At 46.0% G+C, this 72,089-nt stretch overlaps 1 protein-coding gene across 1 annotated transcript; it reads left to right on the top strand.

The window, feature by feature from the left end:
* Positions 1 to 40,396: 40,396 nt before the first annotated feature.
* Trim62 (tripartite motif containing 62) lies at positions 40,397 to 71,325 on the top strand. The gene is made up of 5 exons (XM_026406837.2): positions 40,397 to 41,148; positions 54,409 to 54,504; positions 58,918 to 59,174; positions 59,902 to 60,017; positions 69,010 to 71,325. The coding sequence occupies exons 1-5, from the start codon at positions 40,741 to 40,743 to the stop codon at positions 69,558 to 69,560; spliced, it is 1,428 nt and encodes a 475-aa protein (XP_026262622.2). The 5' UTR covers positions 40,397 to 40,740; the 3' UTR covers positions 69,561 to 71,325.
* Positions 71,326 to 72,089: the final 764 nt, after the last annotated feature.

The raw sequence follows: 72,089 nt of genomic DNA, 5'->3' as shown, positions 1-72,089 counted from the left end.
GTAGTGGCTTGGACCAGGATGCAGGACAAATGAAGATAAATAGATGAATTTGAGATGAATTTTGGAGGTAGAACTTACAGAACTTGTAGTAGATGTAGATTAGATGTAGGGTTGGTGGGGAAAGAAAAGGGCTTGAGCAAATGGTTGGGTGGTAGAACCATACACCAAGATTGGGAAGGATGGGGAAGACATAAATAGGTTTGAGGGATGAAAGTCAAGAGTTTCATTTTGAGCCATTTAAGTGCTACACACATGGCATTAATTTGGTGTCTTTTAGTTTCAAGTGACAAATTGGCCTAAACAAAAATGAGAAATTGTTGGCTAACATTGTTGGGAGTTAAAGGCTTTGGGGCGGCTAGATTCAGGCACTATAACAATTATCAAAACACACATACAGTATCTTGCTCTCTCTTTGTGTCTCCTTCCCCTCCTCCTTCACTTGTTTCCCTCTCCTTGCTTAATCCTGGAGTCACTGCAGCTACACCCCACCCACAGAGGAAACTGTCTACAGCAGAAGAAAAAGTAGCCATCCCACAGTCTACCATTCATGCTGAGTGCTATTCTTTGGATCTGAGATGTCTCCAAAGGCCCATGTGTTAGAGATTTGGTCCCCAGCTTGGCGTTATTGGGAGGTGGTAGAAAGATGAAGAGGTGGGGCCTAGTGGGAGGTCTTTAGATCATTGGGGTTTGCCATTGAAGAGAATTGTAGGATCCTAGCCATCTCTCCCTCCCCACCCCTTTTACTTACCAACCATGAAATGAGTGGTTTTTTCTCTGGGATACATCACACATTCCCACCATGATGTGCTGCCTCTTCTCAAGCCCAAAGCAAAGGAGTCAAGCAATCATGGAATGTAACTTCTAATATTTTTCTCTTTGTAAGTTGATTATCTCAGGTATTTGTTATAGTATTGGGAAACTGACTAACATACTAGGTGGGATATCTATCCATCTGATTATCCTTGTAGGAACAGACAGAACACACCTTAAGGTCAAGGAGTAGGTCTTACTTACTTTGAACCTCAAATTTAGTGAAATGAGACATGATTCAGCTTTGGAGTCAGCCAGTAAGTACCTGGCTCTGACATTCAGTATCTCCTTGGCTTTGGACAAGTCACTTAACCTCTCTGAGACTTACTTTTCCTCAGGTATAAACTAATGATTAAAAATATAAATTGGATGGATTTATGAGGATTAAAAAAGATCTTGACAAGAAATACCTGGTCTAATAGGCACTCTGTGCTTTGATTAATGAAGATATAGCTGAGGCCGTAGCAGCCCTGTGGGTATGATCTGGAAGCTGGGGTGAGGAAAGGCCAGCTCAGGCAGAGGAAACAGATGTCTGATGCTCCTGTACTGTTTCCTCGGCCAGCGCCACCTCAAACCTGGCCTCAGCCTAGGCCTACCTGATAGGGGCCCCTTCCCAGGATCCCCACCCATAGCCAGGACAGGCCCTGGCCCGTACCCCACTCCTCTGCCTGCAGCTGGAGTTTGCTAAAGCCACGAACATTCCTGAGGGATTGATAAGATTCAAGAAGCCACACCCACCACCCACAAGACCCGACCCTCCCCTCAGTGCTACAGGCAGGTGACTGCCAGCACCTCTTACCATAGGCACACATGCCCTGCCTCTTCGTCACAGGACAGTACAGCTTTAAGGAACTCCAAAGAACCCCTGCCACCTTCCCGTTGACTCTGCCCTCTGTCTGGTGACCCCTCCCGTGTTCTCCACTGAGTGCCAACCAGTTTCATTCCTTTCCTCCACATGAAACTTGCACATTAAAATAACTTCCAGCATTAGGGAAACCATGGCCAGGGGGCCCGATGGTGGGGAAGGTACCCAGCATCCTCTGGGCTTCTTCACTTTGATTATGGCTCTATGGATTCTGGGGGCCTGAAATCCCAGAATGGAACCACTAATCTTGCTGGACAGATGGGCAAATGGAGGGCCAGAGAGCAAAAGCAACTTGCCCAAGTTTGTCAGGCCTGAGATGCTGCAAGCCAGAACTTCCAAGACCTGGCCTGTCTCTCACCTGTCCTGGCCCAGCCCTGAGGACCACTCATGCCCACAGAGACACCTTCTGATGGGCTCAGGACACAGTCCAGCCATGACTATAGGGGCCAGGGGATAAGGGAGTTCTTAGTTTCTGGGGACAAATGGAAGACTCTGCCCTGACTCCTCACTGTGATCTAGGACAAGGGACTTGACCTCTCTGAACTTCCATGTCCTCCGTAAAATGGAGTTCGATTATAAGGTAAGTGAGGAGTCGATGAAGTAACACTGTGAAGGGTTGGCAGGAGACCTGGCATGTAGGAAGCCATCTATAAAGGGAGCCCTATTGCCATCATTCTTAATGATGGAATAAAATCTATCCTGCCTTAACCCTGGGGCCAGGTTGGAGATCAAGGGAAACAGCCCCACTTTACATTGTAGAGCCCCAGGATCTCACCCTTACCTGTCGGCCCCTCCTTCCCCAGAGCCCACATGCCTGGGGCTGGGCCCAGCCCTCTCCCTCTGCAGACTACTGACTCATCCTCCCCCGGCCATGACTGTGCCCATCAGAAAGTCACTTTTCCGGTTTCTCCTCCTGAGCCAAGGGCCCCTTGGGCACTGCCTTGCTGCCAGCATGAAGGGGGGGGCCGGGAGCCCTGAGCTGGAACAAGGGGCTTCCTCTTGTCTCCTCCCAGACCTGGGATCTGGGGGAGTTGGGGGGCCAAGGCAGAAGATGGAGAGGCAGGAAGGAGGAGGCAGTCCCTCCCTGGCCTGAATTAGTCTGGAGCAGCTTTGATCCCTGGGCAGGGATGGACCCAGGTTTTGCTGGGGTGAGAGGTATGGAGGGAGGCAGGGAGGAGGAGAGGGGTCAGGCTAGGGCCATGATTTTCCCTTGCTGGGAGGATCTTGAAAGTCCTTGTGGCACCTCACACTCAGCACAGTGCAGGCAGAACTCTTCTCCTCCATGATAAAACTATGCCTCTCTAGCTGACCGCCAGGTCCCTCGGATAGAAGCCAAGGAGCCCCCACCCTCTGGCCGCTTATCAGTCTCAGGTGTTGGCCTTCCTACCTGGACCAGCAGCTGACCTATTGACTCCTCCCACCCCAAGACTTTCCCAGGGCCTGGGTTCAGTCCTCCTAGCTCTTCTCTCCTCCCAGAGTTCCTCCCCTGTGCTCCCTCCCTCCACCCCAAGGGGGAACCTTCCTTAGACAAGGAAATGATTGAACCTGAGGGCGGGCTGGGGAAGGAACACACCCAGCTGTGACCATAGGAGCCAGAACTTCTCTCTGGTCAGCCAACAAGTGAGGTGGACAGAGGCTGGGGAGCGGGCTGAGAGGCCCAGCACCCGGCTCCAGCTCGCTGAGCACCTTCCATAGCCCAGGCCGCAGCATCCCTCAGTGCCCTTCACTTCCACCAGCAAAGTAGAGACCACAGGCCCATTTTGCAGATGAGGACAGTAAGAGGCAGGAAGGTCATGAAGGTCATACCAGCCTACAGCTGGCCAGCAGCAGAGTTGGATTTTGAACTCGAGTCTGACTGGAGGGCCTGCTTCTCTTTACTGTTCAGACCTGTCTCTAGAGACCATGGGAAAGTCATCTGTGTCTGGGGCCCTGAAGAGTCAATGGACCAGGAGAATTCCTGAGAGGCACTCTGGAATGCTCTTTGGTGTGTGTGTGTATGTGAAGCTCCTGGGCAGTCTTGCATATGATCTGGCTTGGAAGTGAATCTTGCCCACTGCTGCCCTCCACTGACCAGAGGCAGAACTGTTCCAGTCTCTTGGGAATCTGACAACAGGACTCCAGGTTGCTCAACCTCAGCAACCCTGAGAAACCCACTGGTCTCAAGTTAAATCCTTGACATGCAAAGAGCTCTCAAAAAGGAATACAAAGCAACCAAATGTACCCAAAATAAAAACAAAGGGTATAAACTGGCCATGTCACACAAAAAAATCCACCAAATAACCAATAAGCAGATGATCAACGTCACTAACAACCAAATAAATTACGATTTTAAAAAAATGAGATGGCACATTCACCTCTTAGATTACAAATGGATAATGCCTTCTGTGGAAGGGGTGTTGAGAAATGGGCATTCACATATCATTGGTGGAAGTGAGAATAAGCAATGACTTTTGGGAAGATGATGTCAAAAATTTTAATACTCATGTTTTTGACCTTGATGGGGGCAAAATTCCACATCTAGAAATTTATCCTAAAAATAGAGAAGGATATACGTTTAAAGATGTTCACTGCAGCATGTTTATGGCCCAACTACTTATGAAGTCACAGGGACCCGCCGAACACAAAGAGATGGCTGGAGTCCACTCACAAACCTGCTGATCACATTTGTACATGTTTGAAAATTGAATAGTTGTGAGTATGTGATCAGGAGAACATTTTGGAGGTAACGAGTTAGATATATGTTTTACTTGTGACATATTATTGAATGGAAAACTTAGATTGCTCCACAGTTAAAACACTCCAATCCTGGGGCTGGGGTTGGGGCTCTGCAGTAGAGCACAAGCCTGTGTGAGGCCCTGGTTTCCATCCTCAGCACATCCGACATCCTGTCGTGTTATATATAAGAGTGTTGGAAATATGCGTGTGTGTGAATATGAGGAGTTATCTGGAAGATGATTACCAAAACCTTCATGCTGGTTACCTTTATACAGTAGGATTTTGGTTGCATTTAACTGTCTCCTTTATACTTCCCTTAGGGTTGAAATTTTTAACAGTGAGTCCATCAGAATTTTATAATGAAAACAATAAATTTACTTTTATGTTGAGGAAATAAAGTGAGCAGAAGGCCTTGTTTCCAAGCTGGTGGAGCCTGTGGTAAGGCCTGCCAGTGGGCTGGGTCTTTAAGGTGGGGCACAGAGATCTGGGCCTGGATCTGCTGGCCCAGTGGGAGGTTTTTTTCTGGAGTGAATCCTGAGCCATCAGATGGAAGGATCTAGTCTCCCTTTGAGGCAGGAGTGTAGTCTGAATGGCCCAGAGAGGGCAAGGGACTCGGCCAAGGTTATCCAGAGAGTTAGTCGTGCTTTATCAGTCACCACTAGGACCCAGACTTTCAGACCCAAGGCTCTTTCTTTGTGGCTCTCACTCCAGAAGGTGGACTTGAGTCAGAATCAAGCTCACTGTTAAACAGCATGTTCCACAGACCCAGTGCAGTCCCTGGTTTGCTGTCTTCTGACGACTGGGGATGAGCGCTTGGAGGGGGTATTGGGAACCTCAGCCCTTTTCTCTTCTTCTCTTTTGGTTTCTTCCACCCATAAAGTTAGTAGCTCTGCTCCACCTGGTGCTCCCTCCCATGATAGGCTGCCTTGCCCCAAGTCCAAAAGCAACAGGCCAACTGACTAGGGACTGAAACCTCTAATACTGGGATCCAGAATAAACCTTTCCTATTTTTTCCCCTCTGGTCTTTGTTACAGTAATGGAAAACTGACCAGCACAATCATTATTACTGTCAATTGCCAATACTTATTTAGATTCACCAACAAATTGCCAGTTTCTTTCTTCACCATTACTTCCTACTTCCCTTCTGGTATTTTTTAACAGCTTTATTGAAGTATAATTGATAGATATTTACAGTGCAAATATTTACAGTGAACAATTTTGAAGAGTTTTGACATGTATACGCCCATCTAATGTTCACCACAATTAAGATAATGAACATCAACCCCAAAGTTTCCTTGTGACTCTTTCTAATTTCTTCCTCCCTTCACTCTCTGCCCCGCCTGCCGGCAGGAAACCACTGATCTGCTTTCTTTCCCTTTAGATCAGATGTCACTTTCAAGAATTTTATATAAATGGGATTATTCTACATATACTTTTTTGTTTACCTTCTTTTGCTTAGCACAATTATTTCAAAATTCAGCCATGTTGTGTATCTAAATAATTTATTCCTTTTATGTCCTGTGTAATAGATCATTGTATAGATATGCCACATTTTGTTCACCTACTCATCTGTTGACTTTGGACATTTAGTTTACTTCAAAATAAATTTTGGCTATTCTAAATAAAACAGCAATGAGCTTTTGGGTATAAATCTTTTTGTTTTAATACTTTTTAGTTGTCAATGGGTTTTTTACCTTATTTATTTATTTATACGTGGTGCTGAGGATTGAACTCAGGGCCTCACACATAGCAGACAAGCACTCTACCACTGAGCCACAACCCCAGCCCTTGTGTACAAATCTTTATATAGACATATGCTTTATCTCTTGGGTACCTAGAAGAGGAATGGCTGTGTTATATGGCACATATATATTTAGCTTTTTAAGAGCTTGCCAAAAAAAAAAAAAAAAGAAGCTGCCAAACTATTTTCAAAATGGATGTGCGTTTGACATTCCCACAAGCAACATAAGAAAAGGTAAATTGTTCCTCATTCTCACCAGAACTTGGCAATGGTCTTAGGCATGGCAACAGGTACATGGTAGTATCTTAAGGTGGTTTTAATTTGTATTTTATGAGAACTAATGATGGCAAACATCTTTTTATATGCTAATTTGACATCCACATATATTCTTTGGTGAAATGTCTGTGCAAATCTTTTGCCAATTTGGGGGGGAGCATTGTGTGTTTTCTTATTATAGAGTTTCCTGGTCTTTTAAAGTAACCCTTCTTGGGCTGGGGATGTGGCTCAAGTGGTAGAGCGCTCGCCTGGCATGCGTGCGGTCCAGGTTCGATCCTCAGCACCACATGCAAACAAAGATGTTGTGTCCGCCGAAAACTAAAAAACAAATATTAAAAAATTCTCTCTCTCATCTCATCTCTCTCTCTTTAAAAAAAAATAAAGTAGCCCTTCTCTATCTCTGATATTTTTTTCTGTGCATTCATTTATCACACATTATCCATGGTTTGAAAATGTTAAGAGGAACATCCCAGGATTAAATGGTTTATGAGTTTTAGATTATGCACTATTCTGAGTAGCAAGGTGAAATCTTGTGCAGTCCCTCTCTGTCCAACCTGGGCAGGAATCATCCTTTTGCCCAGGGTATCCATGCTATAAACACTGCTACCTGCCTATGGCTAGAGCCTACAGATTGGGAGAAAATACTTTCAAACTACTCTATCTGACAACGGGTTAATATCCCCTATATATAAAGAACTTACACAACTCAATAAGCAGAAGAAAACAAACAATCCAATTTAAAAATGGGGAAAGGACTTCCTTATACATTTCTCTAAAAAAGATATTAAAATAGCCAACAGGTATAAGAAAATGTGCTCAACATCACTAAGCATCAGAGGAATGTGAATTGAAACCATAATTTCACCTCGCATCTATTAGGATAGCTATTATCAAAAAAGAGAGCCCTGGTATACTGTGGTGGGAGTGGAGATTATTATAGACTTTATGGAAAACAGTATGGTAGTTCCCCCACAAAATTAAGAGCAGAACTACCATGTGACCCAGCAATCCCTCTTCTGGGTATTTACCCAAGAGAAATGAAATCATTGCCTCCTAAATATATCTGCACTGCCACATTCATTACAGCATTTTCCACAATAGCCCATATATGGTAACATCCAAATAAATGAATAAAAACCCTGAAATATACAGCATACAACATGAGGACATCATTCAGACTTTAAAAAGGAGATCTGCTATTGGCCACAACATGGATGAACCCGGAAGACTTTACGCTAAGTGAAATAAGATTCACACAGAAAGAAAAATACTATATGATGTCACTTACATGTGGATAAAAAGAAAAGTTGAAAACACAGAGATGGAGAATAAATCAGTGGTTGAGGAGGGTGAAGATACCAGGAGATATAGGCCAAAGGATACAAAGTTGCAGATGTGTAGGATGAACAAGTCTAGAGATCTAATGTACAATATCAGGACTATAGTTAATAATTTGGGTTGTATTCAGGATTACAATGAGCTTCAACAGATAAAATTTAAAAATTAATTAAAATAATGTGTCCTTTTAAATTAAAAATAATAAGGGTCCTTTATCTCTATTATCCCTAATGTGTTGAGAGTTATAGTCAGGAATAAATTTTGGCTTTTGTGAAATGTTTTTTTCTGCATCTATTAAGATGACCATATGACTTTTCCTTCTCAGTATGTTAATATGGTGAGTTATATTGATAGCTTTTGGAATTTTACATAATCTTCCAGTCCTGAGGTGTGTTACCCTTTGGGCTATGATATAGTATTCTTTTTATACATTGTTGAATTCGGTGTACTGGTCTCATAGAATGAATTGAGAGTTATTCTTTAATTTTATGGAAGATTTTGTGTAGAATCAGCATTATTTCTTTCTCATATGTTTGGAAGAATTTCTCATTGAAGCCATCTGGCCTTAGAATTTCAAATGCAAATTCAATTTGTATTTGTAAGGCTATTCATTTTCTCTATTTCTTCTTTGGGTAAACTTTGGTACTTTGTATCTTTCAAAAAATTTCATCTAGGTTATCAAACTTTTTGGAATAAGTTGCTCTTATTCTCCTTCTCATGTATTTAAAATTCATAGTGATGTCATCTCTCATTCCTGGTATCAATAATTTGTATCTTATTTTCTTTTGTTCCCTTGATCATTCTAGATAGAGATTTTCCATTTTATTGATCTTAAAGAACCAGCTTTTGGTGTTATCAATTTTCTGTATTGTTTCTGTTTCCATTTTTGTTTAACCTGTCCGAGGTTTTATTAGCGGGACCACAGCAGCCAGTCACAGAAGAGAAGGGGGTTGAGCAAGAGTCCATTTCTTTATTATTTCCTTTATTCTGATTACTTTTTGTTTAGTTTTCTCTTTTTTCCAGTTTCTTGAGGTGAAAGCTGAAGCTGTTGGCTGATACCTTCCTTCTTTTCTAACACGGGTATTTAATGATATAACTTTCCTTCTGTGTAGTACTTTAGCAGCATCCTATAAATTTTAATATGTTGAGTTAGTATTTTAATTCCATTCAAAATACTTTTTGTTGGGGCTGGAGTTATGTCTCAGTGGTAGAGCGCTTTCCTAGCATGTGTGAGGCACTGAATTCAATTCTCAGCACTGTATATAAATAAATAAATAAATAAATAAATAAATAAACAAACAAATAAATAATGTCCTCAACAACTAAAAAAATATTTTAAAAACTACTTTCTGGTTTTTGATTTCTTCTCCAGTCCATGGGTTGCTTGGAAGTGTGTTATTTATTATTCTCCATATATTTGGAGATTTTCCAGAGATATTTCTGTTGTTGACTTTTAATTTCATCTTATTGTTTTCAGAAAACAGACTTTATATGAGTTGAATCCAACAAATGTATTGATGTATTTTTCATGGTCCAGAATATGGTGTGTCTTGGTAAATGTTGTGTATTAACTGAAATGAATGCGTACTCTATTGATGCTGGTGAGTTGATTTGCAAACATCTGGTAGGTCCAGTTTGCTGATAGTATTCTCCAGCTCCTCTAGATCTTTGCAGATTTTTGCCTATTTTTCTTGTCAACTTTTGATAGAAAGGTATTGGAATCGCCTGCTGTGATAGTGGATTTGTCTCTTTCTCCTTGAAGTTCTATCAGTATCAGCTTCCTGCATATATTAGTTTTCTAGGACTGCCTTGACAAAGTACCACGGACTTGGTGGTTTAAATAACTGAAATTTATTTTTGTATGGTTCTGGACTCTTAAAAGTCCAAGGTCAAGGTGTCAGCAGGGTCAGTTCTGAGGCCTTTCTCCTTGGATTTTTGATGGCCATTTTATATCTGTCTTTATGTGATCTTCCCTCTATAAATTAGGTCCAAATTTTCTCTTCTTATAAAGACAGCAATCATGGAATATTAGGATCTACTCTAATTTAGGTTACTTGTGACTTTAGAGACTATCTCCAAAGGCACTCACATTCTGAAGTACTAGGAATTAGGACTTCAACGTAATGAATTTGAGAGGCACATAATTCATCCCACAATCATGTATCTCAAGACTATTTTACTTGCAGAAATGTTTAAAGTTGTCATGTCCTCATGTTTAATTAACTCCTTGACCAATAACTCATTTTATCCCTGATAATATTCTTTGCTCTGAAATTTAATTATTTTGATTGGCTGCTAGGTGGTATGCATTTTTACATCACTTTACTTTTTTTTTTTTTTTTGGTACTGGGGATTGAACCCAGGGTCACTCAACCTCTGAGCCACATCCCCAGCCCTATTTTGTATTTTAATTAGAGACTGGGTCTCACTGAGTTGCTTAGCACCTCACTGTTGCTGAGGCTGGCTTTGAACTCACGACCTCCTGCCTCAGCCTCCCAAGCCACTGGGATTACAAGCATGCACCTCTGTGCCTGGCTACATCACTTTACTTTAATCTGTTTGTGTCTAAATCTATTTAAAGTGAATTTATTTAAAAACATAGAATGTTCTATTTCAATATGAAAATCTGTTTTAAAATTGAAATATTTAGATCTTTTACATTGAATGTAATTTTTTTATATGGTTGGGCTTACATCTTGCATTTTGGCTTCTATTTGTTTCATTTGTTCTTTATTCCCTTTTTTCTCTTTTTCTGCCTTCTTTAGGTTTTCTACAATTATATTTTATCTCCTTTGTTGGCTTATTAGCTATAATTTATTGTGTTGTTCTAGTCGTTGCTTTAGTATTCACAGTATACAGCTTTAACTTATTACAGTCTATCTTCAGTCCATATTATATCACTTCACCATAGTGTATAAGAACTTTGTAACAGTATTCTTCCACTTAGCTCCTCCAGGTTTTCTTGCTATTTTGTCATATGTCTTGCTTATGCTTATGCATTGTAATTATTTTTGCTTTAAATAGTTGATTGTTTTTTAAATTTCTATATTTGCACTGGGTATAAAATTCTGGGTTGACAGATTTTTTTTTCCTTTCAGTGCCTTAAATATGGTGTCCTTCTGTCTCCTAGCTTGCTTTGTTTTATCATAAGAAATCTACTGTCATTCCTTGTTCCTCTGTGATGTCTCTTCCTCCTCTGTATGCTTTTAGGATTTTCTCATTACCACTTTTTTTTTTAAGTGAGAGAGAGAGAGGAAGAGAGAGAGAGAGAATTTTTAATATTTATTTTTTAGTTATCGACGGACACAACATCTTTGTATGTGGTGCTGAGGATCGAACCCGGGCCGCACGCATACCAGGTGAGCTCGCTACCGCTTGAGCCACATCCCCACACTTGTTTTAAGCAATCTGGTGATGTGCCTTGGTTTTTTGTTTTTGTTTTTGTTTTGTTTATGTTTCTTGTATTTGTGGTTCATTTAGTTTCTTGGATCTGTGAATTTATAGTTTTCAGCAGATTTAGAAATTTTTCAGACATTTCTTCAAATTTGTTTCTGCCTCTCCTTCTCTCCCTCCTTCAGGGGCTTTAAATACTACATATTATACTGCTTTAAGTTATCACATGGCTCATTAATGCTCTTTTTATTTGTTTTAATCTGTTTTTTTTTCTTTTTTCTTTTGGATAGTGTCTATGACAATGTCTTCAAGTTCCAACTTTTTCAAGTTCACAACATCAAAACTGCCATTAATTTCAAGACTTTTTTTTAGCTCAAACATTATGAGTTTTCATCTAAAGAAGTCTAATTTTAAAATATCTTCCATTATTCTATTTAATGTGTTTAATCTTTTTTCTAGCTTCTGAACATATGGAATTCTGTTACAATTGATATATTAATTTTTTTTAAAGAGAGAGGAGAGAGAGAGAGAGAGAGAGAGAGAGAGAGAGAGAGAGAGAGAGAGAGAATTTTTTAATATTTGTTTTTTGGCGGACACAACATCTTTGTTGGTATGTGGTGCTGAGGATCGAACCCGGGCCGCACGCATGCCAGGAGAGCGCGCTACCGCTTGAGCCACATCCCCAGCCCTATATTAATGATTTTGTCTCCTGATTCTGTTATGTGTTACTTCTGGGTCAGTTTTGATCGACTGGTTTTTCTTTCTTGTTTTTATGGTTTTGATCTTAACTGTCCCATAAAGCCTCATGTGTTGAAGGATTGGTCCTCAGAAGATGGCACTATTGGGAAGTGGTGGGACTTTTAAAATTAATAGTGATATCCTAGTGATATCCTGAGAGATAGGGCCTAGTGAAAGGAAGGAAGTTATGTCATTGGAGGTGTGTCCTTTGAAGGTCTCTCTCTTCTCCTTCCTGGCTGACAGGAAGTGAGCAGACTCTCTGTCACTCACTCTGGCTGCCTTGATATTCTACCTTGCCACTGGCCCAAAAAGCATTGGAAACCAACTGGCCATGGACTGAAAACTCCAAAAGCAAAAGCTAAAGTAAATCTTTACTACTTCAGATTTATTTTCTCAGGTATTGTGTCACAGTTATGGAAGTCTGATTTACACATAAACAGAATTTTCTTCATCTTTACTTGCCTGGTGATTTTTTTTATTGGAAACTAATCATTGTAAATTTAACCTTGTTGGACGTTGGATACTTTTTCTATTTCTATAAAAATCCTTTAGCTTAGGTTAAAATGTTGTTAAGTTACTGGGGAATAATCTCATCCTCTCAGGTCTTGCTTTTAACATGTTTGGCAGGACCAGCATTCAGTCTAGAGTTGGGTTTCCCCTTTACTGATGTAAACTGAGTACTCTACCCAGGGCCCCAAGAATTATGACATTTTTCCACTGTGGTTAGGGGAATGACACTATTCCTGGCTATAGGTGAACTCTGAGAATTGTTCCTCTTATCCTTTGGGCCATTCTTTTCCCAGGCCTGGATCATTTCCTAATATTAATTTATCAGCATTCATCACCATGAAACTCTCCCCTCTCTGGTTCTCTGATCTGCAGACCCTAGTATCTTTGCTCCTCTTGGACTCCCACTCCTATCCCTTCATCTCAGGCAGGCATCCAGGGTCAGCTTGGGCTCTTCTTCTCTATACCATAGCCTGGAAACTGTCTCTAGGCAACAGCTGGGGCAATTGTGCAGCTCACCTTGCTTGTTTCCCATCTCTCAGATATCCTGTCCTTGATGGCCAATGTCTCAGGAATTGTTTCATATATTTTGTTCCATTTCATTGCACCAGGTATGAGCATAAATCTAGTCCTTGTTATTCCATCTTCACTAAAAGATAATTTCTTTCCTTCAAATTTAATTTCTTCTGGCTGCAGTTTATCCTTTACAGAATCTCTGAGCAAAAGTAAAAAAAAAACAAATGGTCACTTAAGCAAAACTTTTGAGTAAAAAATTAGTAAATTTTTGATCTGTGTATATCTGAAAATTTCTGCTTTTTATGTTAACTTTATTTATTTATTTTTAAGAGAGAGCGAGAGAGGAGAGAGAGAGAGAGAGAGAGAGAGAGAGAGAATTTTTAATATTTATTTTTTAGTTCTCGGCGGACACAACATCTTTGTTGGTATGTGGTGCTGAGGATCGAACCCGGGCCGCACGCATGCCAGGAGAGCGCGCTACCGCTTGAGCCACATCCCCAGCCCTTATGTTAACTTTAAATGCTGGATAGCTGAGTGCAGACAATAATTGTTTTTCTGAGCTCTTTGAAGTTAGTAGAACATTGTCATCATCCACATGTTACAAAATAAAATTAAACTCCTGTCTCTCACCACCCACACAACTCAACTCAAAGTGGATCAAGGACCTAGGAATTAAACCAGAGCCCCTGTACCTAATAGAAGAAAAAGTAGGCCCAAATCGCCATCATGTCGGATAGGCCCCAACTTCCTTAATAAGACTCCTATGGTGCAAGAATTAAAACCAAGAATCAATAAATGGGATGGATTCAAACTAAAAAACTTCTTCTCAGCAAAAGAAACAATCATTGAGGTAAATAGAGAGCCTACAGAATGGGAGCAAATCTTTACCACAAGCACATCAAATAGAGCACTAATCTCTAGGGTATAGAAAGAACTCAAAATCCTTAACACCAAAAAAAAAAAAAAAAAAAAGCAAATAACCCAGTCAATAAATGGGCCAAGGAACTGAAAAGACACTTCTCAGAAGAGGATACACAATCAATCACAAACATATGAAAAAATGTTCAACATCTCTAGCAATTAGAGAAATGCAAATCAAAACTACTCTAAGATTTCATCTCACTCCAGTCAGAATGGCAGCTATCAAGATCACAAACAATGGCGAGGATGTGGGGGAAAAGGTACACTCATACATTGCTGGTGGGACTGCAATTTGGTGCAGCCAATCTGGAAAGCAGTATGGAGATTCCTTGGAAAACTTGGAATGGAACCACCATTTGACCCAGCTATTCCACTCGTTGATTTATACCCAAAGGACTTAAAAACAGCATACTACAGGGACACAGCCACATCAATGTTTATAGCAGCACAATTTACAATAGCTAAACTGTGAATGGATAGGGAAACTTCGGTTTATATACACAATGGAACATTACTCAGCATTAAAAGAGAATAAAATCATGGCATTTGCAGGTAAATGGATGGAGTTGGAGAATATAATGCTAAGTGAAGTAAGCCAATCCCAAAAAACCAAAGACCGAATATTTTTCTTTGATATGAGGATGCTGACTCACAAGGGCGATGGGAGGGAGTGTGGGAGGAATGGAGGAACTTTAGATAGGGCAAAGGGGAGAGAGGGAAGGGGAGCTGGCAAGCAGGTAGGAATGACAATGACGATGGAATGGAATGAGTTAGATATAATTACCCTAAGTACATGTATGAAAACACGAATGGTGTGAAAATACTTTGTGTACAACCAGTGACTTGGAAAATTGTGCTCTATATGTGTAATATTAGATAAATTGCATTCTGCCTTCATGTACAACAAATTAGAATAAATAAATAATGTAATCAAAGAAAAAAAAGAACATTGTCATCTATTGTTGCTGATGAGAGCGGGGCCTGGTGGTGCATGCTCGTAATCTCAGCGCTTGGGAGGCTAAGGCAGGAGAATGGAGAGTTCAAAGCGAGCCTCAGCAATGGTGAGGCACTAAACAACTCAGTAAGACACTGTCTCTAAATAAAATACAAAATAGGGCTGGGGATGTGGCTGAGTGGTTGAGTTCCCCTGAGTACAATCCCCTGTACCCACTCCCACCCATGTCAAAAAAAAAAAATCTATTGTTGCTGATGAGAAATTGGCTTCTGACAGCACATCACTTATTTTTGGCTCATGCTTCCTTCCTGATAACTTTTTAGATTTTTTTCTCCTTTGTCTTTATTATTTTTCAATTGCTCTACAACATGACCAGAATTGGAAGTTTTTATCCTACTCACAACTCAGTGTGATTGTGCTGCTATAAACATCGGTATGCATATAAAATCCCCACTTCATTTTAGGGGCCCATTTTTCTTCACTTACAGAAAAACCATTACCACTGTTTCTTCAAATGCTGCCTTTACCTTATTTTCTCCTTCTGCAGCTACTAATCTAACCCACTAATCTAAGGTAAATGTTGGAAATTCTCATTTTCTTTTTACTGAGCACTTACCGTGTGCCAAGAACCATAAACCCATTTCATCCTCATAGCAATACCATTAAGTAGTACCAGTATATATGCATTTTATAGATGAGACACAAAAGGGTTTAAAATGTGCCCAAGGCCTTACTACTAGCAAGTAGCAGAGTTAAGATTTAATTCCAGGTGCAGGGCTTTGAAGCCCATATTCTCCACCAATATTCTATGTTATTCTTATTTTATCCTTTTGTTATGCTTTCTGTATGATATTATTAGTAGTTTCTTCACATGCATTTGAGTTCACTAAATCTCTTTCCAGCTGTGTCTAATTTATTCTTCAAAACATCTATTGAGTTTTTAATGTTTTTAGTAGTGCATTATAGTTATACATAATAGTGGAGTTCATTTTGACATATTCATATATGCTTATAAATAGTTTGCTCATCTCCTTACCAATTACTTTCTCTTTTTCTTCCCTCCTCTCTCCCCTGATCCTCTTTCTCGAGTTTATTGGTTTTCCTTCTGTTTATTTTTTAATTGTTGTATTATAGTTATATGTAACATTGGAATGCACTGTGATATATTCATACATGTACATATATTCATAGCACAATATGGTCAACTTCATTCCCCAATTCTTCCCTTTTTCCTCCTCCCTCCCTCCCTCTCCCTTGAACCCTTCCCTCTACTGATCTCCCTTCTATTTTCACAAGATCCCTTGCACCTTTTTTATTCCTTTCTTTTCTCTAGCTTCTACATATGGGGAAAAAAATTAGACCCTTGATTTTCTGAATCTGGATTATTTCACTTAGCATGATGTTCTCCAGTTCCATCCATTAATCAGAAAATGGCATAATTTCATTCTTCTTTATGTGTATATATACCACATTTTCTTTATCCATTCATCTCTTGATGATCACCTATGCTGGTTCAACTGGCTATTGTGGATTGTGCTGCTATAAACATCGGTATGCATATAAAATTACAGTGTATACTGATTTTAGTTCTTTTGGATGAATACCAATGGGTTAGATAGTTGGGTCATATGATGGTTCCATTCCTGGGTTTTTGTTTTTGTTTTTTGAGCAATCTCCATACTGCTTTCCAAAGTGGTTGTACTAATATGCAATCCCATCCACTTATAAGTGTATAAGGTACACTTATACACAATGTATGAGTGTACCTTTTCTCCCACGTCCTTACCAGCAATTATCATTACTTGTATTCTTGATGATTGCCATTCAAGCTGGGGTGAAGTGAAATTTCAGTGTAGTTTTGATTTACATCTCCCTGATTGCTAAGAGTGTTGAACGTTTTTTTCATGCATTTGCTTACCATTTGCATTTGTTCTTTTGAGAAATGTCTATTTAGATCTTTTGCCCATTTATTGAGTGGGTTATTAGTGTGTGTGTGTGTGTGTGTGTGTGTGTGTGTGTGTGTGTTAAGTTTCTTGAGCTTTTTATATATTCTTTATATTTTATAGTTATTAATTGTCTGTTGGAAGAGTAGCTGGAAAAGATTGCTTCCTAATCTGTAGACTATCTCTTCACATTCTTAAACATTTATTTTGCTATACAGAGCTTTTTAATTTAATGCCATCCCCACTTCTTGATTCTTGGTTTTGTGTCTTGAGCTTTAGGAATCTTAGTAAGGATGTCAGTGCCTGTACCAATATGTTGGAGTGGATCTACTGCTATGCCAATACCATATCTACTTTATGCCAATATCATGCTGCTTCCGTTACTATAGCTCTAAGTATAAATTTGAAATCAGGTATTGTGGTGCCTTCGACCTTGCCTTTCTGCTCAAGATTGCTTTGGCTATTCTGTTATTTTTCCATGTTTTTCTTCTAGTTCAAACTATTATTAATATTTTAATGGGGATTACATTGCTTTAGGTAATATGGTCATTTTGATGATATTAATTCTACCTATCCACGAACAGGGGAGATCTTTCCATCTTCTAAGGTCTTCTTCACTTTCTTTCTTCAGTGTTTTATAATTTTCACTGTAGAGGTCTGGTTTTTATTTTTTGAGATTGTGTTGATCCTTTCTATTTTTTCTTTCTTTATTTCATTCATTTCAGTTCTGATTTTAATAATTTCCTGTCTTCTACTGGTTTGGGAATTAATTTGCTCCCGCTTTTCTAGGGCCTTAGATGTAGCATTAGACTGTTTATTTGGTATCTTTCTTTTTTTTAATGTAAATACTTGATGCTGTAAACTTTCTTCTTAAAACCACCTTCATAGTGTCCCAGAAATTCTGATATGATCTATCATTATTCTCATTTGATTTTAGGAATGTTTTATTTCTTCTTTCATTTCTTCTATGAGTCATTTCTCCTATGATTCATTTCTCCTTTAATAGTATTGTTCAATATCCATGTATTTATGTGATTTCTATAATTTTTCTTGCTATTGATTTCTAATTTCATTTTATTATGATCTGATGAGATGCATGAGATAATAGCAGTTATTTTGCATTTGCTAAGACTTGATTCATGGCCTAAAGTATAGTCCATTTTTGAAAACAATCCATGAGCTGCTGAGAAGAAATTGTATGCAGCTGTTCTTGAATGAAATATTCTATATGTGTCTATTAGGTCCACTCAATTTATAGCATTATTTAGATTAAAAAAATCTTTGTTGATTTCTTGATCACCTATCTATGGGTAAGAGGGGTGTATTGAAATCACCCAGTATTATTGTATTGGGGTCTATCTGGGACTTATTGTCAAGAAAGGCTTGTTTATATAATTAGGTACATCAATATTTAGAGCGTATTTACTATCATTATATCTTCTCATTGGATTGTTCCCTTTAACAGTATGCAGTGACCTTATTTGTCTCTTCTGTTTAATTTTTGCTTGATATCAGCTTTGTCGATATGAGAATAGCTACTCCTGCTTGTTTCTAAACTCCGTTTGCATGGAATATCTTTTTCCAGCCTTTTACGTTCAGTCTGTGGATGTCTTTGCCTATAAGTTGTTGGTTGAAAACAGCATATGATTGGGTCTTGTTTTAATCCATTCTGCCAGTCTATGTATTTTAATTGGAGAATTGAGACCATTTATATTCAGAGTTATTATGGAGAGATGTTAGTTACAAACATCTTCAGTTTGTTTCATAGATTTAATTTTCAAATTGCTTAATTGCTGTTCTGCTAAGCCTCATTGGCTTGAGAGCTCTGGGATTTGTGTTTAAGTTCTTTGTGTAGTATTTCTTTAAGTATTTTCTGTAGTGATGGTTTAATAGTCATAAATGGTTTCTTTTTAAAATTTATTTTTTAGTTGTAGTTGAACACATACCTTTATTTACTTATTTTTTCTGCCATGCTGAGGATGGAACCCAGGGCCTTGCACATACTAGACGAGTGCTGTACCGCTGAGCCACAACCCTAGCCTTCATGAATAGTTTTGATTGGTTTCTCTTCAGAATTTCTCTTTATTGAAATGGTCTTTCACCTCTTGTATTTGTTTTCTTAATTCATCCCTAAGCTTCTGTTTGCTCATTAACCATTTTAATTATTAATTTAATTTGTTTTCCTCTGGAATTTCATCCCCTTCCAAGTTTGTGTGTTACATTGTTGGGTAATTGAAAATTTGGGATGGAGAGATTTGTTTGCCTATTCCCTCATGTTTCCAGAGGTCTTGGATTTGCACCTTTGAGGTGGACGCTCCTTCCTCCTTTGTGAGGATGTCCTTTGATGTGTAGTTATCCCTTTCATAATAAATCCTGTGCTTTGGTATCTCTTAGGTTTAACACATAGGCTCAGTGTAATCTAAACATTAGTTTCTATCACCAATGCCTCTCAGTGAGCTACTGCAGATTTGCTGATTCAATTCACTCTTGGAGAGCTGCTTGGAGAGCTGCTTGGAGAGCTGTGTGTTTTCCTAAGCCATTGTTTTGGAATCTTTCTCTGATTTTGCATTGGAGTAGACATATAAGAGTGAGATGTGACATCCCTTTCTAGTTGTTCTTACTTGGGGCCTAGTCATTGGTTTAGGGCTTTTGTCCTCCCTATTCTATGTGTTAAAGTATTGGTGAAGTTTGAGTAGAGTTAAGTTGTGTGTGAAAGAAGGTGCACTGTTATTTTGCTGAGTTATGAATACAATTCAGCCCACAGAGTCTCAACCCTGTGAATTTGTTAATCACTTCTCAGCCCCTCTCAGAAAAAGGGGAAACCAGCATCAGCAACAACAATAGTGATCAATACACAGCATCACAATAAAAGGCTGATGCCTCCTATCATGCATACAACACTAATTATCACAAAATGAGGAATGACAGGGTTAGTGTATAACAATAGTAACACCAACAAACAACCATAAACTAAATCTGCCTTTACAGTATACTTTAGTGCAATGTGAGTGGTGGGGGCAGGAATGACATAAACTAAATAGTTCTATAAGAGAGTCAAATTACATATAACAACGAGGACCAATGTGATTCTGCATCCTGTCTACTCAGAAAAATGAGAAATTATATCCCATCTGATTCAAATGTATGATATGTCGATATCATTGTACTGTCATGTGTAACTAAATTAAACAAATTTTTAAAAGAGTCAAATTATAGTTCATTAAGAGAAAAGAAATGGGGTAGGGAGGGGAAAATGGCTTAAAATATTCAAAAAGTAAACAGAGTAAAAGGAGAGAAGCAGAAAGTGATGACTATAAAGAAAGAATAAAAATAACCTTAAAATTTTTAAAAAAGAGTGGGGTGTGGTGGCACATGCCCACAATCCCAGTGTCTTGGGAGGCTGAGACAGGAAGAGTGGGAATTTAAAGCCAGCCTCAGCAACTTAGTGAAGCCCTAGTTAACTCAGTGAGATCCTGTCTCTAAATAAAATATTTTAAAAATGGCTGAAGATGTGGCTCAGTGGTTAAGATCCCCTAGGTCCAATTCCCAGTATCAAAAAAAGAGTGAGAGAGAGAGAGAATAGGTGAATTTGGCTATTGGAGGAGAAAGAAAGGATAAAAAGAGTAATAAGAGAAGCAAAAACAAACAAAAGTCAAACCAAAACCAATGAACTAGGAAAAAATGTATATATATATCCATGAGCAAATTAGCAAAGCAAGAATGTGTGCACATGCGCGTGAGCACACACACGCACAGGGGGGATAAGGGCAGAAAAGGGGAAAATATCTTATTAGAAAATGAAGGGATTGGGCTGGGGTTGTGGCTCAGTGATAGAGCGCTTGCCTAGCATGTGTGAGGCCCTGGGTTCGATCCTCAGCACCACATAAAAATAAATAAGATAAAGATATTGTGCCCAGCAAAAAAATAAATATTAAAAAAAGAAAGAAAATGAAGGGATTATCTCTGGTGACGTGGTCAAAACTCTGCCATACTGTCCTTTCCATTTCTTTGGCTGTGTACTCTTTAGGGCTTGGAATTGTTAAACCTTGAGTTAATCCTTGAGTTGCTCACTAAATTGCCACTAGAGTGGCCTGAAACCAAAGCTGGTTGTAATGGAGCTCAACTTTTCCTCTCACCAGTATAAGGCAGAACAGAATAGGAAGTAGTGATCATTGGATCTCCAGGGCCTCTCAAGAACTCCATTGGTAGGGCAAAGAGTCCAAACCTCTGCATGCAGGTCTCAAGTGAACATGAGCCTCCTAGGATCAGAGCCTGAGTGCAAATGTGCCCACCTGTCCAGTTGAACACAGAGAGTGTTCTCTCTGGCCAGTGACACAAACCATCAGATCCAAAGTGAGAGCATGTTGCACTCCCCTCAGTGTCCCCAGCCTGAGTCCCCCAGGTATAATCTTCCATGCCTGTTTCAGTTGTTCCCCACCAAGTGCACTTTAGATCTCACAGCAGGTGCATGCAAGAGCAGCCTAATTATGCATGTTATTATGTCCTAGGCTCCAGCAGCAGAAAGCTGCCTCTGCAGGGTGCAATGGTGCACTCCTATAATCCCAGTGACTGCTACTGAGTAGGGGCCATGCTTTTCCTTGGAGGTCCCCAAGCAATACCTGGACATGGCAGAGGCCTTGGAGTCTTGCCATTTCTGCTCAACACACTCCTCTAATGGGAGTATTTGTTCTGCAATTCCTCTTTGGACTAACCAAGATTCTCATTTCTGCGTCACATCTGAGGCTCTCTTTGCCCAAACTGGCTTCTTCTCCACTTTATCTTTTTGCAGTCCTTACCCCTCAATAACCCCCTGCACTCCTAACTCCAACTAATACATGTGAACCGTCCAACTTGTTTCATCTTCTGAATTTCTCTCCCAGCAATCCATTCATACATATGTGTTTTTTAAACTCTGAGATTATCTTCAGTAGGAGCTGCTTTCTGTGGAAGCCCCATGTGCTCTGCATTGTGGGAGGGTACCATGGGTAGTTTCATGATAAGCTCCATTAGTTTAACTAGTTCCAAGATGAATTTTATGTCAATTTCTTGGCTAGAGTTCCCCTACCACTGACATCATGATATAGTTACTGCAAATGCAATCTCACGTTCACACTAATGCAGACCATGATTACAATTGCTCCTGGGTGGCTCTGCTCTACCTAAAACTTTTGAGTTCAGTTTTATATTTTAAAATGTGTTTCTGTGTATTTAGAGTAAGGGATGAAAGTGGCTTTTGTCCTCCTTATAGTAACCCTTGTTCACTGAAAACAAATCCAGGAACCTATATTAAATAGATTTAGAGAAAATAATAGATATATCTGATTTAAACATTAAGCAATGTATACATAAAAATGTATACATCAAAACATCACTGGAATCCCATTGATTTGTACTCTTTTTTTGGTCCCAAGGATTGAACCCAGGGGCTCTTAACTACTGAACCACACTCCCAGTTCTTTTATATTTTATTTAGAGACAGGATCTCACAGAGTTGCTTAGGATCTTGCTAAGTTGCTGAGGCTGGCTTTGAACTTATGATCCTTCTGCCTCAGCCTCCCGAGTTGCTGGGATTACAGGAGTGCACCACAGTGCCCAGCTACATTTTTTATGTTTTTATGTATAAGATATATATATATATATATATACACACACACACACACACACATACATACATACATACTGTTTTAGTCAGATTTTCGTTGCTGTGACCAAAAGAATTGACAAGAACAATTAGAGAAGGAAAACTTTATTTGTGGGCTTACGGTTTCAGAGATCTCAGTCTATAGACAGCCGACTCCATTCCCAGGGCTCGAGGTGAGGCTGAATGTCATGGAGGAAGAGTATGGTTGTGGGAAGCAGCTCAAAACATCATATCAGGAAGAGAGAGAGAGAGAGAGAGAGAGAGAGAGAGAGAGAGAGAGAGCGCTCTCCGCACTCTGACAAAATATAAACCTCAAAGGCACATCCCCAATGACCCACCTCCTTTAGCCTCATCCTACCTGCCTACAATTACCACAGTTAATGCCTATCAGGGAGTTAATTCACTGACTGGGTTAAGGTTTTCATAACCCAATCATTTCACCTCTAACCTTCCTGCATTGTCTCATACATGAGCTTTTGGGAGGATACCCATGTATCTCAACCATATCACATGAAATTACACACATACACACACACACATATGATTAAATACATTTATATATGTATGTATAATTAAATGTGTTTCCATATAATTTGTTTCCTTGGGCTTCCTATTCATTATTTTTATTTTTAAAATTATAGATTCATAGGAAACTTCTGAGAAGGCCCATGTACCCTTCACAGAGTTTCCTCTACTCAGGATCCTACACTTCAAGATGGTGATCAGATGGCTCAGACATAGAGGTGAGTTGTTGCAGATACTGTCCATTTCCTGCTTTTATCTGTTAAATCCACCCTTCACCAAGGTCTCTCAGTGATGGTATTTAAATATCCCAGCTTCCTCATCCCTCAGGTAGGTTGTTTCTGAGTCATGTTTTATGCCTTTTTCCAGAGTTTTCCTACTGGAGTGAGCTTTAATAACCCCTCATAGCTTGTTCAGTAGTGCACTCTTACTGGCTGCCCTTTAATCACTGCAGACTTCTCTACTCGTGTAACTGATACTTACCAAATAAGGTAATTTAATTCAAGATTTTTGTCTTGTGACATGATTCTATACTTAGAGGATTCAAAAAATTCCACCAGGAAACTTCTAGAATTAATAAGTGAATTCAGCAAAGTAGCAGGATATAAAATCAATACCCATAAATCAAATGCATTTCTATATATCAGTGATGAATCCTCTGAAAGAGAAATTAGGAAAACTATCCCATTCACAATAGCCTCAAAAGAAAGAAAGAAAGAAAGAAAGAAGGAAGGAAGGAAGGAAGGAAGGAAGGAAAGAAAGAAAGAAAGAAAGAAAGAAAGAAAGAAAGAAAGAAAGAAAGAAAGAAAGAAAGAAAGAAAACTTGGGAATCAATCTAACAAGAGAGGTGAAAACAATCAACCTAATTAAAGAAGTGAAAGACCTCTACAATGAAAACTACAGAATATTAAAAAAAGACCTTAGAAGATGGAAAGATCTCCCTTGTTCTTGGATAGGCAGGATTAATATTGTCAAAATGACCATACTGCTGGTTAAAAAAAAAAAAAAAAAAAAAAAAGATGGTGGGGCTGTAGCTCAGTGGCAGAGCGCTTGCCTAGCATGTGTGAGGCACTAGGTTTGATCCTTAGCACCACATAAAAATAAATAAAATAAAGGCATTTTGTCCATCTACAACTGCAAATTTTTTTAAATGACCACACTATCAAAAGCACTATGCAGATTTAATGCAATTCCAATCAAAATCCCAGTGACATTCCTTATAGAAAAAGCAGTCAGGAAATTCATGTGGAAAAATAAGAGACCCAGAATAGCTACAGCAATCCTTAGCAAGAAGAGTGAAGCAGGTGGCATCACAATACCAGAATTTAAACTATTATATAAAGCAATAGTAACAAAAATGGCATGGTATTGGCACCAAAATAGACTGGTAGAACAATGTTATAGAATAGAGGACACAGAGACTAAACCACATAATTACGGTTATCTTATATCAGATAAAGGTGCCAAAAACATACATTGGAGAGAAGATAGCTTTGTCAACAAATGGTGCTAGGAAAACTGGAAATCTATATGCAACAAAATGAAATTAAAACCCTATCTCTCACCATGCACACAACTCAATTCAAAGTAGATCAAGGTCCTAGGAATTAAACCAGAGACAATGTGCCTATTAGAAGAAAAAGTAGACCCAAATCTCCATCATGTTGGATTAGGCCCCACCTTCCTTAATAAGACTCTATAGGATTAAAATCAAGAATTAAAATCAAGAATCAATAAATGGGCAAAGGAACTGAACAGATACCTCTCAAAAGACGATATATATAATCAATCAACAAATATATGAAAAAATGTTCAATATCTCTAATAATTAGAGAAATGCAAATCAAAACTACTCTAAGATTTCATCTCACTCCAGTCAGAATGGCAGCTATTAAGAACACAAACAATAATAAGTGTTGGTGAGGTTGTGGGGGAAAAGACACTCATACATTGCTGGTGGGACTGCAAATTGGTGCAGCCAATCTAGAAAGCATATGGAGATTCCTTGGAAAGCTGGAAATGGAACCATCATTTGACCCAGCTATCCCAATCCTAAGTTTATACCCAAAGGATTTAAAAACAGCATACTACATCAATGTTTATAGCAGCACAATTCACAATAGCTAAACTCTGGAACCAGGCTAGATGCCCTTCAGTAGATGAATGGATAAAGAAAATGCAGTATATATACACAATGGAATATTATTCAGCAATAAAAGAGAATTAAATCATGGCATTTGCTGGTAAATGTATGGAGTTGGAGAATATAATGCTAAGTGAAGTAAGCCAATCCCAAAAAAACAAACATCAAATGTTTTCTCCGATATAAGGAGGCTGATTCATAATTCGATTGTGAGGGGGAACATGGGAGGATTAGATGAACTCTAGATAGGGCAAAGGGGTGGAAGGGGAAGGGGGGACATGGGGGTAAAAAAGATGGTGAAATGAGATGGATATTATTATCTTAAGTACATGTATGAAGACACGAATGGTGTGAATATACTTTGTATACAGCCAGAGATATGAAAAAATGTGTTTTATATGTCTAATATGAATTGCAATGCATTCTTCTGTCATGTATAACAAATTAGAATAAAAAAGAGAAAGGTGACAACTACAGGACACTAAGGAAAAGAAATTGAAGAAGACCTTAGAAGATGGAAAGATCTCCCATGCTCTTGGATAGGCAGAATGAATATTGTCAAAATGGCTATCCTACCCAAAGTGCTATACAGATTCAATGTGATTCCAATTAAAATCCCAATGTCATTCCTTATAGAAATAGAAAAAGCAATCATGAAATTCATTTGGAAAAATAAGAGACCCAGAAGAGCCAAAGCAATCCTTAGCAAGAAGAGTGAAGCAGGTGGCATCACTATACCAGAATTTAAACTATACTACAGAGCAATGTAACAAAAACAGCATGATATTGGCACCAAAATAGACATGTAGACCAATGGTACAGAATAGAAGACACAGAGACAAACCCACATAAATACAGTTATCTCATACTAGACAAAGGTGCCAAAAACACATTAGAAAAAAGATAGCCTCTTCAACAAATGGTTCTGGGAAAACTGGAAATCCATATACAGCAAAATGAAACTAAACCCCTATCTCTCACTATACACAAAACTCAACTCAAAGTGGATCCAGGACCTAGGAATTAGACCAGAGACTCAATGCCTAATGAAGAAAAAATAGGCCCAAATCTTCATCATGTTGGATTAGGACCCAAATTCCTTAACAAGACTCCTAAAGCACAAGAAATAAAATCAAGAATCAATAAATGGGGGCTGGAGTTGTGGCTTAGCAGTAGAGCGCTCGCCTAACATGTGCGAGACCCTGGGTTCGATCCTTAGCACCACATAAAAATAAATAAACAAAATAAAGGTGTTGTGTACAACTAAAAAATAAATATTTTTAAAAAAAGAATCAATGGGATCCATTCAAACTGAAAAAGCTTCTTCTCAGCAAAAGAAACAATCAGTGATGTAAAGAGAGAGCCTATATTTTGGGAGCAAATTTTTGCCACACGAATGTCAGATAGAGCGCTAATCTTCAGGATATATAAGAAACTCAAAAAACTTAATGCCAAAAAAATAAACAACCCCAATCAATAAATGGGCAAGGAGCTTAACAGACACTTCTCAAATGTAGAAGTACAATGGATCAACAAGTATATGAAAAAATGTTCTACATCTCTAGTAATTAGAGAAATACAAATCAAACTACTCTAAAGATTTCACCTCACTCCAGTCAGAATGGCAGTTATCAAGAATTCAAGCAACAATAAGAGTTGGAGACGATGTAGGGGGAAAGGCACACTCATACATTGCTGTTGAAACTGCAAATTGATGCAACCAATCTGGAAAGCAGTATGGACATTCCTTAGAAAAATTGGAATAGAACCACCATTTGACTCCAGGATTCCATTCCTTGGTCTACACCCTAAAAACTTAAAAACGGCATACTATAGTGATGCAGCCACTTCATTGTTTATAACAGTACAAATCACAATTGCTAAACTATGGAAGCAACCTAGATGCCCTTCAGTAGATGAATAGATAAAGAAACTGTGGTACATATACACAATGGAATATTACTCAGCATCAAAAGAGAATAAAATCATGGCAATTGCAGATAAATGGGTGGAGTTGAAGAATATGCTAAGCTAAATAAGCCAATCTCAAAAAACAAGGGCCAAATGTTTTCTCTGACAAGTGGATGCTAATCCATTTGGGGAGGCATGGAATAAGTGAAGGAACTTTAGATAGGGCAAAAGGGATGGGGGAGGGAGCAAAGGGGTAGGAAAGATGGTGGAATGAGACAGACATCATTACTCTAGCTTGGTACATATATGATTGCACGAATGGTGTGAGTCTACTTCATGCACAACCAGAGAAGTGAAAAATTCTGCTCCATTTGTGTACAATGAATCAAAGAGCTTTCTACTGTCATGTATAACTGATTGAACTAATAAATAAATAAATAAATAAATAAACGATTTTTTGTTTTGGATCTGCTTTGGTATCCTACACTAAGAGCTTGTACCAGAAGTGATCTTATAATGATCTTAGGATGGATTGTAGAATTGGATAATTTTACAGCCAATAACAGTGAGATCCCATTTCTGATAGTCCATAACCTTATAAGGACTATTATAAGAACTCTCTTCTAGTGAATTGGGGCTAGGACACATATAAAAGGGAAATGAATGGCCCATGTAGTCCCTCCAGCATGTGTGAGGTGTGGAAGCAATGATAATTAAAGAACTGGTGAAACCCATTGGTTATTGTTATGCACTGATGTGCCAAAGGAAGAAAATTACAGGGTCAGACTAGCCAACTACCAACACAGGGCATGGCATGAAAGACAGAAAACACCAATGATGACATTTTTAAAATTCCTTAATGTTTTGCAGCTGTAGGGCAGATACAGCTGAAAACCACATCCAGGACCTAGTGACAAGAGCAGCAGAAGTGTCCCATTCCCCTTTACAAGGGGACAGTAGGCTTCCTCCCCTTGCCTGGAGGACATGAAGAGGCCTCACATGGAAGATGCCTTGAAAGATGGTACTCGCCTGCCTCAAGACTTGATTCTACCTCCTCTGTTTCACTAGGATCAAGTCTCAGCATGGTACCACTGAGGAAGTACTATCCCTGCTTGGAGAAATAGAATTGTTTTTAGAACTTCAGGGCCTGGATATTGGAACCAAGAGAAAGCTGGAGGACATGCCTGGGAATGGATATTAAGGGTGCTAAGTGGGGAAGGGGAAGGGGACACAGGGATGAAGAAGAGTTTCTTGATAAGGAGGTACTCTCCTGGGCAAGGACACTTGGATCTGGGATGGTTACTTGAAAGTTGGAGGGGAAAGATGATCAGAGTCCATCAGAAGACATAAACTGCAGCAGTAATTTACATACTTTTCTAATGTAAATGATTGTTATGTAGGTATTAGCTTATTATCTAGGAAACTGAAAAGGCAAAAAAAAAAAAAAAAGAGTATTAAATTGTCACACAGAAGCAGCAACAGGAACAGATACCATACCCAGGGCTGGTGAAACAAGGTAAGAGAGTAACATTATCAAATTTAGAAGCCTAGAAGAGGATTTCCAAGAAACCAAAGCTCAGACTCTGAGGAGGGATGCCAAAGTGTTGGAAACTGGTGCCACAAAGTGTTGGGAAAACTGCAAACTGGGTTCAGCTGCTGCCAAGAGAAGGCAGAGCAGATGCCAGGGTGAAGAAGCGTTGCTAGGGCGACGCTCACAGGAACAGGAAGCCAAGAGGAAGAAGCAAGTCCCTTCTTCCTGCTTCAGCCTTATCAGCTACCTCCTGAAATCATTGGCAAGGCAGAGCAGGGAGCGATTGGCAGGGCTGAAATGGGATTCTCTGAGTCGTAGCTCCCACATCACACAACATGGTGTGGGAGGGTAGGCGTGGTGCTAAGAGGCAATAGCTTAATGAGAGAAGGAACAGTTACACACATGCTTGCAAGGATATGGAGAAAAAGGAGCCCTTATCCACTGTGGGTGTACTAATGTAAATTAGCACAGTCACTATGGAAAACAGTATGGAGGTTCCACAAAAAAAAACTAAAACTACTATATGATACAGCTATACCACTCCTGGGTGTTTATACCAAGGAAAAGAAGTTATCTTACAAAAGAGATACCTGCATATCCATTTATTGCAGCACTATTCAAAGCCAAAATATGGAATCAGCCTAGGTGCCTGTCAGCAAATGAATGGATAAAGAAAATATAATATGTAAACCCAAGCAAGTATTATTCAGCCATAAAGAAGAATAAAATCATGTACTTTGCAGGAAAATGGATGGAACTTGAAGATACCATGTAAAGTGAAATAAACCAGACCCAGAAAGACAAGCATCACGTTTCCTCTCATAAGTAGAAAGTAAAAGAAGGAAAGAACTGACCTGAAAGTAGAAGAAGGATATTAGGAAAGAGGAATAGGACCCAGGGAAGGGGAGAGGGGAAGCCAAGAGAAAGTAGAAGGGAGGTGGACATGACCAAATCACCATATATGTAAATATGGAAATGTCACAGTGAAACCCATTAATTTGAACAATTAGTGCACACTAATAATTATAATAACAATTTCTAAAGAACAGTTACAATAAACGATGAAGACATGTACGAACTTCCAGATAAGAGAAAGTAGTCAAAAGGTTCAGAGGTGGGCTTGTTAGAAGAAATCCATTACTTAAAACCAGAGGACCCACGTGTTTCCAAGTATGCTCCTTCATTGGAGAAGAAAGGAATGTGCTCACAAAGTGGGCATGGGCACCACGGAGCAGCTCAGCAGTGGCTGTCTTTTCTAAGGTAGGGGAACAGTAGGAGAGGTTGCTATGGAACTGGAATCAATGTTTGTTTTTGGTGACAATGGGACTCCAGAACAGCAGATACCAGTTGGCAGCACTTAACCACGAGGAACGCAGTGGGTAGAATTACTATATGGACAGCAAAGCCAGAAAGCCAACCAGGAGTCCTTACCTACACAGGAGTCTGGACTTCCTAAGGGTAAGGTCAATGGGCGATACTCCAGGGTATTTTTGACCACTGTCACAACAAAGGTCAAGACACAATGGAAAATCACCATCCCATTTTTTGTGCTAGTCCTTAGTCCCAGAGCTTATTGTTTGAAGGGAAGATTGGATTCCTTAAAAAAGGGGACCATGATGCAACTCAGAAAGTATCTACATATTTGATTCCCTCAAGTCTTTCACCAAAGGAACCTATGACCATTTAACCTGTGTAACTGCACAGCAGGTAAAGAATAATACCCGGATATCTTCATGCTTTTTGGATATAGGGTCTGGACTGACAGTGAGATAGAGGAACCCAAAATGCCATTGTGGCCCTCCTGTTAGTAGGAGGTATGGAGACAAGATGACAAAAAGGAGTCTTTGACAAAGCCCACTTCATAGTGGGTCCAATAGATCAGCAGGCTCTCCTGTGTCCGTTTCTTAGTTTCTGAATACTTAATTGGGATGATCAAACTCAGTAGGCAGTAGAAATTTTACAGTGGTGTCTCATTCTGTGAAGTAAGATCCATAATGGAAGGAAGGCCAAATGGAGGCATCTGGAATTGCGCACACACACACACACACACACAGAGACAGAGAGAGAGAGAAGATAGAAGTAATTCTGTACTCTCTGATGAATAGCAGAGATTAGCAATATATTCAAGAGATTTAACAAATGCAGGAGTGGCCCATTTGATTTACTACATTGGCCAGTGCAAAAATTAAAAACTTTTTAAAAATCATGGTGGTGATGGGTGTGCTACCATACACTTAACCAAGTAGTAGCCTCAATTGTAACTTATGCCAGATGCAATAAGTTAACTAAAATAAGTCAAGACAAGTTCTGACATGTGGTATGCAATTCCAATGTGGTATGCAAACCCCAGTCATTTTCAGGAAGGAAGAACAGAAGCAATTTGCATTCACTTGGAACAGATAATTGTGAACACAAACGGTTTTTTCTCAGGGCAATGCTAACTTTCCTACTGTGACATTATAGTACCTGCCATTCCTAGAAGGTCATTCTAGTTCTCTTTGTTGATGATACCATGATAATCAGGCCTGAGATAAGACTTTGGATGCCCTCCAAGACACATGAACAAGAGGGTGGGAGATAAACAAATTCAAGGGTCTGACCCAACAGTAAAGATCCTAGGTGTTCTATGACCTATGTCATGCAGAGATATCTCCTCCAAAGTCATGCACAAGTGATTGGGCCTTGCACTTTTTACTACCAAGAGCCACTCAGTAGACCTCTTGGGATTTTGGACCCAGCATACATCTCATGTGGGAACTGCTCCAATCCATTTGTTGTGGTTTTGGGGGGAAAGATGGCCAGGGTCTCATTGCAGGGTTCTTCTTCCCAGAGGAATCCAAGCCACCCTAAATCTTAATATCTCAATAATTAACAAACAATAAAATACAAACACTCAGAAATACATTTAGAAAAGCGAAGCCCCTGATAGATCTAATCCACATGGGTTCTTGAACTAGACAAGAATTTACCACATTGGTAAATTCTAGTTCTTGAACTAGACAAGTGTCCAGTCTGTACTGCTCCAATGTACTTAAGGGTGTACAACAAAGGCAGGCATAAGGTTTCAAGGGCGGAGTCTTGCTCTGTGATTTCTTGCAGTCAGCAGGTTGATTGACATCTTGGCAGGTCACACCCTTAGGCAGAGCTTGAGAGGGAAGTTCACCTGCATCAGGCAGTCAATCCCTGTGGGGAGTATTTGGCCAGAGCTTCCCATCATAAGTTGGGTCCTATCAGGTCTACTGAGCCATAAATTTGGACAGGCACAACAGCAATCCATTGCAGGTTGGAAATAAAACATTCAGGATTAGGACCAGAGGTCCCAAATAAAATATATAAGCAGGTCTAGATCCCCATGTGGTCACCTCTGTTTATACTGGAGCCTCTCCCTCCGTTCATGCCTATGAATTCCTTGTGACCAGCTGACAGAAAAGGAAAAAGCTTGGGTTTGGCTTTTGAACAGATTGGGACAATAGGTTGTATAAGACAAAAATACTCTTGCTATGCTAAAGCCCCACCTAGAAGCTTCTAAAGCATGGGGGCAAGGGGATTTTTCTTAGGAGGCAGGACTTCAAGCAGTGCCAGATGCAGTACGTTCAAGCAGTGGGTTGTCATCAACATGGTACAAAAAGAGAAGTTCCCTAGGGTCAGGCCTCCTGGGTAGTGGTGCATGGTTTGGCCGACTGCTTAGGGACTCACAAAGAGTCAGATGGAAATTTTTCAGTTAAGGAAGTTTGGGGAAGAGGCATATGGACCAAGCTATGAGAGAAGATACAAAATGTGTGGATCTCCATCTCATTTTATGATCTACCAGACGATGTCCCTTACAGAGCAGACACTGAACAACCAGGTAGATGGAATGACTCATCCAGCAGAAATAAGCCTACCTCTTTCCTCTGCCACTCTGGAGCACAACTGGCCCATGACCTAGTTGTCAAGGTGACAGGGATGGAGGGCGCATGTGGCCCAACAGCATGGGCTCCCTGTGGCCAAGGCTGACCAGGTATTACTCTTGTGAAGTGTTCAATCTGTCAGAGTCTGAGGATGAGCTTTTTTACCTGGTACCATGCCAGGACCATATGGTGCTGGGCTGATTATATTGGACCCAAACCTCCTAGAGGGGATGTGGCTCTTCTAAGACTTCACGGAACTGACAGATTGGTCCTTTCTGTCCACATTGTCTTGCCCAGCACCAATAAGTTCTCCCAGAATATGTAATTTATCATCATGGTATCCCCCAGAGGAAGGAGGCATGTGACCATGTTATTCATCTGTCCTACTATATACTATATCAACCAGAAGCTGCATTCTGAGAAAAAAAATTGAAATAACCACTTGAAAGCATTACTAAAGCATCAACTTGAAGCTAGGATTGAGGTGCTGTCCTAATGTATTTACATAACACATATATAGTGCAAGTACAGAACTGCAACAGATACTGCCCTGTCCTTGTCTTGAGCCAATAGCACAATATATGTGCTATGTCCCTAATAGCCAGAATACATAGGTCTAGGAACATTTATTCCTGTTGACCTGCTTAATAAAACTCTGTTTCCAGAGGGGTTTTTTTTCACTGTGGGACTAAAGATCCTGTTTCCCAGAGCAAGGGGGGAGAGTGTGTCTACCAGAGGACCTAGTCATGGTTTTACTATACCTTCAATTCTATCTTCCCCTGGCAATTGTGGGCTCCTTGTGCCAATAGAACAGCAGACAAAGGGAGGAGTTCCTGCTGGCCCAGGTGAGAGGTGTCTAGCTTGGATGGCAGAGAAGGAAAATGGTAGCATGGTGAGTTTCAGTCTAAGGACCAACCACAGCAGTGGGAGCTGGAGCTTGTTCCACTCCTCCTGCTCCTTTTCCTCTTCCAAGGAGGACATATTGAGTTGAGTACAATTTTATCTGAGCAAGTGCAAGTACATAACTGGAACAGATACTGCCCTGTCCTTCTCCTTAAAACCTGACAGTTTTCTCCCAAGACTTCCAGCTGCCAGCATCTGCATCATGGTTAAGGTTTCTTTTCCCCAGAACTCCAGAGAAATGTCTGCACCCATCACTGTTCACAAGTGCCAAGGAACTAAGGAACGAAACACCACTGGGGAGCAGCCTCAGCACTCCAAGATGGCATATCACTATCACAGCATCCTTGTCCTCTGGGTGGATTCTTCTGAGGCAGGTGTTTTGTACCATTTCCCAGAGTTCCTTCCAGGATAAATCTTCAGGTGATAAGAATTCCTCCTTCCTCGTATCCTTCCCCTATTACTGTTGTTTTCACTTCCCAAATAAACTATCTCCACTCCAGTCTTTTTCTCAAGATCAGTTCTTGGAAGAACCCACATTAGGATACATGTGGTTCAGGGACTATGCCTTGAGAAGCACTGGTTGGAGAGTGAACTCATTTCTTTTTAAAAAGAAACTCTCTCTCCCCACTTCCCCACCCCTCCTCCTTCTATCCCATGTGTGTGTGTGTGTGTGTGTGTGTGTGTGTGTGTGTGTGTGCTTTAGTCAGTTTTTTGCTGCTGTGACTAAAAGACATGCCAAGAACAATTTTAAAGGAGGTAAAGTTTATTAGAGGGCTCGCGGTTTCAGAGTTCTCAGTCCATAGACAGCCAGCTCCATTCCTTGGGGCTCAAGGTGAGGCTGAACTTTATGGTGGAAGAGTGTAGTGGAGAGAAGCAGCTCACATGATGATTAGTAAGGAGAGACAGAGAGAGAGAGAGAGAGAGAGAGAGAGAGAGAGAGAGAGAAACTCCCCTAACCAGATACAAAATATATATCCCAAAGGCACGCCCTGATGAGCCATCTCCTCCAACCACACCCTACCCGCCTTCAGTTTTCACTGGGTTAATCCCATCAGGGGATTAATTCACTGATTGGGTTGAGGCTCTCATAAACCAATCATTTCTCCTCTGAACCTTCCTTGCATTGTCTCACACTTGAGCTTTTGGGGGATGCCTAATATCTAAACCATAACATTGTACATACATCATATATGACAAAGGTCCATAAGGATATCATCCAGATATTCATCCAGGTAATTCTGGATGGTGAAATCATGAATATTCCACGTTTCCTCTTAGTTTTTTCTTCTATTTTGTTTAACAATTGTATCAAAAGCTCGTTTCAATTGGCAAAAAGGAGATTATTAGTGGGTTCAGTGGAGTGCCGTGTTGATACCCTGGCAGGGAGAATGTACAGATGGTTCTTTCAAGAAGCCAGGCTAGGGAAGGACAAGGGATGGGGGATAGCTGAAGTGGGGGAAAATAGAGTGTTGTATTAGGAGATCCTTGAGCATGTTTATGTACCAAGGAAGAGCAAGCCAATGATGAGGAAGGAGACAAAAACAGAGAATCAGGAGGGGATAATTGAAGGAGTCAAGTCCCAGAGGGGGCCAGAAGGGATTAGACCAGGGCCCTGGTGGAGGAATTAGTTTTGAAGGGAAGGCAAGCTTCATCCTCTGAGATCAGAGGAAAGGAGGTAAGGATGGATAGTTAGAATTGCATTTACTTCATCTGTCGGTTTGTTTTACACTGTCTGATTTCACATTGTGGCGTTTCTATAGATACGCCAATAGAGAAGGGGTTGGCAGTAGAGAGGTCCCCATGGAGGGGCTCTGCTTCCTTTGTGAAGTTAGAGGCAAGGTCTGTCTCACTGAGAACCAGCAGGGATGTCTCCATAAGTTAGAAGAGAGGTTTGGGAGGTGGCTGAGAGAGGGACCCCGGCTGGCTGGACCTTTTTTTTTTTTTTTTTTTTTTTTTTTTGTAATGGCCCAGAATTGGCCCAAGTCCAGGTTGCACAACTGTGGAAATTCCTCCAACAGCTTGGGGTGAAGAAGCCTTGGCTGCTTATTTCTCTGGCTTTAGACAAGTCATTACTTTGCTCTGAGCAGCCGTTTCCTCATCTGTAAATGGAGAGGAAATTGTCAAGTCTGGAGCGGTATTGTGAGGTTTAAATAAAATACTGACATGAAGCCCCTACCACAGGCCTGGAGACCAAAGCTGCTAAGACTCTGTTCACCCTCCTGCACCTCCCCCGTCCAGCGGCCCCAGGCAGTGTTATCTGATGGAAAGGGAAGGGACATGGGTGTGGGTCCCTTGTACTGGTGGGTATTGTTACACACAACTATTTTAAATACAGCTGAGTCTTATTATTCATGGTAGTTACATTCTATAGTCACTGCAAAACTCAACCAGCTAACTGAGTCATTGCCCCAAGAGGAAAGACAGGGTCAGGTTCCTGCAAGCCTATGGCCACATTTTCAGCAGCCAATTAATACATAACTTTGTTTTAAAGGTGTTCCTGTTTAAAGACGCTTCATTTAACAAATACAGTCATCTCTCAGTATCCTCAGAGATACCAAAATCCGCATATGCTCAAATTGCTTACGTAAAATGGCACAGTACTTGCATATAATCTGCACGATCCTCCCATAGATTTTTAAATCATCTCTAGGTTACTTATAATATCTAATTCAATGTAAATGTTATGTACATAGTTATTATACTATATTATTTAGGGAATAATGACAAGAAAAATGTTTGTTTTATGTTCAGTAGGAAGACAATTTTTTCCAAATATTTTGATCTGAAGTTGGTTGAATTCATATGAGAAGAACCTGTGGATATAGAGCTGATTGTATATTGCTGATTTATTAATATTAAACCCACAGCTAACAGTACTATAGCATGTCTGAAAAAAAAGCTTATGAATTACACATATTTCCTCCCTAAGGCATATCACATCCTTCTTATGCTCAGGAACACTAGACAGCGTTTTAGCATGAGACTGGGAGCCATTTTAAATAGCTAAATCACCAAGAAAAAAAAGCACAAAAATAAGAAAAAAAAATGTGGTACTCACTAAATAGGTCACAAAAAGGATACTTGTTTACACTTTGAGAGCTGAAACAAGAAAGCAGAATGTCTCTTTGTTCTGTCTCCTGGAAAGGGACCTATAGGCAACTCCAAATTTTTACATCTCTGTCCATGCATACGTCCACAAACAACCACACAAGTGCCTCTAGTGTTGATTTGAGGGTCACGGTGAATTTGCAAATATGAAATCCACGAATCATGAGAATCAACTTATAATCTTTTTCTGATTATAAAATTAGTATAATAAGCAGAGCTACATAAAGTCCCCTTAAAAATCTAACCCATAGATGAACATGATTAGAATTGCTATAGGGTTTTGTGAGTTTTGTTATGCAAATAATGCCTATGTGCTTGTGTAAATTTGTGTGTGTCTGTGAATGTGAATTTGGGTCTTCTTTTTTTTTTTTTATTTCACTGAACAGTTATCTCTTGAAGAGCTTTCCAGAAAAAGAAAAAAAAAGAATTCCAATCTATGAGTAGAAGCAGGTGACCTACCCTACAGTCAGGATCTCTGTCTTAGTTCAGATCCTTCAACCACATCAGTTTGGGGAAGCAGAGCAATGACTTACCAAACTTAAACATGATGCACTAAATTTATTAGTGCTCTTCATCTTTGACTGAGATGGGATGAGATTAGGAGAAGAACATTTCAAAAGGCAAAAGGACTAAAAACTCTAAAGTATTTTGAAAGATAAGAGAGGCTGACTTTTAGCGAGAGAAAACTATGTCCTGTACTCTTTGGAGAAATTTGGACTAGATGTTAAGAGAAATTTATTGATGGAAAAATTAAAACAATAGCATAACATAGACCAGAGCCTCTTTGAAAAAAAAATCAAATAGCATGGAAAAGGCCAAGCTCCTGCTACCAAGCCACCCAAAATACAATGGCTTATAGCAAATACAAGTTTATTTCTCACTTTCTGACCATGTGCATGAGTGTATTCCATGCAGTCATTTAGGAACCCAGGTTCCTCCCTTACCTTTGCTCTGTCAGCCCCTTACAAGTATTATTGAAGCTGGGTCCCTGACACATCTGTGTTCCAACTCAAGGGAAGAAGAAATGAAGCATGAAGAGCAAAAGCCCCCTGCCTTAAGGCTTTTTTTTTCCAGTACTAGGTATTGAAACCAGGATGCTTAACCTCTGAGCCACATCCCCAGCCCTTTTCATTTTTTATTTTGAGACAGAGTCTCGCTAAGTTACTGAGGCTGACCTTGAATTTGCAATCTCCTGCTTCAGTCTCCCAAGTAGGGATTACAGGTGTGTGCCACTGTACCCACCAAGGCCTATTTCTATTTAGAATCTATTGGAAAGAGCTTAGTCACAAAGCCATACTCAATTGTAAGAGAAGCCAAGAAGTGTGGTCTCTAGGGGAGCAGGAAGTATGGTCTCCAGGGGACAAGTCATTCCTCGGACTGCTACTCTATTGCTATAGAATAGCAGGAGGAGGACTTTTGGTACATAACTAGCAATCTCCACCACATTTCCATTTTCTGACCCTCAATAGCTTCCCTTATAAGATGGGGATCATGTCATATACTAATTAAGATTTCTTTGAGACTCAGATGCAACAATATATGTGGGAACACTCAGTGCCCTACTGTGCCTGATAAAATTTTCTCATTGTTTTTTCTTCTAAGCTGCAAGCTCCTTGGAGTAAGAAGCATAGTTTATTCCATCTCCTTGCACAAGGCCTGCTCAGAGTCAACCCTGGTAACACATATTGAATAATAAAGCCACTGTTTATCCACCATCAAACCCCTTTTCATTTCTCTTTGAAAACTTCAATAGTTTTCTGCTTGTAGAAAAAAAAAATGGAGATGCCTGGCAGTGTACCAACTGGGATTCTTTGGATAGCCCAAGTGACAGTCCATCACTATTAAACTTGCTTGAGCAAGTTGGACTTGAGGAAAATGGACTCCCTCACATATCTAGAAGTCCAAGCTTCGAGTCAATGCAACATCTCTTCCCTAAGATCCCTTTGGTTCGCTCATGTATTGGTCACATTCTCATACAGGGAACAACATGGCTGGTGGGACTTCACACATGAAGAGACTGTTTCCAGAAGTCTCCTCTCTGCCATAGTCTTCACCTTGGGTTTCAGGCCAGACCTAGCTGAACCATCACTGGCAAGAGAGATGCAACCACCAGGATGAACTTGGACCAAACAGAAATCACTCCTGGAGCTGGGTGGGGGCCAGCCTTCCCTTGGACATATGGGAATTGAAGATACCTGAATAAAATCAGCGCTCTGAGTGCTCTGAGGAATGGCTGGTATATGAGCCACCAAACTGTTTCTAGCGATGATGGAGGCACAGCACCAGATGAGGGTGTGGTGGAGGGCATGCAAACAGCAGGGAATTGAACCTTTTTGTTAAATTGTACCTCAATAAAGTTTAATTTCAGTGAAGACATTTTTGGAAGCGGCACAAGAGGAGGAGCCACTCTCAATGCCTCCTTTGTCTCATTCCCATATGCAATCATCACTAAGTTTCCTAGGGTCCAAACTTAATCCTCTGACCTTCTCTCCTGACCCACTATCAGGCCCCCACTCAGGTCTCATCTCCTGCAGGCACTGTGACAAAAGATCAGGCCCAGTCTTTCCTTCCTCCTGCAGTTCACAGCTTTGCTGCTATTACTCAGCTGCCCATCTGTATTGTGTGCCTAGGTGCCACATAGGCAGGCAGAGCAGAAAGGGTACCTGCCTGCCTTCGCTTTGCTGCAGGCAGAATGAGCATCTCTAACACTTCATGAAACCCAAATTGAGCAAGGTCATTCCCCTGCTAGAAAGCCCCAGTGCCTGCAAGCAATTCTTTATGATGACCTTCTATGCGTTCCACTTCCCTAGCCCCTTCCTCACCCAACTCCCAACAGTAAAAGAACACTGGCACTTCCTCCAAGTGCCCTCCCCTTTCACACCTTGAGACTTTTGCACACACCTCCCTCTGCCTAGAAATTCCTCATCTCCTCTCCATCTGGCACAGAAGATAGGGTCTCCATTACAATTTCTCCCTCTCATTCTCCACACCACCCCCTTACACATGTGCACCCATAATGTGTGTACATTGTACACACACACACACACACACACACACAAATGCAGCACTGCAGATACATTAGCTGAGTGGAGGAAACTCCTTGTGTCAGAAGTTAGCCAGATTTCTCCAAACCTCTCCCCCAAATGAAAGGAACCCGGCACAGTGTGCATGCCTTCCCAGCAACTCAGAAGACTGAGGCAGGAGGATGGCAAGTTGAGGCCAGTCTGAACAATTTAGGGAGACCCTGACTCAAAATAAAATAAAAAGGGCTGAGGATGTATCTCAGTGGTACAATGTCCCCGGGTAGTGGGTAGGGGACAGTGAAGAGAAATTGGGATCATGAGGACCTTGCACTTGCTCTAAGCAAATGGCATTTCTCCAGTTTCGTCGTTATAGACTGTGTAAAAGCTGTATTCTATGCAGAATACACAACATATTCATGTTTGTTTTAATACAAATATTATTTTTACCAAACTTCAAATTGATGATCCAGAGAGATGCTCGTTGTTTATTCGTCGTCCTCTCAAACCAGCTGTCCTCTTCTTCCCCAGCCGCTGGGACTCTGAGCAAGACCTGATTGCTTTGCCAATCTTAAAAGAACAGCTGGGTTTTGCTTCCCCTGAGCAATAGGATGGTGGGGGCGGGGCGGGGGTCGGGAGTCTGGAGTTCCTGCCCCTCCCCCGCCCGCTGCGGAGGCGGAGTCGCCTGGGTCCCGCCCGCGGGGGCGGGGAGGGAGCCGCGGCCGCCGGCAGCTCGGCTCTGCTGGTTCCGGGTTGAGAGGCTGCGCTGGACCGAAGAGGTGGCCGCTGAGCTGGCTGGCGGGGGTAAGGGGCTGCGCCTGGCTGGGGCTTGTGCAGGGATCCGGCAGCTGTGCGAACCCGCACCCCTCCTCTCCTCTGCAGCTCACAGCTGTGGTGCGACTCGGCCTGGCTTCTCCCTACTCCAGAATTTCCCATCCCCAGCTTCTCCCCCTCCCCCAGTTGCCCCAGTCCCGGGATTTCAGCCCCCACCCCCCCTAGGCCTCCGCCCCCTTCCTGGATCTCCTTTTCCCAGCACCCATTCTTTGGACTGTCCGGTCCCTCAAGAACCTCCTCGCCAGGAGCCCCTTCCCTTAGACATCCTCGGCCTCTTCCCTTCAGCACCCATCGCTCTGAGCTACCCACTACCTCGAAATCGCCCTGCCAGACGCTCATCCCGGGCAGCCTCGAATCCCTTCCTCGTGGAACCCACCCGGACAGCACCCCTTCCTTCTCCGGTGTCTGCTCCCCTGTCTCCGCGGGCCTCGAGCCCGCGTCGCCCCCTTGGGTGCTGCCCCAGCAGCGTCGCGCTCTCCGCTGCCCCTGCCTCTGAGCCCCCTCCCCGCCCCTGGCGCCATGGCTTGCAGCCTCAAGGACGAGCTGCTCTGCTCCATCTGTCTGAGCATCTACCAGGACCCGGTGAGCCTGGGCTGTGAGCACTACTTCTGCCGCCGCTGCATCACCGAGCACTGGGTGCGGCAGGAGGCGCAGGGCGCCCGCGACTGCCCAGAGTGCCGGCGCACGTTCGCCGAGCCCGCGCTCGCGCCCAGCCTCAAGCTGGCCAACATCGTGGAGCGCTATAGCGCCTTCCCGCTGGACGCCATCCTCAACGCGCGCCGCGCCGCGCGACCCTGTCAGGCGCACGACAAGGTCAAGCTCTTCTGCCTCACGGACCGCGCGCTGCTCTGCTTCTTCTGCGATGAGCCCGCGCTCCACGAGCAGCACCAAGTCACCGGCATCGACGATGCCTTCGAGGAGTTGCAGGTGAGCGACCAGCCGGCCGGCGGCGGGGGCGGGCCCGAGCCGGGGGGTGGGGTCCGGGCTGGACTGCCGGCAGGGCCCAGTCAGGGTGGTCAAGGGGCGGGCCTCAGGTAGGTTCGGGCCCTATCAGACTTAATATCGAGAGGGGCGGGGCCGTGGAGAGGGGCGGGGCCTTGGGTTGCCTTTACCCTGTGACATCTGAAACATTTCTTGGAGTGGAAGCCTGACACTGGTTGGGGAAAGGTCGAGGGTGGAGTGGGACAGTGGGATGGATGAGGTAAGAGCTGGACCAGGTACTGGGCTTGTTGGGGACGCAGGCAAATCAGAGTTGGGCAAGGGCAGCCCTCCATTAAAGCTAGACCGTGGGCAGGGCTACAAGGAAGGGTTCTGCACCACTTGAGCAGCTGAGCTCTGGCAGGCTGGGGTACGGTGAGGCGGGGCCTTGATCTGTTGTACATCGGGGCTGAGGGGCGTAAGGTGCTAGACCTTGTTGCACAGACGAAGGTTAAGTCTAAGAGAGGGATGGAAGTTAGGGTCAGCAAACAGCTGAAAGATCTGGATAATGCTCCACTGATTGGGCTGAGGTGTATGAGGGGGTCGAGTACAGATATTGTGAGAACACGTTTGGATTTGAATGGGGGCTGACTGAGAATGGGGCCAGGAATTGAAGATTTAAGAAGAAAATAAGTCCCAGAGGTGATTTGAGAAGGTTGGGGAGAGAAGTGGATGGACCTCTAGTAGTCTTCAAGGACTTTTGATGACCTCCATGGCTCTGTCACCCACATCAGGATCTTTGAGGACTCATTGAAACAAGAGCAGTCAGTCTAGGACAATAATTGATCTACCTTAAGCCTTTCCATTTTTATGATGAACTCCTACTCAACACTCATGGCCCTGCTCACATGTCCTCCCTGCAAAGCCTTCTCTAAGTTTCACTGACCAGGAAATTTGCATGAGAAACATATTTTCCCAAATACCCTCTGTTAATAATATGACTTTTTGAAAAAAGTATTCCAAAATCAGCTCTATTTGGAAAATAATGTATATTTCAATACCCGCCTTCTCCCAACTTCTGTTGGATGATTCCCAGTATGAATTTGCATACTAAAGGCTTGGAAAAAGCCTTAAATCTTGTAGCAAAGAAATCCGTTTTACTATGTTTAATAAAATAATCCCCAGGGCTGGGGATGTGGCTCAAGCCGTAGCGCACTCGCCTGGCATGTGTGCGGCCCGGGTTCGATCCTCAGCACCACATACAAACAAAGATGTTGTGTCCGCTGAAAACTAAAAAATAAATATTAAAATTCTCTCTCTTTCTCCCTCTCTTCTCTCACTCTCTCTTTAGAAAAAAAAAATAATAATCCCCATACTTATTTAAACCTGGAATCCTTTCTCAAGCTAAACCTTTTTTAATCCAGCAGTCCCATGTCCCTGGCCTTGGGATACCAGTCTAGCACACAGTTTCCCAAGGACAGAAACTGTCTTTAATTCCTCATATCGATGGTATAGGCTTAGCCTGCAGTACATTCCAGTAAGTGTTGAATGAATGAATGAGTGACCAGTCCTGTCCTAAGCCCACCAGACAGTAGAACATTCAGAAGTGGAAGATTGGGGTTCAAACAATTTCTGGAAATGGAGTGGGCAGAAAGTAGAATTGGGAGGTACTGAGCTCCATGGCCTTCACTACTTAATCAAGAGCTAAATAACTACTTTTCCCTGTATCATAAGGGACCTCCACTCCCCACCCAACTCCATCTCATTCCCCCACCCATATGTGAATCTGCAAATTAGCTGACACCTAGCAGATACCAAGGGATGAGGGTTGGCCCAGGAGAAATGGCCCCTGTTCCCCATCGCCACCTTTCATACCCCTCCCTGTCTGGCTGCCTGAGGATGAAGGCCCCATCAGAGGGTGAGCAAAGAACATGGGCTCTGGGAACTTGCACAAGGCCAGTTTTGTCCCTCTACCCCTAAAGACCCTGTGCTAGGTGTTGGTGTCCCCATCTCTCCATCTGTGAAGTCACATAAACCAGGAGGAGGGAAAACCTCTACAGGAATGAGAATGAGTATGAGCTTGAAGGGACACCATCTGAAACCATCTGTTCAACCTCTTCATTTGACAGATGTGAACACAGATCTGGGGAGGTGCTGTGACTTATCCAAGGCCATACTGCCAGATAGGGAGAGAGCAAGGCTAGAGAGCAAGCCTGCCCGAGCCAGATGCTTCCTCTGCTGCACAGCCCTCCCCTCTCTATCTGACTCCCAGTCTCTGCTTCAGGGCCTGGGTTCTCCTGTTTGCAGAACAGGAAATGCAGATTACTGTGTTTAGGACTTTTGCAGTCTGTACTGTGACCTGGGGATTGCAGGTGAAATTCAATATATATTTCCTCCACATACTAATGAAACTCATTCGTGGATAGAAAGAATACAAGACTGCCACTCACTCTCCAGGGCCCTGCCCTGGGGTCAGACACACTGGAGTCCTGGACCTGCCTTAGGCACTGTCTGTGTGGCTTGGGGAGTCAGGTCATGTGAACCCAGATGCCCTGTCTGTGACATGGGGTCAGGATGATGCCCTCCTACCTGGACTTCCAAGAAGCTGACCTAGGACAAACCTACTATTTGAGGCGCCTAGCACATGTCAGGGTCTGGGACAGCACACATTCCCATCCTTTCTCCTTGGAGTCCTGAGAGCTCATGAGGATGCCCAGCCCCACCTCTCCTGCTGAGGAGGAAGCCTACTTTGGTGTCCCCTTTGGGCCTAGCCAGGTGTCAGCAGAGGTCCCCACCTTGGGATATGCTCAAGGCGGGGGCTCAAGCTGATTCTCCACCCACACCAGGCTCTCCCTTCTCATGAGAAAGCAGGCTTATTAGCTGGGAAGGAGATCAGTCCACCCCACCCCCCCGCCCCCCCCATACACACACACACACACACACCTCCCCCAGCAGCTAGTGGCTGCTAGAGCCTGAGCTGGAGCCCCTCTCCTGGAGAATGACAGACTCAGAGCTGGCAGGGCCTTGGAAATCCGTCTGGTGCAATATTCACTTGACAGATGGGGAACTGGTAGAGGGGGAGGGTGGGGACATGCCCAAGGCCTTGAAGCCACAGGAGTCTGGGCTTGCACTTAGCTGGTCTCTGGATACCCTCCCTAGCAGTTGTCCTGGAACTTTTACATTTACACTAAGTCCTAGAGACAGCAGAGTGGAAAGATGAAGAGTTCTGGCTCTGGACTCAGGCAGCTCCATCCTGGTTTTACTATTTACTGGCTGTGTGATCTTAGGAAAGTTATTTGCCTTCTCTGAGTCTCAGGTTCTGCATTGACAACTTGAAGTGATAGGGTTAAGATTAAACTAGGGGGGATGCTGGGGTTGTGGCTCAGCAATAGAGTGCCTAGCACATGTGAGGCTTTGGGTTCCATCCTCAGCACCACATAAAAATAAATAAATAAAAGGTTTTGTGTCCAACTACAATTGAAAAATAATATTAAAAACAGAATAAGATTAAATTAGTTGGGCACAGTGGGGCACACCTGTAATCCTGGGGCTGAGATAGGAGAACTGAAAGTTCAAAGTCATCCTCAGCAACTCAGTGAGACCCTGTCTCTAAATAACATACAAAATAGGGCTGGGAATATGGCTCAGTGGCCAAATGCTCCTGAGTTCAATCCCTTGTACACTCCCCCCACCAAATAAAAGATTAAATAAGATGATGTTTATAAGAATTCAGTACTGAATTGGCACATGGGAGACTCAATAAGTGACAGCTATAAGTACATTACATTGTACCTAAGCCTTTTTGTTATGCAGGGTTACTTGTGTCCACCCAATAGGTACCAGTACAACACTCTCCCTCCAAGTTATGACAACCAAAAATGTTTCCAGGGCTGGGGTTATGGCTCAGCGGTAGAGCACTCGCCTCACATGTGCAAGGCCCTGGGTTCAATCCTCAGCATCACATAAAAATAAATAAAAATTATTTGGGTACAACTACAAAAAATAAATATTAAAAAAAATGCTTCCAGACATTGACCAGAGTCTCCTGGGGTCAGAATCACCCCAGATTGAGAACCCTAGACATCCCACTTAGCCTTCCCGATTCAGCCCAAATATCACCTGCCCTGTGCAGCTTTTTCCCACCTTGACCTGCTAGGCAGAATCGCTGTATATTCCAGAGTCCAGGGCTTAGATCCTGGCATACTACATGTCCTTAATTAAGTCACTTTGCTTCTCTAAACCTCCAAGGGTCACCTGTAACATGGGGATAGGATGGCATTCCTGGAAGGATGTCATGTTAGGGATTCTCTGTGCCCACACTGTGCCTGGCACACTAGGCACAATTTCAAAATATCTTTATTCATTCTGATGACAAAATATGCGTGGGAATTGGAGCACTATAATTGAAAAGTTAAAATGTCTGCTAACTCTACCAAGGCGGGAAATATGGCTAGAATTACTGTATAGTTGTGCAGAACTTTTACGTAACATGAGTGTGTATGTTGGTATGTTAGTGGATTTTGTTTTTCTTTCCTTTTCTTTTTCCACCACTGCTGAGCACCTGGTCCACAGAGCAAAGTAGGGCAGGGAGATCCCCAAAGACTTGGTGCTTAAAAAAAAAAAAAAACCCTATTAACAGTACTTCATTTAATCTTCATAACCCCCTGTTGGGTGTGTTCTGTTGTTATTTATTCTTTTTTACAGATAAGGAAACAGGGGCTCAAAGAAATCAAGTGACTTGTTTGGTCACCCAGCTGGTAAATGGCAAGGCCAGAATTTGAGAGTAGCCTGACTGAGCCATGTACAGCATCTGTGCTGCCTCCGAGAGCCTGGGAATTACCTCCCATCCATCCCGCCTGGCTTTGTATTGAGAGCACTCAGCACAGGACCAGGCTCGGCGGGACTGTCTGTTGGCGCCAGCTTGACACCTCAAGGGCAGGTGGCTAGGATGTCATCCTGGTCAGGCCTGGCATCCGGCTCTCTGGCCGTCTCAGTTTCCTGACCCCCAGAGAGGGGATCCGATTCATCTTAGCCACCCCCTCCAGGCCTCCTGTGGCCACTGGAGCCTTTCCCAAGGCCTCCTTTATGCCAGCGAAGGGGCCAGGCCCTGGATGGGAGCCTGACAGGCTGGGTGTGGTGATTCAGAGCTGCCAACACAGCCCCACGAGTAGGGAGCAGGGTTAGGGCACAGGGATCCAATTTGGGCTCTGGCTTCTTCCTGTGGCACAGAAGGCACGGCCTCTGTACCCTTTTCCCCAACCTGAGAAATGGAAAGAACAAGGGGACTGTCCACTTCCTATGCGGAGGAGAGAGTTGCTACCTAGCCAAAGAAATGACAGATGGGAAGGCCTGTAAGTTGTGGGAGGCAGTTGCGCTGTCTGTATCCTGGGGAAGCAGCTTCTGCCATCACTTTTCCCAGGACAGGGCAGGATTTATGTGCAAAGTGTAGCCTCCGTGTGGGTGAGGCTGACTGGGGGTCAAATGCAGGGCTGGCTGTTGGCATCTCCACTTCCCACAGGTGTCTGGACAGCCAGGAATGACCAGTTGGGCCAGGCTGAGCACAGGCCAGTGTAAAAACTTAGGGTTGAAGTTTAGGTTAGGACCCCAAGATGCTTATTTTATAGAAAGAAAAGGATCTGGTGACAACCGTAAAACAACTTTATAAAATAAAGTTTAGTGAGCATCTACTATGTGCCAGGGGCTGTGTAACAGGCATTTCCTCCTAAGGCAAGTCCTTTTCCTTTCTCTGTATCCTGAGTGGGATGAGGATCCGTCCATTCCACAGATGCAGATACTGAGGTCTAGAGTGGAGATCTCACTGCCAGCAGGAGGAAGAGCTGGGATCCAGCCTGGCTCTGTCAGACTCACAGCTCCCCCTCCTCACCAGCACTCCAACCCTCTCAGGGAGCATTCAAAAGGGGAAGAGCCTCAGAAGCCACCTGGCTGACCCTCTTCCCTGTACGTAGATGGGGAAGCTGGTTGCCAAGGCAGGACCAGGGCTTAGCTCCTACCTCACTTACAGCATCGTTTGCCATCCCACCCTTGCACTCTGTCTGAAGGCTGAGGGTGGGCGTGGGGGACTCAGAAGTGGATTCCATCTTGGATTCAGAGATTCACTTAATAATTCTTTTGGCCAATACACTTCTGTGCTGGCTGAGAGCCAGCCCCGTGCCAGGTCCAGGGCAGGGCTGCAGGAGACCTGGCCCTGCTGGGGCTCTGGGACAGGCCTGTGAACTGGTAGGTCACTATAACTGAGCTTTCCCAGTTGATTCTTAGCGGATGTGCCAAGTGCTTCAGGCCAGGGAGCAAAGAGGCTATGGGTAGCGGGAATGGCACCCTCCACAGCCACCATGGCCTGGGCACAGACTACAGGCCCTCAGTGCCCTGGCAGACAGGCAGGTTTTCTTTCTCCCCCCAGCCTCCCTCTCTCACCTCACAGCAAACCTATGAGGTGTGTATCATTGCCCCATTTCACAAATGAGTAAACTGAGGTTCTAATACTGTGCCTAAGGTCATACGGTCACTAAATGCCATTGAGGCTGGAAGTTGAACTCAGGTATGAGTCTGACCAGGAACACATTCAGATGGGTCATTGTGGCTCTAGGAGGGGGAGAAGAGTAAGAGTGAGAAAGAGAGGCTTAACCAACTCAGGAAAGGCCTTGAACTTGTGCACACGCACGCGTGCACACACACACACCCTGGAAAGGCAGGGAAGCTGGGGACAGGTTTGAGCAGGTACATGTGGCCTGTCCGATCTGCACCCTTGGGCGGTGTGCATGGTAGAGACCCTGGAGCAGGGGAACAGCCAGGTGTTTCCAGGGACTGTGTAGCTCCAGAGGGCCCAGGGAGGGTCTGGTCTCCAAGAAGCAATAGAAGAACTCACATCTGTCCAGAGGAACAGGGCCTCGGGGCCTCAGGTAGAGGTGAGAGATGGGGGCCGGGAGAGGAGGAAGACGCAAGTCCACTTTGCCTTGTTCAGATTTGTGGCATCCTCGGGTGGGGGAGGAGAAGAGAGAGCAGTGCCCAGGCTTGGAGACAGGAGGGTACCAGCACTCGCTGGGCCCTGTCACCGCGCATCTGGTCCTCTCAGGAGCCCTCATTACAACCCTGCCAGGCTCTTATCCTCAATGTATAGAGAAGGCCCTTGGAGGCTGGCCCCAGGAAGGGAAGAAGTGATTTGTTCAAGTTCATACAGTCCAGATTCAAATGCAGTTTTCTAACTCCAGAGTTCATGCCATCTCCATTGGGATGAAAAGGGTCCCTGAGGCCAGAGCTGGGCTGGCTTCCAGGCAGTTTTGTCCCCTGGACAAGAAAAGGAGTGTCTTGTGGTGGGGGAGTCCTGATCTTGGCCTTGGGGCCTTGAGGCCTGGCTTTCTGTCCTCCCTCCTGGTTGCTGCCCCACGCTGGTCTTGCCAAACTGATGGAGCTCCAGAAACCTCACAGCTGATAGGACGGGCACCCACCCGGCCCTCTGGGGTGTGTCCTCCCCAGACCCCTTGTCCTCCCCTGCCCTGCCCCAGCTCTGATGGAGCCCTGCCAGTCCCACTCTCCCTGGCTGATATTCAAGGCCTCCTCCACCCGCTGTCCCATCCCAGCCAGCTCCAGCCGGCCTTTCCAGCTTGTGACTCCTCCCACCTGTCGCCTACCTGGCTCTGGCCATCCAGGACTAACCCCACTTCCTGCACACCAGGTGTGCCCCTGCCTGACCAGTCCTCTCCACCTGGAACAGCTTCTCCATGTCCTGGAAACTCGAAGGAACACTACTATCGCCTTTCCTGGTTCTTCCATCAGACAAACCCTGAATGTGACACTCCCCAGTTCTGAGGCCCCATTTCACATATAATTATGATAATAACAACTTAGATCCAATGAACTCAACCTATGCATCATGTCAGGTTAGGAATTAAGTCATCTGATGGTCACAACAACCCTACTGAACAGGTGATACTATAGCTTCACTTATAGGAAACTGAGATGGAGGGACTGTCACAAACACAGCCAGTGGTGACAGTTGCTTGGATCCTTGGCAGACCCCCCATATGCACATCCTGTTTTTCCTTGTGTTCCACCTGTTTAAATTTCTTTCTCTTTGGCTCTTGCAAAATCTTTAACATCAGGGACCCTGTCTCCAGCCCATGGTAGCCAGTACAAAGCCCAATTCTCAGTGGTGCTCAGAAATTATTTCTGATTTGAGTTGACTGGGAGGCAGAGACGCTGAGCAGTTTTGAACTTGCATTTTTAGAGTCTCTCGGAGCCTTGTCTCTCTTACTAGCTGTGTGACCTTAAGCAAACTGCCTAACTTCTCTGATCCTCAATTTCTACTTCTATGAGATGGAGGTGATAAATGCAACAACCTTGTGGATTGTTATGAGAATTAGATGATGAGATGCCTAGGAAATTCAAACCCAAACCCTGAGCCACTCCAGCACCTCTGGTCCTGAGTGTCTTCTGTGGTCATGGTCTCAGTGTTCTTGCCCTGGGTTGGCTTTGTTATGTAGGAGTTTATCAGCAGGTTCCTACTTCCTGACTGACCTCTCTACTGGGAGGAGACTTTCCGGTTGACTCTCCCACTCTAGAACTAGGTGGCTGGGGGCCAGTCAGTCAGTCCCTCTCCTTGGACTTCTGTTTCCTGTTCTGGCAATTGTAGGGGTTGGGCCAGATGGTCCCTCCAGCCCCTTCCTGCTCTTGCCATCTGAGGAGGCAGGGAGGGGCCACTGGACACAGCTCTGGGTGAGGACATGAAGGCATGACCGGAGGCCTCGTATGGGGCAGTGACTACTCCATCCCCCATGCACTGGGCGCTGCCAGGCTCCGCACCCTGGAAGGCTGAACATTGGTTCCTCTTTCCTCATTTCCAGCCCTAGAAGATATCCCCATTCCCAGGTGACAGGTGAGAACCGGGGGCACTGAAAGGTTCCCTGACATCCAGGGACACGGCTGGTGAGGGGCTTGGTAGAGCCAGCTTTCAACCCAGGTCTGCCTGGAAGAAGGTCCCCGGGGTGAGGTGGGACAGAGCTCAGCCAGCCTCCCCTGGGCTCTAGGGTTTGGTTTTCCCAAGTGGGCGGCTCCCTCGGGCTCCGAACCTGGCCCGCCTGGGGAGAGCTACCTGCCCTCGGCCTCTCTCCCCTCCCACCCTTTCTGGAGGGAGCTCAGACCCAGGCCAGCCCCCTCCCTGGGCAGTTCATCCTGCAGAAGCCTGAGGCTGGTCTGTACCTGCCTCTGTCCTAGGTACTGAGAGTGTGACAACCTCTCTGGCCGGATCCCTCAGGAGCCAGCAATTGGGTAGGGAAGATGAACAGGTCAACTTGCATTAACATGAATTGTGGGCCACAAATGTGCACCCAGAGGTGTGTCTGACGACAGTGTGTCCCACAGTGGGGAAAAACAAGAGTGCGTGAGCATTCTGGACAGCGGGTACAGCGCACGCAGAGGCCTAGATAAGACCATTGCTGCAAGACGCTTGGTGCTCTCCGATAGAACTTTCTGGAATACTGGAAAGTTCTGCATCTTCATTGTCCAATGCAGTACCGCTCGGCCCAGGCAGCTATTGAGCACTTGAAATGAGGCTGGTGCGACCAAGGAAATGAACTTTCTGGTGTTTCATTTTAATTAATTGCCATTTAAATAGCCACATGGGGCTCATGGCTACCATATTGGACACCACAGATCTGGACCAAGAGATCAGACTGGAGAAAAGTGGAGCCCGAGGTGAAGGGCCTTGAACGCTGCCCTAAGGCCTTGTTCCCTTCTTCCCTGACAACGTAGAAATTCCCTCCCTGGGAGGGGAAGCATGTCTCCTCAGCAAGGAAGAGCAGGTCTCGGATTCTCAACTCTGTCCCACGTTCACCGTGATGTGTCTGTGTCCCTGTCTGTCTCCCTGACTCCTGTATGTCTCATGGGTTGGGACTTGCCCCTCGTCCCTCTCCCCATCCCAGACACAGCAGCATGTGAGGCCCAGGACATGGAATGGGTCGATGAGGGTTCTCTTGCTCCTGCGGTCCAGGAGGAAGGCCAGCTCTCCTCATTCTCCAAAATCAAGGAGAAATCTGTCCATGTCCCTCAGATCCTGAGCAGTGGGAGGAACGTGGCCTCCAGTGTCCCTTCTCAGAAACACAGAAGAGCTGCTTGGGCGGCTGGGTCTGACGTGGGCCCATGGGGACGCCCCGGGAGAGAACTGTAGCACTGGGCCCATCTCCTCCAACATCTGCCTCTCGGCCAGCCTGTGTCCCAAGCTGGATAAACCCAAGGCCATCAGAGAGGGCCTGGGGAGCCCTCGGATCGAATGCGAGTCCATGAGGATGCCTTTCAGCATCCCTTCCCTAAAACACTCCGTAGGAAGAGACTCAGGACAGCGGCACGCTGGCAGTGGCCACGCTTGCTCCTGAGAGCTGACTGTGCCATCTCTTCCCAACTCCACGGCCAGTGACCTCAACAGCAACAGCTTGAGATCCACTCTGGTGGGAGCATCTACACCATGGAAGTTGGCAAACCTTAGTGGAGCTTTTTTGATCTTTCTTTCTTTTTCTCTTTTCTTCCGTCCTAAAAATCACGTAGTCTAGTGATGGTGTGGCTAGTCTTCAGGGACAGGGACCCACACTTCTGCCTTTTCTTTTTTTTTTTTTTTTTTCCTTTTTTTTGGTATTGGGGAGCTAACCCGGGGACTCTCTGCCACCTCTGAAATACATCACCAAGACTTTTTAATTTTTTTAATTTTGAGACAGGGTGTCTAAGTTGCTAAGATGAGCCCCTCCCTTTTGCAGTCTTCCTGGCTTAGCATCCTGAGTTGCTGAGATTCCAGGTATACACCACCATGCCTGTCCTGTCTTTCTTCTACTCTTCTAGTTTCATCTTGTGACTTCTGTCTTTACCTTTGTGCCTCATGGCCTGAGATGGCTGCTAGAGTTCCAGCCATTGTGTCTATCCAGCCATTAAGCTCTCTTTGGTCACAAAACATGCTGCTCCCATTTTTCTCTCTTACTCCTGTTTTCATGAGTAGACTCTCCTCATCCTGCAATGTCACCTCTCATGTTACCTCCTTTGAAAACCTTCCCTGACCAACTTTGCTAAATTCTCCTCCCTACCCTACACTTCTTTATTTTCTCTAGCGCACAGACCAAATTAGTAATTATCTTGATTTTTAAATTATTCTTCCTGCTTATTGTCTTCTTCACCACACTGAAAGATCCCTGTGGGCAAGGACTGCCTATGCCTTGTTCTGTCAATAAATAGTTGTTAAATGAATAAGCAATAGTAAGCAAAGATAATTTTGTTTTTCACATTCTTCCCTTCACATGTAATGGCCTTTCTCCCAGGTTGCTACCCAGTCTGTAAAATTAGTTGAACCAGATGTTTGCTGAGGATCCTCCCTGCTCTGACGACATGACTGAGCGGGAGATGAATATGAACTGGTAGATCAGCCTCCCTGGTACCTCTCAGCCCAAGCTGGTCAGGGACCGCAGGGCCTGCTCAGAGGCTGTTTCCATGGAAATTCATTCACACAGCAAACTTTCTTGAGCCCCAGTTCAATGCCAGGCCGTTGGGTACAGGCTGCTGGGTACAGGCCACAGGGAAAGGAAGCATCAAGCGCCTGCCCTGGAGGACTCACAGGCTAATATGGGGAGGAAGCTGGGACAGATAGGAAGAAAACTGGCTATGATACAATGGCTAGGGGCTCAAATTAGTGCAGACATCCAGGTACAGTGGTGCATGCCTGTAATTCCAGCAACTCAGGAGGCTGAGGCAGGAGGATTGTAAGTTTGAGGCCAGGCCTCATTAACTTCGTGAGATCCTGTCTCAAAAATAAAAAGGACTGAGGATGTAGCTCAGTGGTAAAGCACCCCTGGGTTCAATCCCCAGCACCAAAAATAAATAAGTACAGCCAGCTAGACCCTATGCTGGGGAGCATCTATCATCCCAATCTTTATCTGGCAAATACTGATTGAGGCCCCTGCTAGGAATTGTTCTGGGCACTAGGATAGAGCAGCAATCAAGCCAGTTAAGATTCCTGCCCTCATGGAACTCCCATTACATTGAAGGAAACACGCAGGTGAGTCAACAAGCAAGGCCATTCCAGGCAGTGGGAGGTACGGTGAAGACCCTGGAGCTGGGGATGTGACAGAGGTGTAAGCAGATGCCACTGTCCCTGGGGTGATCCCCCAGAGATGGCAACGAAATTGATAAGTCAATGATACAAAGGAGTCACTGTGAGAAACCCTTATGGTGGAGGGACAGCCAGAGGAAGCAGCAAATGCAGTGTCTTTAAGTTGGAGGGAGTGCAAGGTGCTGGAGGAGCAGGGCCAAGCTCACTGTGGCCAGAGGAGAGTCTAGGGTTGGATGATGGAGACAGCTGGGGCCAGGGTCAGGGGAGGGAGGCACAGGATTGACTCTGGTGCCAAAAAACACAGCAATACACATGAATAATAGGCAATGCAGTACTGCAATATTTCTTCAATCAAAATTAATGCAAAAATTCATAATGAGCAAAATATCAAAATTTTAAACAAGGCCAACATTCATTAGCCATTCCTTGCTAAGCTACACTGGAACTTGAGACAAAGGAAATATAAGTAATCCTGATCATGTTTTTATTTCAAATGGTGATGTATTGTCTAGCGTAAATTTGTTCTTAATTATCTTGGGTGTTACCACTGTTGCAAACATGTCACTTGGCTTCAAGATCATGGTCTCCAGAACCAGATGTCTAGTTATCATTCTGACCTTACCCTTACATGCTTGGTATGCTTTGTGGCCCGTTTCTTGGCCTCTTTGTGCCTTTTTCTTCATCTAAAAGTAGAATCATAGTGCCTAGCTTAGGGTTACCCAGAAGCTCCAATGAATTAATAATAAGCCAAGTGCCGACAGAAGTGTCTAGCCCAAGCTGAGAGCGCTCAATGTGGATAGTTATCCGGTTTCCCTCCTTGCTTCCCAAAGCCTTGCTGCCACCAAAGGTCTACTCCCAGAAGCAGCAGCTCAGGAGGGGCAGAGTGGGGATATGTGTGTGTGTGGCTTTTGCAAAACTCCTGGTGAAAGGTGAAAGGTGGGAACAGATTCTGGAGACATTTAAGATACAGACCCTACAGGACTTGGTGGTTGAAATGTAATTGACTCTGGTGCCAAGAAAACACAGCAATCCACATGAATGTTGACCAGAAGCGGGGCACAAAGCCAGGGTAATGCCCTGGCGTCTAGGAGGGCTGGACCATCCATCACCGCTGAATACCCTGGGCACGTGTCCCCCAAGCCCCCAAGCCGGTCCTGTGTGTGTTTCAGAGGGAGCTGAAAGAGCAGCTTCAGGCCCTTCAGGACAGCGAGCAGGAGCACACGGAGGCCCTACAGCTGCTTAAGCGACAGCTGGCGGAGACTAAGGTGAGCCAGCTGGGTGTGGGGGCGGGGCTTAGAGGGGCGGGGTCATCTCAGGGAAGGGGCGGAGCCTCCGTCCACTCTGGGGCTTGGGGGGGCAGAACCTGGTGTAAAAGGCAGCCTCAGGGAAGAGGGGGAGGTTTCTGTAAAAGTGAATTGATGGGGACTAGGAGCAAGGAACCCACCCCCAGACAACAAGGGGACTGAGCTGGGCCCTTTCTCCCTTTCCAATGTGGATGGAAGTTGCGGGTGAGATAGAGACCTTCGGAAACCTCCAGAATCCTGAAGGGCTAGAAAAATGTACCCAGTCTCCTTTTGTTCCGCCCTTATTAAACATGCCCATGGCCCAAGGAAGCCACCCTGAGCTCAGGATGAGAGGGAATGCGAGGGTCCATTTCTCTCAGCTAGCGGTATTCTCCTCTTTTCCCCCCCATTATTGTTTTTCTTCACTGATCTCTTCCTCCCCTCACAGCCAGCCCTGGTGTCATTTCCCCTCTTGCTCTCAGGCCATAGAGATGTGGACACAAAAAGGTCGTACAAAACCCTGCAGTCTGGCTACGGCGCTGGGGATGCGGGGAGTTTTCCCTTGACCTGAGAGGAAGAATGTGGGTTCTGGTCCCACCACTGACTTTGGGTCAATTGTACTCTTCCTATCCATACAGCGAGGATCTTGCGGGGCTCCATTCAGAACTTCAAGACTAGAAGTCCTCCCTCCCTTACCAAGTGACTCTACATGAAATCTAGGGGCAGAAAGGAACCTTGGGAATGCCCTGAGCCTCCAGAATTCAGCCCAGGGCTTACAGAGGCCCTTAGAAACACATCTGTGCCCCAGCATAGCCACCAACCCATTGTGGGGTCTCAGGAGGGTCATGACACATATTTCTTCAGAGAACATTCCAGAATGCCTCTGGGTATAGCCCCTTAGTGGGAAAGAGATGAAAAACAGTCAGAGAACTATAGCCTCCTTGCTTCTTGCAGCCTCAGTTTCCCCAGCTCTCTGGTAATTCTGTACCCTACGCTGAGAAGCAACTCAGAGCCTCTCTGGATGAGAGGGAATTCGAGGGTCCATTTCTCCCGACCAGCGGTTTTGTCCTCTCTTCTCCCCCATTATTGTTTTTCTTCACTGACCTCTTCCTCCCCTGCTTTCCTGTCCATCTGTATGCCTCTAAGGGGTCCTGTGGGGCCACCTCCCCCTCCAGTTCCCCCAGCCCTGCTTCCTGTCTGGACTGGGGTATTTATACAAGAAATGCCTATGGAGACTTGGAGGTCATATTTCACCTGGTGCCTGACTTTTGCTTTCCTATGGCGCCCGCCCCTCCAGTGACCCAGCTGGGGCCTGTCTGATCTCCCTCCTCGGGTTCTGTGTTTTCCTTGGTTGACCCTGAGGGTGATACATTCTTGGAAGGGTGTTTTTCTAAAAGGGCCACAGCTCCCCCAAGCCCCTGTGTGTTCCAGGGGGGCATGGCGGACCAGGGATGGGAGCGGCTTTCCCAGCCAAGGACGAAAGCAGGCTGAACATTCCTCCATGCTGAGAACTGTGCTTCTGCTTCAGTGTCTTACCAAAGCCCACAGAATGTCACCTCCATCCCAGCAGGACTTGCCAAAACCTAGCACAGTGTCTGACATACAAACTGTATTTGTAGAAAAAGCAGTGGGAGGGAGGGGGACTTTGGAAGTAGATGTTTTTTAATCCCAATTTTATCAGTGAGGTCACTGAGGCACAGAGAGGTTGAGGGACCAGCCTGAGGCCATACAAGCTAGTAAGTGGCCAACAGGGCACTTACTGCCCAGTTCTGCAGAGCCCCATGCACATTCCAGCCTCATGCTGGGAGGTCTCTGGGGTGCCTTCTGCAGGCCTAGGGCTTTGTGAAAGTCAAGTGGATAGATTGGGAGGACCCTAGGGGACCTGCTCAGGGCTCCTGGGGTGGCTGTCAGTCTGATGTGCCACTTCTGAACTGGTCTTTCCCTGCCTCCACCTCTTTTTCTATGTATTCTCTTTATCCTGGGGACACTGGATCCCCATTCTGGAAAGAAAATGGAGTCTCTGCCCAGCTGTGTGAAGTGATCATGATCATGGCCCTTTCTCCTTCAGCCTCAAGTAGCCCCTGACTTCCAGCCTCGTGCCAGGCCCTGGGGTGGGCAAAGGGCTGAGAAAAATGCCCTGGGGGCTGGGGCTGGGGCTCAGTGGTAGAGCGCTTGCTTAGCACGCGGGAGGCACTAGGTTTGATTCTCAGCACCACATAGAAATAAATAAAATAAATGCCCATTGGCAACTAAAAGAAAAAGAAAAATGCCATTCCTACCCCGGAGGGGTTCATGCACAAGTTGGGGAGACAATGTGGAGGACAATGTATTAAGAGAGTTTATAAAAGGCTCTGGGAATATCTAACTCCCTGAAAAGTTTAAAGAAGGTCTCTCAGTGGGTAGCTTTCAAGCTGGGTTTTATAGGGTGAGTCGGAATTTGCCAAATGAATAATGGATTGGGAGGGGTCGTTCTAGGCATGCGGAAGTGCCGCGCAGCTATGTTAGGGAGGTCAGCTGGGAGCAACTTGACAGGAGCTTTTGGATGCCAGGCTAAGATATTTAGCATTTTGCTGTCATCCAAAGCCAGGGAAGGTCCTTAAACCCAGTATGGGCTGTGACCCAGCTTGCACTTGAGAAGGACCACTGGCAGTGAGCTTGTTGGCAAAGACTGGAGTTGACTTGGGGACTGAATGAGTTGGAGGGATGTGTTGGAGAGAGAGTTGGAAAAGTGATCCTGCACCAGGCCCGGCCCAGCCATCCCTATGGACTTTGGAGCCAGCCTCAGAACAGTAAGCATTAGATAAAGATGAGGGAGAGATGGGAAGGAGCTGGCCTGGATGTGTCCCGAGAAACCTGGGTGGCAGAGGAGGAGCGGTCAGAGATGGGATGCAAACCAGGACTTCCAACAGCAGAGGGTGGTCAGCAGGCAAACACTGCAGAGTGGTCTGGGAGGAACCAGACCTGGTGGCCATGGAGCCTGGGGGCCTTTGGAGGTTAGCTCCAGAGGGAGGGGGAGGGAGATCCCATCCCCCCAGCAGCAGCAGCCTCAGCCTCCCTGGGTGAGGGGTTCGGGGAGGCCAGCGGCAGCCTGGTTTCCCATCCCCAGGCTCTCCTCCATCCCCTCTTTGTCTGCCTGGCTCGCTGGGTGGGCATGCGCAGGGAGGCTGGCCAGCTGCCAGCAGCTCTTCCTGCAGGCGGGCAGCCACCACAGGAGGGAACAGGCCCTAATTGAGCCTTTGTGGAGCCTCCCACAGAGCCCAGGGCACTGAACACAGTGGGGTCTCTGACTCCAAGAACTGCCAGCCAGAATCCTGCAAAGTGAAATTGCAGAGGCAGGCCCCACATGCTGCCACATCCTGTGTCGCCTGACTCTCAGTCTTTCCCCAGGCCGCTCCCTCCACCTCTCTCCTGACCCCAAATGGTGCCTAGAGCTTCCTCGGGCCACCTGCCCTTGGGGACTCCCAGGACATACCCATTAGAATCAATCGCTTTGCAATAACCTGGCTATTTCTCCACACCTGGGACCCTGTCCCTAGGGGCAGGAACAACCCCTCACGTCGTGTTCACCACAGCCCTGCGAAATCATTACCCCATTCATGGGTTGGAAAACTAAGGCTGATAGTGCTGAAGTTGCCACAGCTGGAGACACAGCTGGGACTCTTACCCAGGCTGTGGGGCACCGAAGCTGGTGCCCTTCACTGCCCAGTGCCCTTCACTGCCCCGTGCCCTCTTGGGCCTTGCAATACCTGCATGGCATCAAGAACCACCTGTCCATGCTCACTTGCCCTGGCAGAGACCCTCACTGTAGTTCTTGTTCCTTAGCTGGGGGAGTCTTGGGGGTGTCAGAACAGAGGAGTGACCACCAAGGTCAGCCACACACTTTGCAGTTTATGAAGCTCTCTGACCTCTGTGATCTCTTCTTCTTCCCTTGAGCCCCACAGGTGAGTCATTATAAAGAAAAACTAGGGCTGGGGGTGTAGCTCAGGGCCAGAGTGCTTACTAACAATCCTGAGGCCCTGGGTTCAATCCCCAGAACACAGGAGGGAGAGAGAAAAGGAAGGACAAAGTATCCCAGACTGAAGACGTCATTCCACAGTGTCCCCTCTCCCTCCCCCAGCTTCCCTGTCCCTCCTGCCTCTATGCCAGATATCTGGGCAGAGTCCTCTTCCCTCTCTGCCTGCTACAAACTCATTGTTTCACCTGGACCACAGCCTTAGTTTCCTAACGGGCCACACTAACTGCTGTCCCCGCGACGCCAGGGCTTCTGTACCGGCATCCTCGGGTGCCTGCCAGGCCCCCTGCACAGCCTTTTCCACCCTCCCTCTCTGCAAATGAGGCTCCTGGGTTCCCCCCATCTGCGCCCGCTGCCATAACCCGTGACCACTGTCCCCGCAGTCTTCCACCAAGAGCCTGCGGACCACCATCGGCGAGGCCTTTGAGCGGCTGCACCGTCTGCTGCGAGAGCGGCAGAAGGCCATGCTGGAGGAGCTGGAGGCGGACACGGCCCGCACGCTGACCGACATCGAGCAGAAGGTCCAGCGCTACAGCCAGCAGCTGCGCAAGGTGCAGGAGGGGGCCCAGATCCTACAGGAGCGGCTGGCAGAGACTGACCGGCACACCTTCCTGGCCGGGGTGGCCTCCCTGTCTGAGAGGTACGTGCCACCTGTGCGAGGCGGCGGTGGTGGAGACAGATGGGTTGTCAGCAGAGAACTTGATCATGCACGTCTCCATTGATCATTTATGGAAGACCTACTGTGTGCCAGAGCTTGGGCTAAAGGCTCCATGCATCTAGACTATTCTATGTTTAATATTTTCTGCCATTAGTGTACAAGTAATAGCAATGTCTGTGATCACATGGTAGGTACCTGTATTATATCTTATGTTCTTTATGTTATATAGCATATCACTGTCGTCCCCATTTCACACATGTGGCAACTGAGGCATAAACAAGCCAGATCAATTGGCCAAGATCTGTCGGCTAGGTGGTGGAGCCAGGATTCAAGCCCAGGCTTCTATGGCTTCAAGGCCACCCTTGGTAATAATACTTAGTTATTGGGATCAACACTGGTCACAGCCTCATGCCCGTGGCATTGGCCCTGAGCCATATACTGTGCTAAGCATTCTGTCCACTGTGCCATGTAACCCTCATGACAATCCTAGAAGGCAGGTTCTAGCTAGTGCCCATTTTATAGATGAGAAAACTGAGGGTAATAGCTAGAGAGGTCGGCAGTGGCACAAGCAGGCACCTGCACCTGAGTCCCACAGCCTTCTCACTCATGACCTCACCCTTTGCCAGCTGCCCTGAAGGTGGCCATGGGGCCCCAACACCGGGCAGGAACCCAGTCCCCTGTGCAGCCTTCTCTCCTGCTGTCCTTCCAGGCTCAAGGGGAAAATCCACGAGACCAACCTGACATACGAAGACTTCCCGACCTCCAAGTACACGGGCCCCCTGCAGTACACCATCTGGAAGTCCCTGTTCCAGGACATCCACCCAGGTGAGGTTCCCCTGTCCCTCCCTGAGAGGCCGGCAGGCGGGTGGGGGGCACAGGTAGGAATGGTCTCTGGTGGGCTGAAGCCAGGCAGCACCTGGCCCTAGCCCGCCGGACCCCAGGTCCTAAACACAGTCTGGGGGCAGGGCAGGGAGGGACCCAGGGTGCCTTCCTGAGCTTGCTGTGCCCCAGGACCTGTGCTGGGCACTGCGCAGTTGCTCATCCTGAGGGATCCTCAGAGGACCCCGTGAGGCCGTCCCATCCCCGGGGAGCTGCAGGTGCTCCTTCACCAACGACAGGGTCACCTCTCAGTGACCCATCTGGGGTGAAGATGCCTTTAACAGCTCACCTGCAGAGCATCCCCTTAGCAATGCACCAAAAGAGGATTATTGGTTGTTTCTCCTTGGGATCATGTGACTAACCGGCCCCCAGTTTGTGCCTCTGCCCAGAAACACCCGAGTGTCATACCACACGTGACCAACCCTGGGAAGAGAGGAAAAGTCAGAATTTGAAATAACATTTCTCCTGAATACCTATCGTTTTCACACTAATATAGGTTTAAAAAAAAAAAAAAAAAAAACATCAATTGGGGGCCTTGTGTACCAAGGCCCTGGCACTCCAGCAAGTCACTGGATATACGTGGTACATATCAAGCCCCTTTCTCACACCAGACACTGTTCTAGGTGCTGGAGGTGGAGTAGTGAGCAAAACAGGCAAAAATTCCTGTCCTACAGATCTTACATTCTAGGGTATGAGAAAGTAAACAAAAGTGAATAAGTAAAACAAAAAACAAATACACATAGTGCACTATGGTACATTAGATGCTGATAGGAGAGAGATTTTAGATAAGGGTGAGGGCATGGAAGGAAAGACCTGAAGGAAGGAGGGTGAGTCATGTGGGTATCTGAGGGAAGAGGGCTCCTGGCAGTGAGAACAGCAAGTGCAAAGGCCCTGAGGCAGAAGCATGACTAGCATGTTCAAGGAACAGTAAGGAGCCAAGTGTGGCTGGAGTAGAGTGAATGAGAGGGAGGGTGAAGAAAAGGTCAGGAAGGAGGCAGTAGCCAGACCATAAGGGCCCACAGACCAGGGTTATAACTTTGAATTCTATGTTGAATGAGAAGGGAACCATTGGAGGGTTTGGGACAGTGAAGTGACCTGAGCCTACTTAAGTTTTAAAGAACCCCTGTGGCTATTGGGCTACGAATCGACAGAAGGTGGTAAAGGGCAGAGGCTGGGAAGTTGGATGGGAGACCATTGCATAACCCAGGTGAGAGATGCTGGTGACTTGGAGCAGGATGGTGGCACTGGAAGGGGGTGAGAAGTAGCCAGATTGTGGATCTATTCTGAAGGGCCATTGAAATTTGGCCTCAGGTGTGAGAGGAGGAAGACAGAGAGGACAGGATTTTGGCCCAAGTGTCTGGAAGCGTGGAGCTGTAGCATGTGAGGTTGGCAGTGCTGCCCACTGAACACCTTGAGCTGATGTTTGAAAGGCATTGAGACCACAGGTCCTCAGTCCAGGAGGAAGCCAGGCCTGGTGTCATCAGCCTATGGCCACCATTGAATCGACCGGATGGGGTCGCCTGGAAAGTTAGGGTAGGGAGAAAGAGAGAGGGGGCCACTCTAACATCGGAGCCTGAGGGCGTTCCTGTAAGTCATGGAGAGGAGGAGACCCAGCCAAGGAGACCGAGAAGGAGCAGTCAGATGGGCAGGAGGGCAGCCTGGGGGTGTCCTGGCAGCCGGGCAGAGGGAGCGTTTCCAGAAGAAGAGTGGTTCACAGTGGCAGAGGCTGCGGAACCAAGCATGGGAGAACCCCAAACAGACCCTCCTCCAGGTTTAGCCACACCGAGATCATCCATGACCTTGGCGAGAGCTATTTTGGTGGCGCAGTGGGGCAAAGGCCTGATTGGAGCCCATCCAAGAGAGAAGTGCAAACAGCAGGTGGAGACGACGCTTTCAAGGAACTTTACATACGGGAGGGAGAGGGACTGTTGAGTGGCTATTTTTGTAAGATAGAAGGAATAGCAGCCTACTCATGGGTTGATGGCAAAGAGGCAGTAGAAAGGCAGAATCAAGAGGCAGAAGCTGTGCACACCTGTAATCCCCGTGACTCAGGAGGCTGAGGCAGGAGGACTGCAAATTCAAGGCCAGCCTCAGCAACTTAGGGAGACCCTGTCTCAAAATTAAAAAGATAAAAAGGGCTGGGGATGTAGCTCAATAGTAAAGCGCCCCTGAGTTCAATCCTCAGTACCAAAAAATAAATAAATGAATAAATACAAAAAAGAGGGAGAGAATTGTGGAAGCCATGGCCTTGGTACCGTCCCTGGCGTGGTCTGCTGCTTGCCGAGGGGTGGCCTCTGCCAGGAGCCTACACAGTCTATCTCCAGAAGCCTGGAGAGGGTGGAATATGGGCAGCAGAGCAGAGTGGGAGCTTGCAGGAAGCATCCTCTGATGGCATCACCTCCCCAATGAGGTGGGAAGTGAAGCTGTCAGCTGAGATGAGGAGGAGGTGGTAGGAGGTTTGCAGAGAGAGGAGAAAGCAGGTTTCTAGTGCATGAGCTGACCCTGGGCCTGGGAGGTCAGTGCTTTCCCGCAAACCACACAGCTGCACCACAGGGCAGATTCAAGCCTCAGGCAGTGAGGACCCCTGATTGTGCCTGGGTCAGCACCTGCCCTTGAGAGGTGAGATACAGATAAAGGAAGGAATTCCCCCTAAGAGGTAGGTACCTTCACGAAGAAATTAAGGCACAAAGCTGTTAGAAGCCTGTCCATGGTCACAACCTATAAAAGGTACAGCCAGCCTTTAGACCCCCAGGTCAGACCCCAGAGCCTGTAACCTTACCAACTCAGCTCACTAGCCATTCTCCAGCCTGATACACCAGCTGCACCTGGGAAGACTGAGGTTCAGAGAGGCTCACTGTCTTTCTAAGGTCACACGGCAGTCAGAGTTCTCCCACCTGTCTGGATTATTTTTTTAATTCTACAAACAATAAAAATCCTTCAAGACAGCCTCAGGAGTCAGGAGAGAAAGGCAAGCAACCAGATCTCAAGAGTCCAGTGGGACAAGGCTATGACCGGGGACTCCCAGGTACCATGGACACCCAGAAGGGGCAACAGGAGGCTGTGGGTGGAGTTGGCGGGAGGCTGGGCAACAGATGCTGTTTGAGCTGAGTGCTGAAGGCTAAGGAGTAGGGGTGCGCAGGGGCATGAACGACCCCAGGGCAATCACAGTTCAGTCCCTGAGGGATGGAGAAGCGCTAGGACAGTCACTGAGAGGGTGCTGGACCACAGAGCCAGGCTCCCTGCAGGTGACTGAAGGCCTCGCCTGATATGTCCTTACTGACCTCCTGGGAGTGACGCAGGCTCAGAGCCGGTTCTCTGCTCTCCGTGGGAAAGGAGGCAACAGCTGGAGGAAGGGTCCACTTCCTAGCAGCCTGGGTAGGCGTTCTGGGCTGCCCTCTTGGCATAGAGGCCACAGCATGCTCCCACCCCTGGGGAGCCCCCCACAGGGACCAGGAGATTGAGGGCCACTGGAGGGAGGCAGGAATCCCAGCCGCTGTTGTCCTGAGCCGCAGGCCAGGGGAGCCCCTTGTGCAGGAGGCCTGAGAGCTCTTAGCCTCAGTGTCCACCTGCTGTATCCCTGTCAGCCCCGAGAGGCAGGCTGGGCCTCTCCTCCTGCCATTCAAGAGCCCCCTCATCCTCCCATCCATATCCCACTGAACCCCCTTCAGGTCTGAAGTGAGCCCTGTTCTCCCTCCTCACGCTCTTTAGAGCCTCACGCACCATCCTCAGTCCTTACGGCCAACTCCTGCTTTTCCTTCGTGTCTTAAACACCTGTGCTGAGAAGCCTTCCTGGATTTCTCCACAGAGCCCTGCTTATTAAGCTTTCCTGGTCCCACTGTTTGGCCACCATTGTGTGGCTGTCTCTCTCCAGATTGTGAGCTCTGAGGGCTCAGGGCCCAGGGTTGATTCATCCCCAGCAGCCAGCACAGTCAGTATGTGTTGATGAATGAAGAAGACAATGAAGCAGAAGTCCACTTCTGCTTCCAGAATGGTGCTGAGTCTATAATAGGTGCTCAGTAAACCGCTGAGAGAAGGAACTCACTGTACAGTATAAGACAAGTCCCTTCCTCCCCTGAGCCTTAGCTTCCCCTTCTGAATGACAGTATTCCTTCTGGGCTTCTTCACGTGGGGAATTGCTGACTGCCCAGGGGCAGGGTTTTTCCACCTTCAGTGCCACTGACTTTAGGCCTTGGGGGCACAGTCCTGGGCACAGCAGGATGTTTAGCAGCCTCCCTGGCCTCTAGCCACTAAATGCTGTAGCCCCACCCCCGTCTTAACAACCCAAGGTATCTCTGGACGTGACTTAATGTCCCTTGGGAAGCAAAACTGCCCCCGCCGAACAGTGCCTGCAGTCAAGCTGAGGCAGCAGCTGTGTGCCCCAAACATCCCACCGGGAGCAGAGGCCCCGGGACTTCAGAGAGCAGTGATCCTGTTGGCTGGGCCCCTTCCTTTGTCTGTGAGGCCTGTGAAGTCACTCTGGCTCCTCTGCCAGCACCAGAGCCCTTTATGTCCAAATGGAGCGGTGCCCCTAGGGACCTAGCCCACAAGTTCTAGCAGCTTCCTGCCTGCCCCTCCCCTATGGCCTGGCTTCCCATTGGGTCACTGGAGAACCCATCTACCACCTGTCAGGCCCCTGCCCGAGCTCCCCCCACCCCCACCCACCCCTGGCCTCACACCAGGAAGCCCTCCCCTCTCTGCCCTCCCCTACCTGGCCTGCTCCCCACAGGGCCAGGCCACCTATTGTCCCAAGGAACCAGACACTGCTCCTCTCCCTCCTGCTGCCTCCCCACTCCCACCCCACCCCCAGGCAGCCCTCTCCCCACCTCCTGCTCAGCTGAACCAGTCATTTTGAGTCCCAGTGTTTGGCTGCCTGACCAGGGGACCCAAGGCAGGGCATCCCCATCTGAGCCTTAGTTCCTCACCTATACAACAGGGAAAGTCCCATTGGCTTCCCAGGTTACACATGAGAATTAAATTAAAATTGGGGACAATAATCCTATAACTTGGTAAGTACTTAGCCCTCTCATGGTTCCTCGGTCCTGCTGAACAGGCTTTCTGGAGCCACATGAAGGAAAGAACATGATGTGAAAAGACGTCAGCTCACGTTCTAACGCTGCTTCACCCCAGGTGGCAACCTCAGCAAATCGCTTAACTCACTCGAAGAGCCTCAGTTTTCTCTTCTGGAAAATGGGGGTATAGTAGTTTGTGCTCCTAGGTATGCAGATGTTCTGTGGTGCCCGCCCAGGCAGCTGCAGGCTGAGTAGGTGGGAGGACTCGGGGACCTGAGGCCTGGTTTTAAATGCCTGGCTGCAGAAAAGAGCTGACGTATTTCCTGTCCTGTCAGGCCTGTGCAGCTGGCCCCGCTGTCCTTGAGAACAAAGAAACAAGCCATGGGGCTGCCAAGCTGCCCAGTGGTGGTGTCACGCCGTGCCTCGGGAGGGCTTTCTTTGTGGTAGGCGACCAGAGGCCAGGACATATTTCCTGGGGCTTCCATAGTCCCAAATGCCATTTGACTTGGAGGTCTCAGAGAGGCTTCGAGGACCAAAGACGCATGCTCAGCTCTCTGTGTTTACAGGTTCAGAGTCCCACGACCTAGAAATGAGCCCCGACCTGTAAGATAGTGAGCCCAGAGGACTGCCTTTGTAGGATCTGTCACCTCTCCCGAGGGTCAAGGAGGGATGAAGTCCCACAGGCAGAGACTGACTTCCCAGTGGGGGAGAAGGTGTTGCCATGCCCCCTCTGGCCTTGCCCTTGGGACTGGAAAAGCCTCCCTGGGATCCAAGCACCTCTCCCTAAGGAGAAGCCAGGCCTCGCCTGGGTCCTACCCAAAGAGTGGCAGCCCTGCCCTCCTCCACCTGCAGGACTGGAGGTGGGGATCAGGATTTCCTCTGCCCTGCAGGCGCCTCTCTGTTCACCTTCCCAGAACCTCCGGGAGCCCTGGGAGCCCTTCCCCGTGGCTCAGAAGTGAGTGGCCCATGTGGCCCTGGAGGCTTGAGAGTCTGAAGCTCTTCCCAGGCCTGCCTGCCAGTCCCCCACGCTCAGGTCTTTCTGCTCCAAGCTCTCCTTTCTAGCTGTTGCTGGTCCATCATCCCAAACGCCTCAAATAGGAGGGCCACGTTCTCCAGGGCACTCAGAGCTGTGGCCACCGTCTCCCAGGCAGGGACTCGCCCCCCCCCCACCCCTCTGCACAGACACCCCTCTGCCCGTAGGAGTGACCCCATCTGCATCTGATTAAGTTCTTGGCTCCCTGGCCCCCCTCCACCCACACACTCCTCCACCTCCTCCCTCCACACCCCTCTATGGGAATTGCCCACACTCCAAGGGGCAGGAGACTTCTAGCTCTGACCAGCTGCCCTGGGACCAGTCAGACTGTGGGCAAAGCCTTCATCTGATGACAGCCAGTGCCTTTCATCTCCTGGCTCCTCTTCCTCCATCATTCCTCCTCATTCCTCCTCCTCATTCCTCCTGGATGGAGATTTTTTTTTTTTTGACCCCTCTGTTCACAGAGCTCACTGTTTGCATAGAGCCCTCAGGTTCCCAAAAGTAGGAGAGAAGAAAGGAAAGTGCAAAGCTGAGTTTATTCCTGACAGAGATGGTGGCAGGAGCTTGCTGCAGGCTGTGGTCGGCTTGTTAGTGGTTCAGGGATGGGCATTACTCCCAACAAGGACAGTCACCATCAATGAGCCATTTTACTTCTCTGTGTGTGCGCAGCCCACAGAGGCAGCAGAATTAGGGGGTAGTGTGCCAGCCATGTCATCCTGTCCCTGCTCCACCAGATAAGGAAGGCCAGAGGGACGTGGATGGTGAAGTCCTTCACTCTGTGGAACATGTGGCAGGATCCCATCCTCCCGCATGTCCTCTCCTCTCTCTTGCTCTGACCTGGAAATGGCCATGGGACCTAAGGGGAGCAGGTCCCAGGTTCCCCTCTCCTTCTGGCTTGTTGATCAGCTCCCTGGGGAGACAGAGTCAACAGAGGTCTTGACAAGAGTTCTTGAGACTTGAGATGAGACCTGCTAAGCCGGTATGGCCAGCCCACAGGCAGGTGACCCAGCCTGCACCACCTGCCCAACAAAAACAGGGTCAACCTGGTTTGGTGAGCATTTCCAGAAGCCTGGCTTGTGCCAGGTCCTGTGCTGAGCCCTGGGCACACAGGGGAGGGCCGAGGTCAGGAGGATCCAGTCCTTACCCTCCTGGGCCGTGGACATGGCTCAAGAATTTCAGAGGCAGGGGAGCACAACTCCCAGCCACCAGGAAGAGCCCAAGGACAGGCCCTTAGAGAGGAGCCCCCTGAACCTGGTCATGCCAGCAAAGAGGAGGCAGGGGAGGGAACTGTGGGGCAAAGGCTTTGGGCCTGAGTGAGGTGGGGCAGGGTGAGAGATGGGCAGCGGGGAGGGCTGGGCCGGACTGGGCTGGCATTGCTCAGTCCTAGCTCCGCCAGTATCTGCTGACCTGAGAAGAGTCCTGACTCCTCTCTGGGTCTCAGGTTTCCCCCTGTCAAATGGAAGAATTGGCTTAGAACTAGAGATTTTTTACTTTTTCAGCACATTTTCTACTTTTCATATTAAATAATTTGTAATGTTACAAAGATCATATAATCTCATCACCATTTCAAGAATACATGTATGTGTCCACATATGCACACTATACATACACATATTTATACACATACACTCACATAATGGAAAATAGAAGGAAATTATTTATAATAAAATATTTTATATGTCAACGTGTAGAAGTTCACTCAGAACCACATTAGAAAACATAAGTATTCCAGTGCTCACTTTATAGGTAAAACACCTTCTGCTTCAAATGCAGTCCTATATAGACAGATTTTTATCAGTGGTCTTGCCCTTAGAGATGTATTTTCCAGAAAAGCGAACAATTCTTAGTTAAGTCCCAAACAAACAAACAAAATGTAGCCAGGTGCAGTGGCACACACCTGTAATCCCAGCTACTTGGGAGACTAAAGTAGGATCTGAAGTTCGAAGCCACTTTGACAATTTAGTGAGACCCCATCTAAAAATAAAAAAGGGCTGTGGGTGTAGCTCAGCAGTAGGGCCCCTTGGGTTCAATAAAAAAGAAAAAAATCAGCCAGGCACATGCCTATAGCAGCTCTGGAGGCTAAGGCAAGAGGATTGTGAGTTCAAAGCCAGCCTCAGCAATTTATCGAGGCCTTGTCTCTAAATAAAATATAAAAAGGGCTGAGGATGTGGCTCAGGGGTTAAAGCACTCCTGGGTTCAATCTCCCTTACAAAAAAAAGAAAGAAAGAAAGAAAAGTCAGTTTTCCCTGAGTTTGGTAATTGTATTCCAAAATATACAGTGTATGTATAGTACGCAAAAAAAAAAAAAAAAAAAAAAATTCATGTTTATACATGAAGTGGAGTTTGTAGTTTCATATCATTATAAAGAATACTTCATCCACATGAAGGTGTGGTGGGACATTTGAAAATCCCTGGTGGGGGGATGTGATGGATTGTCTGGGTCATTTCATTCTGTGGTCCCTGGATCCCTCTTATCAGAGACAACCCAAACACCCTCACAAATTCCCACATTACCCTCTAGGGGGCAGTAGCACCTGAAAAATCTTTAACCAACCTCCCTGGCAGCTCTGAAATTCTGGACCTCATTCTCGTTAATTCTACAAATATTTGTGGAGTGCTCACTACCTGCCTTGCCCTGGGCATCAGGCAGTGACCAAGCAGCTATGGCCCCTGATCTCTTGAGGCTTAGTGTAAATCTGGAAGGACCTTAGCCATTACCCTTACTTTTTACAGAGAAGGAAGATGAGGCCCAGAGAAGACAAGCTTTTATTTCGAAGTCACACAGCAGATCAATGGCCTCCTGGGGGCCCCCCAGAATCCTGTATGCAGGGAGACACCGCACAGTGGGTCCACAGCCTTCTCTCTGCTGACCTCTCCCTCTTTTCATCCCTCACAGTGCCAGCTGCCCTGACCCTAGACCCTGGCACTGCCCACCAGCGCCTGATCCTGTCTGATGACTGCACCATCGTGGCCTACGGGAACCTGCACCCACAGCCCCTGCAGGACTCACCAAAGCGCTTTGACGTGGAGGTGTCGGTGCTGGGCTCTGAGGCCTTCAGCAGTGGCGTCCACTATTGGGAAGTGGTGGTGGCAGAGAAGACCCAGTGGGTGATTGGGCTGGCGCACGAGGCCGCCAGCCGCAAGGGCAGCATCCAGATCCAGCCAAGCCGCGGTTTCTACTGCATCGTCATGCACGACGGCAACCAGTACAGCGCCTGCACCGAGCCCTGGACGCGGCTCAACGTCCGGGACAAGCTGGACAAGGTGGGCGTCTTCCTGGACTACGACCAGGGCTTGCTCATCTTCTACAATGCCGACGACATGTCCTGGCTCTACACCTTCCGGGAGAAGTTCCCCGGCAAGCTCTGCTCCTACTTCAGTCCCGGCCAGAGCCACGCCAACGGCAAGAACGTGCAGCCCCTGCGCATCAACACGGTGCGCATCTAGTCCAGGCCTCCAGGCCGCTGCAGCCAGCAGGAGCCCCGCCTGCACACCAGAGGTCCAGGCCCAGGCGCCTCTGCCTGGTCACCCGCAGACCTCAGGCCACTTGTTCGCCCTGGGGCCTCCGTTGCCCTGTGTGTGACACGGAGGTCGTGCTCCACGAGTCCTAAGCTCTCTTGAAGCATTAAAGTTCTGTAAGCTCTGACCTTGATGAGGATGTGACATGGCTTCTCCTCAAGGCAGTCCCCACCCAGCCCTTATCCCCAGCCCCTCAGGGAAAGGGCACTACCTCCCTGTGTCTCCTCCTGCCCAGCTGCCTGGCCTTGGGATGTGTCAGATGTGGTCAGGAGTTGGCAGCCTGAAAGACACAGAATCCTCAAGTCTCATGGCCTAAGTCTTGCCCCTGACCAAGCTAGTGATGGTCATTTTACCCTTGACCCCAGCCCACCAAGGACACAGGCAGTAGCTGGTCCTAGGGTTGTCACAGAACCCCCCTCTCAACCCCCGCCCACTTCTACCAAGAGCTGTAAGGCTCCACTTTCCCCAACTGTTATACAAAGCAGAGACCATGCTGTAGCCTGTGGGAAGGCACTGAGTAGTTGAGGCCACATGTGAGTTACCATGTCACCACCTTCCTGCCCAAAATCTGAGGGCAGAATGAGGGCACCCTGGAGACCCAGGTAGATCACAAGCTAATGGTATCTGCAGGACAGCAAGCATCACTGAATGACAAAGGTCCCCAGCAGCTCTGGACTCTGGTCCAGCTACCCCTTGCGGCCAGGCCTCTGTGACCTGCTAGGGTACAGAAAGGCTGCTGGGAGCAGTTATTTTAATCAGGACCTGAGCACTGGGAGGAGCTGTTAGCTCAGACACACACACCCCCTTCAGACTTGGCATCTATCTCACTTAGGATCCTGCTGCAGAAACAAGAGCCACTTTAGCTGGCTGAATTAGGTAAGGATTCATTACCAGCTCCCTGGGAGTTTGCATCAGAAGGGAGCAGTAGAGTCCTTGCTGAATTTCCAAGAAAAATTCCCAGCTGCCAGACTCATCCTGTCATGACCAGGGAAGCTGTTCCCCCCTGCAGGAAGCCACTGTATCAGAAGCCGCTGACTGCAGCACTGTGCCCCCTCTGCCACCGTCCATGCCAGCAAATGGATGTCCCAAGGCCTGCCTCTTCCACTAACTCAGGTCCCCAATCCATATTTCTACAAGGGATTTGCTACCTTTACTGCAAGGGAGTCTGGGAAATGTAGTTTCCCTCTTTCCAGCCCCAGCCATGCAAAAAAGGGCACTAGAAGAAATTTAGCCTGCAAGCTGAGCAAGCCCATTGCATTTTCTGCCACAGCATCCATCGTGAAGCGCTCCTGCAAGAGGACTTCACCTTAAGCATGGGACCATGGGGTCCAGGAGAGTCCCCAGGTCTGCTATGTAGAAAAGGCTCCATCCCACCTTGGCTTCGAAGCAACAGAGCCCGGAGGTGCCCTGCCCTACCTAAAAGCAGCAACCTGAGAATGTGCCTGCGAGATCGCACTGATTTCTCACAAGCCCTGGCCTTTCTTTCTAGTCCTGAGGCCTCAACTCTGTACTTGGGGTCTCAGCACACCCATCAGAAAGGAGCCAGAAGAGCTGAACTTGAGGGGCTCCCACTCCCAACGGCCATGCACTCAGGCCTTCCCTGAGCAAGAGTAAACCTCAGCCCTGCCCAACCCCTCAGCTCCAGAGTCTGGGCCTCCCCCAGCAGTATTTTTATTTAAAAATGTTTCCCATTTGTGAGTTATGATAAATTTGTATTAAATTAAAGTTACAGGACGCCAGTGGTCAGTTCCATTCATTCTGACAAACATAAAGACCCACTTGTCCCATCCCAGGGAGTAAGGGTATGTTAGAATGGCCAATCCAGGCCCTGCCAGGTAGATGGCATTCTGCTCATTCTTCAGAGAAGGCAAAGCAAGTTCAAGGGAGAGGGTGTGACTGCCAAGTGTCCTAGAGTCCACACTGGAAAGACCTGAGTTCTAGGCCAATACACCACAACTCTGTCACCAGCCAAGGACGATCAGTCTTTGCCTGGGACAGCAGGGATATCCTTGGGAGTAGGCAGAGCTCACAAGACAGTGGCAAGTCTGATCTCTGGAACTACAAAGACTTGGCCTCAAGTTCAGGCTCCATCACTGTGTGACTTTAGAAAAATGACTTAAATTCTCTGGGTCTTACTTACCCCACAGGGAAAATGGGAATCATAACACCAACCTCACATGATTTATTGATAAGCTATAAAGACAGTGCACTTGAGGAAGAGTCAGTGTCTGGAGCGTATGGGTTTCCTGAACCTCTGTACTGGCTCTGACCCTGAGAAGTCCCTCTTCCTCCTTGTGCCCTGTGAGGAGCGTGGGACCATGGGGTCCAGCAGAGTCCCCAGGTCTGGTATGTAGAAAAGGCTCCATCCCACCTCTGACTGATGGGGACGCAGCCTGGCCAGGAGCCAGGGTCCCGCACATGGGCACAGGCTGTGCATGCTGGCAGCAGCAAGATCCC

Source organism: Urocitellus parryii, chromosome 11 (assembly GCF_045843805.1).
Source record: "Urocitellus parryii isolate mUroPar1 chromosome 11, mUroPar1.hap1, whole genome shotgun sequence".
Lineage (NCBI taxonomy): Eukaryota > Metazoa > Chordata > Mammalia > Rodentia > Sciuridae > Urocitellus > Urocitellus parryii.
This window is presented reverse-complemented; position numbering and strand designations above follow the sequence as displayed.

What these genes read in the sequence shown, in the direction of transcription:
- Trim62 (XM_026406837.2), top strand. Translation starts at nt 40,741, where the DNA reads ATGGCTTGCAGCCTCAAGGACGAGCTGCTCTGCTCCATCTGTCTGAGC. An exon ending in ATGCCTTCGAGGAGTTGCAG is followed by an intron (nt 41,149 to 54,408) that starts GTGAGCGACCAG and finishes TGTGTGTTTCAG; the next exon opens with AGGGAGCTGAAAGAGCAGCT. An exon ending in GACAGCTGGCGGAGACTAAG is followed by an intron (nt 54,505 to 58,917) that starts GTGAGCCAGCTG and finishes CTGTCCCCGCAG; the next exon opens with TCTTCCACCAAGAGCCTGCG.